Here is a 72089-nt window from a genome sequence, read left to right on the forward strand (position 1 = left end):
TGGATGCCTTTTATTTCTTTCTCTTGCCTGATTGCTCTGGCAAGGACTTCCAACACTATATATGTCTGTATATGTTGAAAAGCATAGGTGACAGGGGACAGCCCTGTCGTGTTCCTGAACGTAGAGCAAAGGGCTTCAGTTTTTCACCATTAATTATGAGATTAGCTGAGGGCTTGTCATATATGGCCTTTATTATGTTAAGATATTTTCCTTCTATACCTATTTTATTAAGTGTTTTAATCATAAATGGATGTTGTATCTTGTCAAATGCTTTTTCTGCATCAATTGATATAATCATATGATTTTTGTCCTTTATTTTGTTTATGTGATGTATCACATTGATGGATTTGCAAATGTTGAACCATCCTTGTGCCCCGGGGATGAACCCCACTTGGTCGTGATGAATAATCTTTTTAATGCATTGTTGTATTCGATTTGCTAGAATTTTGTTTAAGATTTTTGCATCAGTACTCGTCAGAGATATTGGTCTGTAGTTTTCTTTTTTTGTGTTGTCCTTACTAGGTTTTGGAATCAGGGTAATGTTGGCCTCATAAAATGAGTTAGGGAGTACTGTCTCTTCAATTTTTTGGAAGAGTTTGAGCAGGATTGGTATTAGATCCTCTTTGAAGGTTTGGTAGAATTCACTAGTGAAGCCATCTGGTCCCGGACTTTTGCTTATGGGAAGGGTTTGGATGACTGATTCAATTTCTTTACTGGTGATCGGCCTGTTTAGATTTTCCAGTTCTTCATGGTTCAGCCTTGGAAGGCTATATGTTTCTAAGAACTTGTCCATTTCTTCTAGGTTATTGAATTTGGTGGCATATAGTCCTTCATAGTATTCTTGAATGATCCTTTGTATTTCTGTGGTGTCCGTGATAACTTCCCCTTTTTCATTTCTGATTTTGTTAATTAGTGTCTTCTCTCTTTTTATCTTAGTGAGTGAAGCCAAGGGTTTGTCGATTTTGTTAATCTTTTCAAAGAACCAGCTCTTTGTCACATTAATTTTTTCTATTGTCTTTTTGTTTTCTATTTCATTTAGTTCTGCTCTGATTTTTGTTATTCCCTTCCTTCTGCTGAGCTTGGTTTCACTTGTTCTTCTTTTTCTAGTTCTTTAAGGTATAACATGAGGTAATTTATTTGGTATTTTTCTTGTTTCTTGAGATAGGCTTGTAATGATATAAATTTCCCTCTTAAAACTGCTTTCGCGGCATCCCCAAAATTTTGGTAGGATGTAGTTTCATTGTCATTTGTTTCTATGTATCTTTTGATCTCTCCTCTAATTTCTTCTTTGACCCAGTCATTCTTTAAAAGTATGTTGTTTAATCTCCATGTATTTCTGTTTTTTCCTGCTTTCTTTTCGCAGTTGATATCCGATTTCAAAGCCTTGTGATCAGAGAATATGCTTGGTATGATTTCAATCTTCTTAAATTTGCTGAGGCTTCTTTTATGCCCCAATATATGGTCTATCCTTGAGAATGTTCCATATACACTAGAAAAGAATGTATAGTCTGATGTTTAAGAATGAAGTGCTCTATATATGTCAATTATGTCCATTTCATCTAATGTGTCATTTAGGGCTGATATTTCATTATTTATTTTCTGTTTGGATGATCTATCCACAGCTGTCAATGATGTATTTAAGTTCCCTAGTATTATTGTGTTTTGGCCAATTTCTCCCTTTAGTTCTGTTAGCAGTTGCTTGGTATATTTTGGTGCTCCTTGATTGGGGGCATAAATATTGATGACTGTTATGTCTTCTTGTTGTATAGTCCCCTTTACCATTATGAAATGTCCATCTTTGTCTCTTGTTATCTTTTTCACCATGAAGTCTGTTTCATCTGATATCATTATGGCTACAGCTGATTTTCTCTGGGTACCATTTACTTGGAGTGTCAATTTCCACCCTTTCACTTTGAGTCTATGCTTGTCCTTATAGCTGAGATGTGTCTCTTGGAGACAGCATATAATTGGGTTTAGATTTCTGATCCAGTCTGCTACTCTGTGCCTTTTTATTGGCGAGTTCAGTACATTTACATTTAGGGTGATTATTGATATGTGAGGATTTCCTGTCATTCTGTCTTTAGTTTTCTGGTAAGGCTGTGTCTCCATTGTTTCTTTGCCTTTTTGTTGTTGTCTATTATTTCTGTGTGGTGGTATTCTATGATGTTTCCCTCTGTTTCTTCTTTTATTACAGTATATATTTTAGTTCTGGATTTTTTTTGAGTGGTTACCCTTAACTTTATGTAAAAGAAAGTTTTATATTTAGAGTATTCCATTTTCTTCAGCACGCTTACTTTCTCCATTCCCATATTCCGGTTCAGGCCTTTACTCTCCCCCTTTTTATGTTTTGGTTGCCACAAATTGTCCCTGTTGCTGGTGGTCAAATAGCCTCCTTTAGTATTTCTTGTAGTGCAGGTCATGTATTGGAAAATTCCCTCAGCTTCTGGATGTCTGGAAAGGTCTTTATTCCTCCCTCATATCTAAAGGATATCTTTGCTGGATATATTATTCTTGGCTCATGATTTCTCTCTTTCAATAGTTGGAATATTGGGTTCCACTCCCTCCTGGCTTGTAGAGTTTCTGCTGAAAAATCTGATGATAATCTAATGGGCTTTCCTTTGTAGGTTACCGTCTTCTTTTCCCTGGCTGCATTGAGGATTCTTTCTTTGTCGTTGATTTTACACAGCTTCAATACAATGTGCCTTGGAGAAGGCCTGTTGGGATTGAGGTAATTAGGTGTTCTATTTGCTTCATGGATTCGAGGATCCAGTTCTGTCCACAAGTTTGGGAAGTTCTCATCAACAATTTGTTTGAATATATTCTCTGTTCCCTTCTCTCTTTCTTCTCCTTCTGGTATGCCCATTATTCTTATATTGCTCTTTCTGATGGAGTCAGAAAGTTCTTGTAGAGTTCTTTCATTTCTTTTAAGTCTCAAGTCTCTTTCTTCTTCCATCTGTGTAATTTCCAGGTTTCTATCTTCGATGTAACTGATTCTTTGCTCCATCTTGTCAACTCTACTACCTAAGCTGGTTATTTCATTCTTAATTTCTTCTATTGAGTTCTTAATCTCCAGAAATTCCATTTGGTTCTTTTTAAAATTTTCAATCTCTTTCGTAAAATGCTCATGTTGTTGTTTGATTGTGTTTCTGAGTTCATTAAATTGCCTTTCTGTGTTTTCTTGCATCTCGTTGAGTTTTTGCAGAACTGCAATCTTGAATTCTCTGTCATTTAAGTCACATATTTCCATATCTTTAAGTTCCTTTTCTGGAGACTTTTCACTTTCTTTCTGAGCTGTCTTGTTGCCTTGGTTATTCATGGCAATTACTGATTTATTATTTCTCTTCCTAGACATCTACAGGAGTGGCTTCTGCAACAGGTTGATAGGAAGAGGTTTTTCTTTTGTTTTCCAATACTTGTTGGTAGAATGTTTTATTTTCTCTCTGACTGCAGCCTTTTTTTTCCTCTCTCACACAGTAGTGCTATGTTTTCTCTGCACTATTCCAGTTTCTCACACAATGGGGGGATTCCCTGGGAAACACGCTTCTCCTCTGTTAACAGTTCGCCTGGGTCGTAGGGTGCCACGTCCCTGTGGGGATGCGGAGAGCTTTTGAAGTTACAAAGCTCTTTCTGCACCAGATTCAGAGCCTGTTTGTTTCAGCAGTTCTGTTTACTCCTGCAGGGATCCGCCCAGATAGGTGGGGCCAGCGGCGGGGTGAGTTGTGAGAGGTGGTCCAGAGCAATGGCGGCGACCACCACCACAGCCAGTCCTGCTTCCACAGCTCCCTCCCCTTTGCTGGAACTTGTTGGGCTGCTAATCTGTGTCTGCGGTCCACAGTTCTCAGAACAGCAAATATTCTGTTCTTTTGATCTGACACTGCTACTGTTCTGCTTTAAGCACCGGGCAGGTGGGGGTGGGGCGAGCTCTGGGAGGGTAGGGAGAGGGCAACTGGTCTCAGTGCCTAAGGCTTCCGTTCTCCGCTCGGCAGTGAGGGCTTAAACCACCGTTTTCAGCCTTCTTCCCTCAGTCTTTTCTCAGAGGTCTCTGCCATGAGCGTTGGGTTCAGCCGTGTCATATGCTGCCCCCTCAGCCCTGTGGGCCATAAACGGAGCCCTAGCAGTCCGAGTTCTTCCCTTTCCCGCAGCTGCGGTAGTTCCGGGATGCAGCGAGCTCGGAGCACTGAGCTAGGTCTGTGTCCTGCGCCCGCGCGGCTCCGTCTCCGCACTTGTCCCTTCCCTCCTCCCCCACTCACGCGATTCTCCCACCTTTAGGTGAATTCAGTAGTGGGCCTCTTCGTCTTGCCTGTCTGCTGTGCAGGGAGTCCTTTGTGGAGTTATTGTTGTTCGATTAGTTGTAAATTCCAGGGGAGCTTTACAGAGGCTCACCTCACGCCGCCATTTTGATGACGTCTCTGAAACTTCTTGTGTAACTTTTGACTCCCCCAAAATTAAACTATGGTTGACTGGAAGCCTTGCTGATAACATAAACAGCCAAATAACCACATTTTGTACGTTATGTGTATTATATACTGTATTCTTACAATAAAGTAAGCTAGAGAAAAGAAAATGTTATTAAGAAAATCATAAGGAAGAGAAAATACTTTTGAAAAAATTTGCATATAAGTAGACCCATCTACTTCAAATTCATGTTGTGCAATGATCAACTGTAGTTCCTTTTTTTGTTTCAAAAACCTCAGGTCACATCTTGTCAAATCCCTCCTACCCCCAGGAAATCCAACCATATTTCTATTCATAGTGGAAATCCATCCATATTTCTATTCTTGTTTCTCTCCTGCCTGAACAACAGCAAGGATTTTTTTAAATTGCCAATTTGGCATGCAAATAAGTGATCTCAGATTTTTTGCAATTCTTTTGTTATAAGTTATAAGTGAGGATAAACATTCTTTTAATATGTTTACTGGCCTATGGTCTCTCTTTTGTGAACTGATGGTTTATATTCCTGGGACTTGAACTTATTCACCTCTGGTTATCCTGCCACAGAGAGGAACTGAAGAGTGCTTGAATAAATGAATTCCCCACCTCAGTCCCACACACTTAGAACAACCTTATCCTCTGAGTGCAGGATAATATTTTAATAATGCAAATTCCTATGTTGCAACAATACATACTTTCTGAATGCTTCCTGAGGTCATCATGGTGAAAATGAAAAAGTATTCAGAACTAGAAAACCTGAAGATGAGTTGTAATGAGCAAAGGAAAGTAATTGTATTTCTCCCAGCCTCGGTTTTTCCATCTGTAAAATGGAGATAATGGTGGAATCTTTCACTCAGCGTTGCTGTGAAGAATAAATAAGATAGTGGTTAACCAGCACAAAAATATAATGCATCTAGCATGGTGCATACCATACAGTAAGTCCTCAAAAAAATCTTAGATTCTACAGTGATTATTCCTTCCTTATATGGATGGGCTATAAGGATTAAGAGAAAGTAAAGGTTTCTCTAGAGTGCGAGCAATCAGGAAAGGTTTCCTAAAGGAAGTACAATTTGAGCTGGACCATAAAGGGTGGGGACACTTCTGGAGTGGTGGATGGAAAAAGGGAGATATTCTGGGCATGGAAACATGGTTAGAACAAGGTGTGGAGTCAGAAGTTGTTTTAATAAATGCTGCTATTCTTCAGCCCACAGTGTGTGCCAAGAGCACAGCAGGTAATCCACATAAGGTAGTATTTTTTTTCATTATTATTTCCACTTTTACAAATGGGGAAGTAGAAACTCCGAGAGGTTATATGATTTCCCCAAAGCCACACAATTGGTCATTGTTGCTGGGATTTGGATTCAAACCCCAGCAAGCCATCTCTAGCAGCCATGGAGGTGCTTCTGGGTCTCTGGCTTCAAGGGAGAAGCTGCCGTGAGGCTGTGAAAGTGCAGGAGTCTCCAGCCTCAGTGCGGCACCTTCAGGCTCCACCTCCACTTCTGGGTCCAGGCCATGTATTTCCAGGGCAACCCCCAGCCGGGGACTGAATGGGAGGGGAGAGGCGAGAGCCTGGCTATTTCTGCCTAACACGGGACTCCTCTGAGGGGCAATCTCTGCTCCAGATGTCCCTGTGGAGTTGGCGGAGACTCTGTCACGTGTACATGTTGGTCTGAGACTCTCCTGCCCACTCCTGCTCCCTCCAGGTTTTATCTTTCCCAGTAAACCTCTCCCACTCCCAACTCCCTCTGTGTCGGCTTCTGGAGGACTCACAGACACACCATCCTGTTCCATCCTACCTCCAAGCCTAGTACAGATGGCAGGGCCCTGAGAAGACTTGTCTACTTGGTGCAGACGCTCAATGGGACAATGTTGGGGGGCGAGGGGTGAACTATAAAGGGTCTTGACGGATCATAATAACTAACACTGAACACTAACCATGTGCCAGGCATGACTTTAAATGCTTCCTTTTCTTTTTTTTTTTCACTTTTTTTTTTATTGAGGAAGGGGAACAGGACTTTATTGGGGAACAGTGTGTACTTCCAGGACTTTTTTCCAAGTCAAGTTGTCATCCTTTCAATCTTAATTGTGGAGGGTGCTGTTCAGCTTCAAGTTGTTGTCCCTTCAGTCCTAGTTGTGGAGGGCGCAGCTCAGCTCCAGGTCCTGTTTCTAGTTGCAGGGGGCGCAGCCCACCATCCCTTGCGGGAGTTGATGGCAACCTTGTGGTTGAGAGGACGCGCTCCAACCAACTGAGCCATCCGGAAGCCCAGCGGCAGCTCAGCTCAAGGTGTCATGTTCAATCTTAGTTGCAGGGGGCGCTGCCCACCATCCCTTGTGGGAGTCGAGTAACTGAACTGGCAACCTTGTGGTTGAGAGCCCTTTGGCCCATGTGGGAATCGAACTGGCAGCCTTCGGACTTAGGAGCATGGAGATCTAACTGCCTGAGCCACCGGGCCGGCCTTAAATGCTTCCTTTTTACTTATCATTTCAATTATTCCTCACAAGAACTCTGAGAGGGAAGAACTATTACTATCTTTATTTTACAAACTAGGAAACCAGGCCCAGATGGGCTTTAATAACCTGATTATTTAGGTAAATGCCTGTTACGTGGCAGCTCAAGGATCCTAACCCAGGCACCTTCGTTCTTAGCTGCATCTCTACACTGGATGCTGGAAAGCAATCTGGGCAGGGGAATGACGAGGGGGCTTGTATACAGAAGGTCCTTTGAGGGCCCTGCCATCTCTGTCCTGCTTAGCCAGTCTGTTTAGTGCTACTATCTGTCGTGCAGCCCTCAGCCAGGTCATAGTGTCCAGGAAGGGGAAAGAGGAAGGAGAATTATCTCAAGAGGACAGCACAGCGAAGCCGCTGACAGCAGTGTCACACAGAGGTCAGGAGGCCATGCCATGCCCAACATTCAGCCGCCTCAGCTCCACCACAGCGGGCTCCCTGGCAATTGAGGAGCTCTCATGTTAATTTTACCCAGTTCCTCTTCAACCCCAAATCAGCCGCTGATCAGCCGCAGAACTAGTGTACCCACAATCTGCGGCCACATGCTATGGCCCCTGTGGGTCTGACAGGGCAGCTTCCTCAGCTTAGCTCGGCCTGAGAGCTTATCAGAGGAACTGCCTCACAGAGGTACAGGCGGCAGCGACTCTTCCTTTCTTAATCCTACTGGTGTCAGACAGACCTGGGTTCGAATCCCCCTCTGTCTCTTATTAGCTGTGTGTCCTCGGTCAGGTTAACCTTGTCATGTGTTTATTGCTCTATGACAAATGACCCCAAAGACTAGTGGCTCTACGCCACAACCATGTGTGATTGCTCATGAATTTATGGGTGGGTTGGGGGGTTCATTCTTCTGATGTGGGCCCGGCTTGACCAGTCTCAGCTGGGCTCGCTAATGTGACTGTGGCCAGCTGTAGGCCAGCCGACAGAGCATGCCTTCAGGGGGCATATCCTTCAGTGGGCTGGCTTGGGCTTGTTTCCATAATGTGGCAGGAATTCCAAGGGAGAGAGTGAAAGAGCAACAGACCTGGCTTCTAGTAAGAAGAGCTGCAAAGTCAAATTGCAGAGGCCATGGAAGAAGGGTGTGAACTGAAGCCAACGTTCCACATTACTGAACCTCTCTGTGACTCAGTTTCCTTACTTCTAAGATGGGAATAATCTCACTGGTATCATGTGATGCTCTAGGATTCTGTGTTCTTTCAGGGGATGGTCAGTCAGGTGCGAACCCAAGAGGGGACATAGGAGAGCCGTGGGGAAACAAAGTTGGTTACACTCACACGTCCTAGAGAGTCAGGGTCATCACAGGCCCAGAGGGGGCCATACAGAGAAAGTGCCAGGGGAGTATGCTCCACCACACAGTTATGGAGCTGAGAGAGCGAGGATTTGTGGGCAAGGGCCGTTATTGGGAGTCATGGTAGGGCACACAAGCAAAGGGCACAAGGGGATTTCACTGGCACCTTTAAATGTCACTAGGTCACAGTCGTGGGGGGGTGGGGTGGGCAGTTAGAAAGAGAACGTGTGGCAGGGGCCCGTCTTCTCACCCTGGTGCCCCTGGTCACCTGGGCGGGTGCTCATAGCGTGTTCATAGGGATTTTGAGGCAGCAGGAAGCTTAAGAAAATATCTAGAACAACCACGTGTGATTGTGGTTTCACACCAAGTGAAACATGGGCCCCAAGATTTCGTTTTGAAAGCTGACCTTATAAAATGCAAAAAGTCCAGGATTTGATTTGCATTTGGAGAAAGCCATTCCTTCGTATCTGGGAAACTGTTTGGGGTCTTAAGTTACAATAATCAGAGTACAGTGTACGATGAGGAGGCACCCATCGTCTGAGGAAGGACTATGACACAACTCCAGTACAGAGAAGCTAAGTGCTCTGCTTAGCATTCTTTCATTTGTTCTTTTACTCAGGAAGTCTATCCGAAAACATTTATCAAGAGCCTATTATATAAGAGACATTGCATAAGAGAAACTGCATGAAACACAGAACTAGAAGCAATTGAGAGGAATTGAAACATCAAGGTTGCTAGAGTATGGTGTGAGATCAATCGTCATGGTCACTTTCTTGTAAGCCACAGTGATGAATCTGGACCACTTCCTAAGGGACCAGGGAGCTGCTGTAGGCTTTAGGCAGAGAGTGGCATGGTTAGCGTTGTCATTTCTAAAGGTCTCTCAGGCTGCTGTGTGGCGAACAAATGGGTGGTGGTGGAGCGTGGTGGAGGGAAGAGACCAACCGTGTTTCCCTGAAAGTAAGTCCTAGTCAGACCATCAGCTCTAATGCTTCTTTTGGAGCAAACATTAATATAAGACCCAATATTATATTATATTATATTATATTATATTATATTATATTATATTATATTATATTATATTATTTACATTACACTACATTATATTACATTACATGACATTACATTACATTATAAGACCGGGTCTTATATTAATTTTTGCTCCAAAAGACGCATTAGAGCTGATGGTCTCGCTAGGTCTTATTTTCGGGGAAACATGGAATTAGGAGATGTTCCAAGGTGCTGTGGCCTGGACCAGTGTGGTGGCAAAGATGGGGACAACAGATGGATTGGAAAGTTATTTGGGAGGTAGAATTACCGGGACTTGGTGCCTGGTGGCTGAGGGGTAAGGGAGGGGAAGCACGGCGTTTGCCACTCAGTGTTTGTCTGGGGCACTGGATGGAGGGAGCCACTGGCTGACACGAGGAGCGCAAAAGGGTCAGATGAAGAGTCAGGCTTTAGCTGCCTGACATTTGAGGTACCCATGTGGAGCTAGTAGGTAGAGATAGGTGAGTGGCGCTCAGGAGACAGGTCGGCACCTCATCAATAGGTCAGAGATGAAAACCACAGCCATGGAAGTGGTTTTGTTGGGTGTGGCTAAGTCACAGCGGCGTCTTCATTGTTTTGGTGGCACAGATGGTCCATTCTCTGCAAGGATTTGGGCTCGTCTGTGCCTATAAACTTGTTTTTTCCTGTGGAAAGGTGTGTGTGTGTGTGTGTGTGTGTGTGTGTGTGTGTGTGTGTGTGTGAGAGAGAGAGAGAGAGAGAGACAGAGAGAGAGACAGAGAGAGAGACAGAGAGACAGAGAGACAGAGAGACAGAGAGACAGAGACAGAGAGACAGAGAGAGAGAGAGAGAGAGAGAGAGAGAGAGAGAGAGAGAGAGAGAGAGAGAATGCACGAGTGCCGACAGAGCCCTAACGATGGCAGAAGGGGTCCCACAGTCCATCATTCTTGGAGGAGGCAGATCCTGGGATAGAAAAGGATGGGGGAGCTGGGCCTGAGACTACCTGGATGACCCTTTCCTCTATTTCTGTCTCCTTATTTCCTTTTCCCACTATCGATGGGGCAAAGGGTTAGGGGGGCTTTCACCTCATGCCCTTCCTGTTTGCTCAGGTCAGAACTCCTTTACTTAAAATGCTATGATCGAGTCAGTCAGGCTTGGCTTTTGATAAGATAAATGGAAAAAATTAGAAAGTTGTTTCTGCTTTCAAATCTATTTTCATGGTGCTCATGTTTCTAAAGAGGTTCAGGAAGTCAGGATGGAGATTCAGATGGGAGAGATGACATCTTTATTTCAGGCAGTACCTGCCCTTTCCTTCCTTTGGGGGAAAAAAAAGTTTCTAGGGAGATAAGGAACAGGCAACAAGATTTGAGAGATAAGAGGCACTGGTAAGACACTTTAGTTACACGTTTGTAAAACACTATATCCCAGAACCTGTGATATGTGTTAAAATGTCTTCTTTCCTCCCTGACCTACCACTCCCGCATCTCAACATGACAGAAAAAGGTGCATCATTAAAGAGGTTTCTGCCAAATTAAAACAACCAGCTTTCAAGCTCTCCTCCGTGCCAAGGCTCCCCCGTCTGTCCCCTGCAGCTCTGACACCAGCTCTAGAATTGTGCTGCAGTGGCCTCTGAAAGTATGGTGGACTCTGCGTGGCTGGTTGAGCTCCCAGGGAAGCCCCGAGGTGTCCCAGTGGGGGCTGCTCTCTCAGGCTGTGCCCACACTCAGCAGCAGAGCTCTGGCCACTCCATCTCCCAGTCTTCCCGCAGGTTCTCAGACTGGCTTTACCACTTACTAGGGACCCTCAGCTGTTTTCCTAATGCCTTGACCAAGCTCCATATGGGTCAAGGGTGAGTGATGATTGTCAGTCATACCACACACACACGTCACTCTCCCAATTCAACATTTACCTGAACCATTTAAAACACTGAGAGAGAGAGAGAGAGAATGTGATTGCACTCGGACAGAGTATATATCCCTGAGGAAGAACGTAAAGAGAGTGAAAAGCCAAATTCCTCAGACAGGATGAACTGCTCTCCTTTCTTGGTTTATTTGTTCATTCAGTAAATATTTACTGTGCCATGACAGGGATGGATAAAACAGACAAAAGTCCCTGCATTTATGGATCTCACATCTTAATGAAAACTAATTTTGATGCTGAAAGGTACAATATTTATTTATCATACAACATGGTGCCAAAGACATGCCAACCAACCTCTTCATTTGCTGGCCAGCAGCTCCAGTGCTGGAGGGAGAGCTCGCTGTGAGAGACGCTACATCTCGATGCTTGAAGGGATGGTCACGGCTGATTTTGACTCCAGGTCACCTGCACTTTCCGCATCGCAGGTAGATCCCCCTGTACCTGCCCCCTCCTCCTGGCTATAAGTGGAGACCCCACTGTCCCTGTGTACAGGGGCATGTAGAACTCAATGAAACGCTGTGTGGGGGGTACGGCAGGTATGAGCTAGTGATCTCAGCCACAGCCAATGATGTTGCCAGGTAGCACTTTAAGCTTTATTAATGACCCCACCCCAGAAGCTGCTCGACCACTCCCAGAAAACCCCTCAGAGAGCACTGGCCTACCCCCAGGTGGGATGAGTGCCTATGACTGCAGACCCCTTGGGAGCAGAGCCCTGAGAAGCCTAGGGAGGGTCATCTGCATTCCACACCAGCGTCCTCATTGTGGTTGCAATTGTGGGAGCCCCAGTTGCTCTTGTTGCAGTTCCATAGGTTCATCTCTGTCCCTTGACAGGCAACATTATCTAGCCAGATGTTCCCGGTGCCTAGATTTAGAGAAACAAGGAGGAAGCGGGGAGTGAAATTAGGGTCAAAGCACAGTGACCCCTTTGTGCTTGGGAGTTCCCAAGTGGGTAGACTGCCAGTTTCTCTCACATCCACTCAAGTCCAAGGTGCTTCATTCTGCTTTCATTCCTTTTTGTCTGCTTTCTATCCTTTGACAAAAGTCTCATCCAAGTGTTTAATTCTTAATCCATGCAGGCTTTGAATGGGGTCTCGCAGGGGATCGCCTCCCGGCTAATTCACTACAGCTGTACTCATCTCCTCAAATGCCCTTTTAACCAGGTCATTCTCCGGCTCTAAAGCATTCACACATTCCTCAACCCCACTTTTTTCTGATACAATTGATTTCAGATCAAGAACTCAGAGGAAAATAGTTGGATTATTTGATTACAATAATTTATACTATAGTGTGACAATCTACATAGGCTTAATCTATAGAGGAATATGCGCATTTTGAAAGAGTTTTACAATCCTGGACTCAGATTAAAAACTAGGTGTGCACTTTGGGCTGGAGAAAGGGCAGAGAACATTTAGGGGCGAAGCAGGAGAAAGGGGCTAGAGTCCATGCCAGGTCAGCTCTTATGGCCAAAGGAATGGTCTCAGCCTTGGGACTTAACTCCTTTGCTGGAAGATTGAACCTTTTGCTGAAAGACACAGGTTGAGTCTCCAGCACCCCAGGACATCATTCCCAAACTGATTTTAGGAAGTCCCTGCCATGATTGCTTTCTTTTCCCTTCGCACCTTCTTCTTAAAGATGATCACAGCATGGCGTCCAGTTTCCAAATAGCTGGAATGCACACCGGTGTTTGCCTAACCTATGTCTTTTGTCCGTTCTTCCAGCACCAGCACCTCAGGTGTCATCAGAGAGCCATGCCTCCCAAATACCCTGGGCCAGGAGGCATTTTGGCTCCAGGGATCGCCAGACATTAACCCAAGCCAGGCCAGCCAAAGCCTCAACCAAGCCTTTGCTGTCACTTGTGGGGAAGAAAGGTCGTCTTTCTCCTGGGGCTGCCAAGCTGGAAGGATGTAAGCCTGGGGCCCTGAGCTGCAGAACTTTTCACTTGCTTGAGCCAATCTTTTTCTTTAAACTCAAACCACACTGAGTCAACACTCCCCCAGGGAGAGAAAGCCTACATCAGCCCCTCAAGGAAAGAGGCTGCTGGTCGAGGACTCACTTACCAGCCCCCACATTGAAAAGGGCCTTTCCCACGGAGAAGCCCATCATGCGGCAGAAGACAGTGGCATCTGAATTGTCCCAATCATCATCGCAAATTGTTCCCCAGTTACCGTTATAGTAAATTTCAGCCCTGCCTCGATTCAGAGAGCCAACAATCCTGACAGGTGTTTGGGATTCGCCTGGGTGAAAAAACACAAGTGGGAGAGGTGAGGAAGGCAGCCTAGGGCTTTGTGTGAATGCAGGCTGTCCCTTTTCATTTTTGGAAGATCTATGGTTACGGGAAAAAAAAACCCTCTGCTTGGCTGTCACTAGAGCCAGAAAGATCCCACATTATGGCATCAACACGACCTGGAAAGCAGCCTCTGTTTACCTGGACTTGCAGGCATGATATCGTACCTTGTTTCCCCAAAGATAAGACCTTGCCGGACGATCAGCTCTAATGCGTCTTTTGGAGCAAAAATTAATATAAGACCCGATCTTATTTTACTAAAATATAAGACTGGGTAATATAATATAATATAATATAATATAATATAATATAATATAATATAATATAATATAATAAGACCGGGTCTTATATTAATTTTTGCTCCAAAATACACATTAGAGCTGATTGTCTGGCTAGGTCTTATTTTCGGGGAAACAGGGGAGCAGGTGCCTCTATGGATAGTTTTGGAAATCCAGATGACCACATCTTGTCTTGTGTTATGGAGAGAAAAAAAAAAGAAAAGTTGAGGAATAAAAGAAGAAAGAAAAGAAGAAAGGGAGAGAAGGAAGGAAGAAGAGGAGAAGCAAAGGGAGAGAGAGAATAAAGGAAGAAGGGAGGGAGGGAAGAAGACAGGAAGAGAAGAAAGGATGAAGGGAGAGAGGGAGGAAAATTGTGCCACTCTATGCTATGAGCAGGCTTGTTCAAAGAGAGAACCCATTAACTTTTCCTAAAAATGAGGGATTTCTCTGAGAAGCGAGGCCTCTCCCCTTACCATACATACAATTTTCAAGAATGGAATTGATTCTAAAGCACAAATTAAAGAGAACAGGAGCGTCAATTACCTTTTTGACCTTTTTCTCCCTTTATTCCTTGCGACCCAGCAGATCCTGTTATGAAGAGGAAAACCACATGATTTGAAGGAAACCAAGCCAGGACCCCCTCAAGCTCCTTTGCCAGCGTCGGGGAGAAAGGCGGAGGCATGGGGAGCAGGGCAGTTTCTCTGCCCAGCTTTGCCCGTGCCCTAGCATTATGGATGGGCACCATCAGGTAAGCATGAATAAACGGCCTGAGCCACAGCAGGGTGGATTTAAACTAGATTAGTGAGGGACGTTGAATGGGTAAGCGACGTGGAGTGGGAAGGATCGCTTTTGTGAAAAGATCCAATCAGCCATGGAAACTGTCCAGGGTGGCCAGGGGCATGGCTGGCACATGTTGGAGCACATGTTCACACGTCTGCCTCTCTGAATGTCCAGCTGGGCCTTATTCACTTCTGTAGGCTCAGTGCCAAGACCAATCCCAGCTCAGAACTTATCCACTGAACCAACAGACCTTGACCCCTCTTGTTCTGAAAACTCCCAAATGCCTTACAACAGGGCCTCTCCTTCAAACCCACAAAGGAGAAACAGAGACCTTACCTTTCTCTCCTGGGTTTCCCTTTTGGCCACCTAGTCCAGGTGTACCCTTGGGGCCTGCCGGACCTGGGCTTCCCCTATCTCCCTTCATGCCTGCAAGGCCTGGAGAAGAGAGAAACCACTTTGTCAGATGCTCTGCTCTGCTTTTCAAGGATAACCAAGGGCCTGGGTGTTTAATGAATGAGTTGTCCTTAACTAGCAGGTGTTACCCGTGGATGGCTTCTTTGAATGTTACTGATGTCTTTGGTCCAACTGGGGGGAGGGTGCTGCTCTGATCTCCCAACTCCCATGTAAATGCTGGTTGAGAACATACAGGTGAAAATTGTTGAGAGGATTCCAAGAGTTGTTGGTTCTCATCCGACTATATAATTGTGCAGAAGTTCTAGCCATTGTGGGAGAATTTGCTAGAATGTTTCTAGGCCTCAATTTCTCCTTCAGTAGGTTAAAATAGGAATAGAATAAGTAGTTCATGAGGAAGAAAGACTGCTCAAGCAATTTGTCTAAGAAGGGTTGTTTTAGCACTCCTTAGCGTCGGTCTATTGAGAAGACTAGAAATGCTGTGTGGAAAGTGCCAAACTCAGTAACCAACTACAAGCAAGGACCTAGTGAACCAGGATGCTGACAGTATCTAGTGAGAAGAACGAGGAGGAGGGAAGGGGCTTGAGGCAACAAAGGGGAGATGGAGCGAGACCAGAGCAGATATGGGAAAGCAGACCTTGCAACCAACCTGGGATTGGAGGGGGCGGCTGTACAGCTCCATGGTGGCTGCACAGCCTGAAAACACCACCTGACCACCCTGACATTTTCTACCTTTCTACCACCATCAGCCCCTGCCCCTCTCCTTATACCCCGCAGATCAGTGAGTTCCTGTCATTCCCAGGTTTTCCAGGGGAAGAATCAGAGGTTTGATTGACAGAGTCTTGGAGTCTTAGCCTCAAATGGTCTTGATCCCGGGCCACTTTGGGGGAAGGTCACAGCAGTGTATTCAAAGTCAACAAGACCCGCCCTCTGAGCATGAGCCTTTGCAGTCATCATTTTGGGGAATTAAAATGAAGCCAGCCCTTTACCTGGAAATCCTGATTCTCCTTTTGTTCCTTTCTGTCCTTGAAGTCCTAAGATCAAAATACAAAAAAAGAGGAGAAGATAATAAAACTTGGATATTAGACACTTTTAATCTTAGACAACCTCTACCTTTTGTCTGATTAATGCAGATGGAAAGATACATTGGTTCTTCACGATTGTTTAAAGCCTTTTCAGCACAGCATAAAAGGAGACAGATGGTCGATAAATGGTGACCCGTGTATTGGAATGAAATCGAAATATGGCAGATGAAAGTCTGAGTTAGACAGACCCCAGACTTACTGGCTGGTCTTCCTTGCCAATGATAGCTTGGTTTGGTGTCTAAATCCAATTCCATTCCTTCCTGTTACATGTTATTAGAAAACAATTGAGAGATATCTGAAAATAAAATTATCTTTATTTCCAAAAGACTATGGAGGAGTCTCAGTGGCTCCCAGAAGCTTTGGAAGCCCTCACCCATAGTAGATGTTCAATATCTTTGTTGATTTATTTCATTGTGACCCCTAGATTCATGTGGTTAAAGATTCATGTGGCTAAAGGGTCTCACATCCAGAAAATGGAAAAATAATCACTGCAATTATTGGTGGATACTATTTGTAGTTCTAATGTGAAAGATCCTTCCTTCTTTCCTTCTTTCTTTCCTTCCTTTCTTCCTTCCTTTCTTCCTTCCTTCCTTCCTTCCTTCCTTCCTTCCTTCCTTCCTTCCTTCCTTCCACCCATTCATCCTTTCATTCACTAACTTCCATGGAAGGTCTACTGTTTCCAGCAGCAGGCTGGGTCACTGTGGGATAATAATTTATTGGTTTAGCAATGTCATGGTCTCTCAATTTTAAGTGCCAAAATTGATTCCAATTCAAAGAAACGGGACGCTCCAATACACAGACTTGGGGAAACAAAAGCTCATTATTAATGTGAAGTAATGTAAATTCCTATGACTGTAACAATAGAAATGTAGACACCCATTTATGAGGGACTGTGGACATCACCATACCTTTGACTGGTGTCCATCCCCTCCATGGTGCAGGTCCAGCCTTAACCAAAGGCCCACCCCTTTGATGCTCACCAGAAACCAGTTACCCTCATTGCCAATTGCCTGGGGAAAGCTCCTGCCTGAGGAAGTTCCTGTCTCCCAGTTCCTGACTTTCCTCAGCACCTACTGTGTGCTGGTCAATGGAGGACAGGTGATAGGCCTGGCAAGTCGCTTCAGGACACCGTCTTGGAATAATGAGCCAGGGAAGTCCTGGTTCCTGCAAGCCTTTCAGACATCTTGCTGAGGCCGGGTATTGTGGTAGGGTCAGAGGGCCAAGGAGCTGCGAGCTGCTACGACACACCTTGGCACCAAGGGAAGCAGGAAGCACTGGAAGGATCTGAGAGGGCAACTGCTTTAGCCCCTCATTTTAGGGATGGGGACAGGACTAAGGCTCAGAGAGCTACTTCTAGGAGCTGGAGGTGCCTTAGAGGCCAAACCATGGCAAGCAGGCCCCAGCTCACCAGGCCACTTATTTGTGCTCTGGTCCCTCTGTCTAGAATGCCTCACCATTTTGGTCCCTTGGAGAATTCCAATCAAGACTGTAAAACCTGCTAGGATGTCAGATGTCATCTTAGATGTACTGTGAAGCCTTCTCTGGCCTTGCCCATGGATAGCACACTTCCTCCCAAGACAGCAAAGTGGCCAGAGTCAGACACCCTGGGTTTGTGTCCACCTTTGTGACCTTGAGCAAGATGTCCCCATTCCTGAGCCTCCCTTTCCTCCTCTGAGTCTCCTGGTGGCCCCAGGAGACAGCTGTGAGAGTTGAATGAAGTCGTTCCTCTGTGTCAGTTGCTGAGCCTCATATCTGGCAAGCGCTCAATAAGTGGTGCCCTGTGGAGCCTGTTTGCATGCGTCTGTCTCCCCTCCAGGTGGGGAGCACCTCACACATGGGGGCTGAAACCTTCTTACGAACTCCAGACTTTCTGCCCAGCAAGTTTCCCTGACTGTTTGCTATTGGCTGGAGGTCACCCAGCAGAGGTAGCAGCTGTTTTCTCTCTGCTTACCTGCGTCTGAATTGCATGTGTCCCCACTAGGGACACTAAGTCACATTAAGGCTAAGTCACATTCAGACACACGTCTTTGGTTGTTAGAAAAACGGTCCATATCTAGACTCTTGGCTCTCTCTGTCTGCATCCTAGAGGGTACATATTTGCAGAAATCGCTACCTTAAGAGCCTGCCCCTAGAAGCAAAGTACAAAGACCCCAGGCACCATGACCTCCCTTTATTGTCCCCTTCATCTCCCAAAGAAGTACCCCTCTCCAGCTGTCTCCAAAGCACTGAACAACAAACACCCTGGACAGACAGGAACCATATGGAAAACCCTATTTCACTAGGTTCATGGTCTCTGCAGCCTGACCCTTCCCAATTCATTTCTCACACCCTCCCTCCCAACCCCTCACTTCCTGGGGGCTTAGTGGCTGCTACTGCCTGCACCCTGCCAGGGGTTTTATCGACACTGCTCCTTCCATCTCTCAGCTGCCTTGCTAGGCAGGGCCATTTCCCTTTTTACAGAGGAGGAAGACCACACTGAGACTTGTGAGGGGATTTATCCAAAGTCACACAGGCAGTGGTGAAGCTGGAGTTAGAACCCATGTTTGGCCTCCCACTGGTCCCTGTAGCTGCCAGCTCACTGCTTGCTTCCTGGAGTTTCACTGTGGATGTCCACCTGGTTCCAAAGACACTCCCAGCCAGCCTTGGGCCATTGCTTTTTCCTAAACAAGTACTCAAACTGGAGTTTGCCTCAGAATCACCTGCACAGAGTTTGTTATAAAACAACATGCTAGGCTCCACCCAGATTAGCAGATTCAGTGGATCTGGGATGGGGACCTGAGACTAGTTCTAACAAGTTTCCACGTGACGCTGGTGCTCCTGGCCCAGGGACCACATTTCGTATAGCACCGCCTCAAACACATCTCATTCAACCTTCAGGGACCAGCTCACAGCCGGCCTTCCTGTCTCGGAGGAACTCTCAGTCCCTCCCATGCCCAAGTGCTCCCAGAACCTTCTGGCCCTTGATGAAATGTCCTCTGATATGTGTATGATGGATAGCGGTTTTGTCTTCAAAACTCCTCTCTTCGCGCAGAGGAAATTGGAATTGAGTTTTGTGTGATTTCTCTCCAAATCTCACTGGACTCTAGAGGGTGTTTTCCTGAATGGCCGTGCACTGATTATTCAAGGACTGCTAATTACACTACAGACCTAGGCAGTATTGTGATTGGATCAGGGAGAGAGAGAATGGCTGAAACATACAATCTAGATACGCATATTGTAAAACTACACTAGAAAGCGAACGAATGTGGGGTTTTCCTCTTAATCACAAACACACTGGGCTTCCCTGGGTATCACAAACTTACCCAGCTAAGAGACCCAGAATATTTATTTGCGAAGTGTTTATTTAGAGAAGTTATTTCTTTAAAAAAAAAAAAAAAGTTTAGTCAGAAAGCACACGCTCTCCTATTGTTTCATGTTCAGCTGGTGTTCTGACTAAAATCTTAGAATGTTCCTGCTCCAAGGGAAAATTGCCTGTTTCAGACACAGAGTGCTACCAAGTTGTCAGGGACCCAGATTTATTCTAGACTACTCCTCTCACCCCACAGAGGAGGAAACTGAGGTCCACAGAGGTCAAATACCAACCCACTGTCACCTAGCTAGTCAGTGGTAAGTCCATGTTGAGGCACAGGTCTCGTGACTGAATTAATATAGAAATTTCCAGTATATTAGGAAACTTCCTTAAACACCATCCTGATGGTACAGGCTAAGTGCTTCCTGACAAATTTAGGATTAATTTAATAACTAACAAAGTGAGCTGTGTGGCGAGAAGTAAGAGGGTGGGTGGGGGGCCCAAAATTGAGACGTATGTAGACTTCTGCAGATATCTCTAACAGACTTAGAGGAAAACAAGGAAAAGCTTTATAAGTGACAATTTCATAACATGATTTGGTAGAATTTAATAAGTTCTTGGACTAACTCAGTACTTAGATGTGGGGAATGGAATTAACTGAGAAATTAAATTCACTGCATAAGGCTTAATTGCTGGTATGGATTATTCTTTGTTGTTTATCTTTAAAGGAAAATGTTATAAAATACAGGTGAGAAAATAGATTTGTAGTTATTTGCACTTTGACTTTGCCTCAAGAGATAAATAAAAGGACATAGAAAACTCAGATTTTAGATGTCAGGCTGTTAAAATACGGAATTTCTGATCAGATTGGTGTTTTGGAGCATAAACATTTTGGCTGCTTCTAACATTTCATGAGGTAGAAATAGTAGAAAAAGAAATGCCATAATTACAAGGTGAAGTGAGCCCTTCCTCATTTCCAAACAAACTTTACTTTTCAAAATAGCTAAGGAATTTAAAGCTAAAATTAGTTTCATTTTTAATTGTTTTGCAAAAAACATTTTTTTCTTTGCAAAACCAACTGATATGAGACTACTTCTCACAGCCCACAGAGGAGGAAAGCAAGGCCCGGAGTGGTTGTGCATTGACCCATGTAGCACTAAGGTCCTGGGAGTAAAGTCCCACGCACAGTGTCTGGCTGGAGGGATTGTTAATAACAAACAGAACTCTTTGTTTTCATAATTAATGTACAATAATGAGATCTCTCTGCCACCCAGGTCAAGCCAAGGCACTGGCATTTCTCTAGTTTCATTCAATGTGTCTAGATAGTCTCTTGAAAGATTAATGATTTTATTTACAAAATGGGAAATATATCAATTTGAAAAACTGGCTTGATACTATCAAAACTGGACAAATACCATAGGACCTCTAGTTTGGGGAATACCAGGGTCCTGACATTGAAAAATCTGCATTATCTCCCATGATGCAATCTGGCAGCCACTCACTACTGACCCTTCCTTCTCCCACTTCAGAGATGTAACCTCTCCCAAAGTTTATTAACCGATGGCTTCAGGATGATTTATAGACCTGACTACGATGAGCCAGATTATGGTTCTATGGGAAATCCCTTCTGAGAGGTCAATGTGGACCATCAGCTACTTGATCAAGACAAGCATTTGGGTTTGTGTAGGGAATCCATGAAAATAAGTTGTAATTATCACATGACCCAAACTGAAAATGTGATTCCCCATGTTTACTTGGGCAGCAGTAACTAAGGAATTGCCCTTAGAATTTGCCTGGTTGGTATTTACCACTTGGCCTGATTGATGGAGATCCCCATAAAGGTGCCCAACAAATAGACAAGGTCTCAATGATGGAGTGAAAATGAACCCCAGGCTGTATACTGAATGGGCGTGGGGTCTTGGGTAAATAAGGATGAGCCCTAACAGGGCCTGAGAGCCTCGTGCTTTCTTCTAAGAGTGGCAGAAGCTGCTGCAGCTTCTGTTCTGATCCTTCCTGGACAGGGATGGAGGGAAAGGTGGTGCTCATCGGAGTGCCCTGACGGCAGCAGGGAACTTTCAGGCTGCCTGGGGAGGAAGATGGCATGACAGAGTGTAATGTGTCAGGCCCAGGCTTTGGGTTGGCCAGGCCTGGATTCGAACTCTGGCTGCATCTCTTACTTTGAAATAGCACTAGCAAGAGTTAGTGCTTAGCCCATTGGGTTGTCATGAAGATGCTCGTTGTCAGGAACTGCACTTATTATACAAACACTCCCAGGATGCAGAGTTCAGGGCAAGATTGCCTCCTCTCAGATGGTGGGAGACACAGGCTGGAGCCTAGGGAGTGGGCACAGTGCCCCTTTGGGTATAATCATGTTTTACCCCAATATTCCTGCTTAGTCTAGCAATGGGAGCGGGTGGGTGGCGGGGTGGGAGGGAGACTCTCTGCTTATAACTGAAAGATGAAAGTCATCACCTCCATGAAACCAAGCAGAAAACGCAGGGACAAGATAGCCTCAGCCTCCAAAGTCAGATACCCTAAGATCTGGGACCAGGGAAGAGGGAGGTATAAGATCAGAACAGGCAGCTGACAAGTCAGGCCCACCTGACCACCACACCCAGATGGAATCTTTCTGGAAGGCGAAACCTTGCTGGTGGCCTTCAGGTGGCATGTATATGGCATCAGCTAGCAGAGCCCATGCCTACAGTGACACACAATCTGTGAAAAAGAAATTAGCTCCACGACTGGACAGATTGGAAAAACAGTGGGTGTAGGAGCTGCTTGCTCCATGGCTCCTGACAATCTTCAGGAAAACCCCAAAGGTCAAAGGCCCAGAGTCCGAAACTTGCCAGGAGGTGGCCCTACCCACACCTCTAAAAAGAGCTCCTGTCTCCCCCACATCCCAACCCTAGACACCAACCAGGTGACAGCAACACAAACCTACAGAGTGCTCCCTCACTCCTCCGTGACTTCACCAGCTGTTTCCTTTCTAGACTTTCCTTCCCCTCCTGCATGTGGCCAAGCTCCATTCATCCTCCAAGACTCAGCTGAAGCCCTGCACTGGTCTGCCTTTCACCACTCCCACCAGACCCAGGCCACTGCTAACTTGAAGCATTTAAGAGGATTAAATCACATTTGTTTAAGGAATCAATAAGTCGACCACTTGATCAATGAAAACTGACAGGGCCTGCCTCTGGTGTGGGTCCGTGACACGGCTCTGGGGTGAAAGCATCCAGGTTGGCTAACACCAGCATGACCTCTGCTCTGCTCACAAACATCCTAGGCAGATACACAGCCCTTTCTCACAGCCCTGCACTATCACAGCACCTCCTGGCCTGCACCTGGCTTTCTAAACGGCATGTGGCAGTTCTCCATGCAAATGCCACATCGAAGTGTGCCTGACAGTCTGGTAAGTCTGCCTGTTTCTCTCCTGCATCGACCTGATGTCCGAGGGCAGGCACCAGGTCTTATGAAACACAGTGGCCCAGACTTTCTAGAACATTGCAGGTGCCCAAACTTACACAGTGACCAGATAAAACTGGCATAGTGGTTTATAAAGTAGACCAAATTGGAATGACGGTTTATAACCTAGGCTGAGTTGGCACAATGGGTTAGCAACTAGTCTTTGCGGGTTCAGTGGCTGTGGGTCACTCCTCCCAGCCTGAGCACCCTGGGAGGATGTGCAAGAAAGGGTTTCTCAACACCCCTTTCTCGAACCCAGAGCCCTGTCCCGTGAAGCCCCACTGCAGGTCAGCAGGAGAGAGTGGAAACTGTGTCCACAGCTGGAAGGCAGACCAAGGAGGCAGTGGGGCAGAGGTGCCCTGCTCTCCCCTTTGATGTTGGAGGTTTGGCCATGGCATTCGAGGCCTGAACATAGGAAGAACAGTCCTAGAGCCTTCAGGGGCCAGAACACAGGAGACCCTCTGCCTCCCTCTGGTGGGCCCCCAGGGAGCCAGTCCTCCTCCCTCTCTGTCCCTGACACCCAGCAAGCCCGCCCATACGCTCTTACCTGTGTCTCCCTTGCTTCCTTTCATGCCTGCAGCTCCTGGAATCCCGGGTGTCCCTGGTGGTCCTGGGCAAGAGATGCCATGGTGGGCATAGGGCCGGGCTACATGGATCTTCATATATCACTCCCCATGCCCACCACAGGACCAAGGACCTCACCTGTTAGACCAGGGGCACCAACTCTGCCAGGCTCACCCTTGGCACCTGGGGATCCTGACAGACCAGGAAGGCCGCGAAGCCCCTCGGCTCCAGGTTGTCCTGAAAGTTAAGTCATGACCGCAAGGCTGGTGGTTGGCAGAGGGCCTGGCTGCCACCTTCTCAACACACCTCTGTTCTCAACCCTTAATATGTTCCCTGTGCTTTAAAAGCAGAGGAGTAGCCCTAACAGTGGGAGAAAAATTACAGTCTCAGCAATTTACTGATATTTTCCATTCACGGTTGCAGTCTGGGACTTGTGAACTTACTAGGAACTCTGGGTTGTGAATGTCCAGCTCCAAACCTGAGTGGCAGAGGGGAATGAAGCTCTAAAGAGGGATATCAATTAAGCATACTGCTTGTTCCTCTGAGGTGGGGCCAGGTTTAAAAAACCCCAGATGCTCTGGGTTAATACTTCAATGAAATAAAAGCGGAATCAGGTCCTGGACTTGACTTTGCCTGGGGCAGTGGGAGCTGGAATGATGCCCAGATTCCCACAGTTCTTACCTTGATCTCCTTTCATTCCAGGAATTCCAGCCACACCTAAATGAAGAAAAACTTTTAAGGATTTTTTTTTTTGTCCTCTAGCTCAGCCTGGCAGAAAAAAAAAAGGGGGGGAATACCTCAGGCCAGTGGACTTGACCATGCGGCCTCTTACCTGGGGGGCCTGGTTTCCCCGAGTCACCTTTACTGCCCTTGGCTCCAGGAGGTCCCATGACCCCCATGTCTCCTTTCACGCCCATGATTCCTGAAAAACCAAGGAGTCACAGTCAGCCATGGGAAGAGGGCAAGCCTGGGCAGCAGGTCACTCTGAGACTTCTTGTCCCACCCAAATTCCACCCTCGGACTCCTTGAGGTCCTACTTGGGGCCCAGGAGTGAAAGACATGATGACTGCCTTCAGGGAGCACACACCTTGTCCCAGAGACAAGGCATAAATTTATGAAAAGGGGACGAGGTGACCTGACCTGGCTGATGGGCAGTGGAAGGCCCAGAGGGCAGACTGTCAGGTGCCCTTGGGACTGTCACAGCCCAGGCTCCACCAGCACTGCCCTGCCCACATCATTTTAGTGTCTGCCTTTGAGGAATTATTTTTATTTTTTATTTTGTTGGGTAACAGTGTGTTTTTCCTGGACCTATCACTCCAAGTCAAGTTGTTGTCCTTCAATCTAGTCGTGGAGGGCTCAGCTCAGCGCCAAGTCTGGTCGCCGTTTTCAGTCTAGTTGCAGGGGGCACAGCCCACCATCCCATGTGGGAATCGAACCAGCAAACTTGTTGTTAAGGGCACATGCTGTAACCAACTGAGCTAACCGGCCACCCTGGGGAATTATTTTCTTCAAGCCTCCCCAACTGAAATCTGAGTATTCCAGAAGGCAGATCTCAAACACTGAGAATAGAAACCTGGAGGCTTTAATGGAGAGAGAAACATTGCAGCAGCTCATTTTCCTGCCAGCACTTCAGCCACAGGCTTTCCTGGTGCCCGAGATTTCACATTTTCCACTTGTCATCAGCATTCGAGGCTCATCCTGGCCTGTCCACTCTGTAGTCCTTCTTCGCTCCTTCCTCTTTTCTGCCACTGCTCAGTGGTGCATATCAATTGAGGGCAGCTCTTCACAGGGTAGGACTCACAAAACCCCTTCCCCAACTGTGAGTTTGGTTTGGGAGCAGGCTGCCTGACCCTTGTCACACGTGGGGCCTGCTCATCAGCAGCCCGCTGGCTACCTGCCACTCAGGAAGCTGCTGAAGTCCCACCATCAACAAAGACCCACCCCAAGCAACTCCCCCAGACTGTGGGGAATGGAATTGGTTAAACGCCTTCATTCCCTTAATTTCATGCTATCAGCGCTGGAGAGGACTAAGAAGGCCACCAGTCTTTTCTCTAGTGAATGAGGAAAAGAGACAAAATGGTCTGAAGAGGAGGAAAAGAAGCAACTGTCATGCAAACCTATCTGGGTCTCAGCTTTGAGTGATGTTAGAGGAAAGGCTTGTGCATTGGATTCTCAGAGATGGTTTGGATACTTACTTGAAAGACGATTTTTCCTTGATGGAAGACAAAACAACCGTAAAGAACTTGGTTACAGCTGAGATCTCTTACAACACTCTAGGTGCGAACAGCACAGAAGGCAGTTCTTGGTCATTCAATGTCCATTTCAGCAGAAGGGCCAAATGGCACTTGTTAGAAAGGACTAGGAATTATTTTCTTGGAGGGACTTGCTGGTACCCTACCACTCTGGGCTGGCCAGACCCACCATGTTATGGCAACTGTGTGGCCATATGAGGTTTCTCGAGCTGGGCCTGGGCCTGAGTCTGTATTCCTATGACTTCTGTGTCTCCATCAGAGGGGGCAACCTTGCAAGCAGAGCAGTATCAACAAAAAGACCAAAGTCTGGCACCAACTGAGGTATGACAGCAGCATCTGATTTCAGAGCTTTCTAATCACAGCTAAAGGTGGAGAATGTCCCCTGGAATTTCACCACTGTGGCATTACCCATCTGCTGGGACAAAGAACGGAAAACCTCAGCGACACCGAGGCACATAGCAGTTGGTTGGGCAAGCAGTGGGTAAGAGAGGTCTTGTGATCTTGGGAGAGGAAATTTGGGAAGTGGAGGGGTAGGCTGGAATCCTGATTTCTGAAGAACTGAAAGTGCTGCATTTCCTTTTGCTACCCAACCACAGCATTCCCAGGCCTGCGTCTGGGTATGGGCTCAGTGCCCTCCCATGTGATAGTGAGTGAGTGTGGGAGGGGAAACAGCATGGCTCAGACTCCGTAGGAAAAGGCTAGAGGGCAAAGGCCTGGCTGTCATCCCCTTCTCTGGGGCTGGCAGGGCCACCCTGAGAAAGTTTGGGCCTCCCTTCCCCAATACAGAGAGAACTACAGAGTGCCACTTTGCAGACCATCCTCAGAGGTCATCTGCCTGGTGCAAGGGTCCCCTTTCAGTCCCCCTGGGAGAATTCTGCACTTCCTCATCCCCTCCCCAGGAGCGGGCTGCCCCCTAAGACTTTCATCCGCCCATTTCACCATGGAGCAGTCACAAGTCTTAACTCGTTCTTCCCCGCTTATCATGGCACCTTTGGTCCTCTTGAAACTTTTGCCCATTGGTCCTCATTTTCTGCTGGGCACCACTAGAGCAAGTCTATTTTCTCTTCCACACGTGCCTTTCTAGTATTTGAGGATGGCTGATGGGTCCCTGCTAAGGACTCTGCGTGAAGGCAAGCATACCCAGTTTCTTATAACGTAAATAATTTCAATTTGCAAGTAACAGCAGCTGGCTTCTTTTAGGTCTTATATTCCTGTTGTAATTAAAGGTTGCTATTATCCTCCTTTTATAGGTGAATAAATTGAGGTTCAGAGAGGTTAAGTCATTTACCCAAGGTCACACAGCTAGTGAGCCATATTAGAATTCAATCTGTCTGTTATTGGAATTGAAGTCCTTCCCTTCCTACCTTACAGGATCACTACTACTACTGTCAATAATGATCGTCATTTATTTAGCATCAACCATGTGGCAGATTTTGAAAATATGATCTCTACCCCTTATAACTGTCCTACAAGGTGTGTATAATTTACTATTTTATCGAATTACCATTCTCTTCTGAAATGAAGATATCAAATCTTAGCAGGCTAAGTCATATGTTTAGTCACAGAGGTGAACAGGCACAGAGCAGGGATGGCAACCAAACCTGCTAGTTCTGCAGCCCTCACTTCCCCTACTGAACCCAAGAGCCACCCCGAGGGGCCAAAAGAGGCCACGTGACAAAAAGCATGAAGGGGCTCAGCCACGGCCAGAGTCCCTCGGGCTGAGCTCCTCAGAGAGTGCCTCTGTGGAACTCCAAGGTCAGAATCATCCAATGTCTCTAAAACACAGAGCCCAACTGTTGGGCCTGACATGCATTTTGAACAAACACCCCACATAGTTCTTATTCATGGCCTGTAGCTTGAGAAACACTGCTCTAGAGATAGAACCTGCCATCAAGGGGGTGTTGTGAAGTCCCCCTTCTGGAATCAACCCCTTTGCCCTCACTGCCAGCCAGGCTTCCCTCATTCCCCAGGTCCACCTCAGGCCCTTACTTCATTCAATGTCTCTCTTTCCTCTCCTCCAAGCTCTTAGCACTGCCTGTGTCCTCAGTTGCCACCAATGGTGCCTGGCATGACATTGTTGCCCCCCTTGCATTGCTCTTTGCTTTTGCATTCCTGCCCTTGCTTACCTAGATGGAAGGGACCACATCTATGCCCCTGGGATGCCAGTAGACAGAGTATTTCTCTGCGCTTAGTGCGCGCTGAATAGACACGGTTGCCCAGAGCGGGGACCCAGCTCCCCAACGAGCACCAACACACCAATACAGCCCTTACCTGGGAGGCCCACGTCTCCTTTGTCTCCTTTAGCTCCAGTTGCCCCTTGTGGGCCAATGACACCCCCATCGCCTTTGCTGCCCTTCTCTCCTTGAGGTCCTGGGAAGGGAATGGCTGATGAGGTGGGCTCCCGCCATCTTCCCAGGGACAGACTTCTAGGCAATGGGCAGGGACCATTCTGGGGAAAAGGGCAAGGGGTCCCCAGATGAAGTCCGGAGGTGTGTTAGCTTATCTCAGGTATCTTGACAAGATCCAGTAAGACTCAAGAGAAGAGGACTATAGGAGGTGTGAGCGCTCTGGGGCTGGGGAGGAGTCGAGGGAAGAGCATTCTGGGGCAAATGGCTCAGTGCCTGGGCCCAAGCAGAGGAAACATGAGTTACCAGTGGCTCCTTGCTTCCCTGGAGAGCCCTTGGGTCCTTGGGGGCCTGAGAAGAAGGAAAGATCTCAGTCACTCTGCAGTCTGGGCTCTTCAATCAGCTGACGTTCTAGATCTCTCTCTCTCTCTCTCTCTCACACACACACACACACACACACACACACACACACACACAGAGTGTGAGTGTATACGCACACAGGAGCGTGTGCATGACCATGACAATGCGTGTATGAGAATGTTGCATAAATGTGTGTGCACACATGCGTGTGTGTGAGCACGTGGGTGTGAAGTGCCTCCGTGGGTCTGTCACTGCACCATAAACCCTCCTCCTATTGTTTTCCCATCCTCTCCCCTGAAATTCCCCCTGGAAAAACCTCTGCTGCAGACAGAACAAGAGATTCTTTGGGATCCCTTCGATTTAAATTCCTCCCCCAAATTAGTTCCTCCCTAAAGATTTTCCCTGCTAACAAGTTTCTGTTCCATAGCTGTTGGTGTTTTCTTTCTGCCTCAGTGGCCCGGAAGCTTAGAGACTTGTTTTGTTTACTTGCCACTTCCTTATCAATCCTCTCATTCTGCTCTTTCTCTAGTATCGTCTTACTGTTTTTACATCTTTACATCTCAGCAGCCTCAGTCCCTCCAGGAATATGGAGGTTCGAGAGTCTAAGTGGAGAGTGAACTGGCCTGTAACAGTCACCAGCTCTGACATTTGTGTCTCCCCCTTCCCCTGGGGGTGGGGTGAAGCCAAGCTCCCCACATTCTCTGCCCTAGCCATGCCATGGCCATTTATAAGATGGCTGTGCAGGTTTAGGCTACAGCCTAAAAGACAGAAACAATCACGGGGTTTTCATCGTTATCACTAATCCCCCAGCAATCCTCTGAAGCACTCTTATCCTCATTTCATGGACAAAGAAGCTGAGGTGCCCAGCCCATCTAGGGTCTCGCCTTCCACCAGGCTAGCCTTTCTCATACACAGACCCCACTGGGTGTTTAGACTCTGGAGTGTGTCTGTCTGTGTCTGCAGCCCTCTGCAGCCTCTCTGAGAAAGCCTGCTGTGCACGTCAGTGCATACACTCGGCCCCTACTCACCTGCTTCTCCCTTGATTCCTGGCGGGCCTTGGGGTCCTGGGGGACCAAGAAAGGGAAAGAAATTCAGAACATAGCCTGGACAAGGAGGAGAAAGAAGACTATGAAGCCAGTAGACAAGCGGTGGTATCAGTGGCTCCATTGTGGCCCCTTCTCACCTGGAAGACCTGAGGAAGAGGGGCAGAGACACCAGTGAGCCAACCAACAAGGTGGGGTGACAATGCCACTCACTCACACCATTGTTCATTTAACAGACCGTCACTGAGCACTGAGGACCAAACTGCGTGGAAGGAAGAAAATAAAGACAGAGCTCCTTCCTGCAAGAAGCTCATGGCCTAGCAAGCGAGACAACTTTCTAGATGATGTCTTCTGAGGGAGGCTGAGTCACGCAGACCTGGGTCCAAGTGGTAGCATGGCCCTTTAGCTGGGTGACCTTGTGCAAGTCCTTCTTCTTTGTGAGCCTCGGTTTCCTCATCAGTAAAATGAGGTGGATATACCAGAGCTGCAAGGCTGTCCTGAGGTGGCCACGTGCAGACCACATGGAAAACACATGGCAGGCTCTGCATAAACGGAACTATTGTTGCTGCCACTCCTATGCAGTTCTCGACCTTTCCGAGAGCTGCTCTGCTTTGCCCACTCGAGTCTCACAATGACTCGGCAGGCAGGACGGGGCTCCTTGTCCTGTCTCAGGCCATTCTGGCAGCTGTAACAAAACACTACAGACTGGGTGGCTTATAAACAACAGAAATTCATTTCTCACAATTCTGGAGTCTGAAAGTCCAAGATCAGGGTGCCAGCGTGGCCAGGTTCTGGCGGCAGCCCTCCTCCAAGTTGCAGACAGCTGACTTCCTGCTGTGTCCTCACACGGTGGAAGGAGCTTGGGAGCTCTGCGGGGTCTGTTTTATAAGAGCACTAGTCCCGTTCCTAAGGGCTCCAGCTTCATGACCTAATCACCTTCCACAGGCCCTACCTCCTAATACCACCACCTTGGGCGTTAGGAATTCAACATATGAATTTTGGCGGGGGGACACAGATATTCAGATCATAGCACATCCTCCCATCACCACAGAGAAGAGTGACTTTCTGAGAGGCATGCGCCTTGCCAGAGGTGACGCATTTGGAGAGAAGCCAGCAGATTCTGGGTTTCCCAACAGCAAAGCCTGCACCCATGCCAGGGCACCACTGTGAGGAAGCTTTCTGCACTTGTCCTCAGTGCTCAGAGAGATTGGTTCCAGGACCTCTGTGGATACCAAAACCTGAGAATGCTCAAGTCCATCATAGAAAATGGCATAGTATTTGCATATAACTTCCACACATCCTCCCATATACTTTAAATGATCTCTAGATTACTTACAATACCTAACAGAATGTAACTGCTATGTAAATAGTTGTTATGCTATATTGTTTTGGGATCCACTTTTTGGAATATTTTTTAGTATTTCCAATCCATGGTTGCTTGAATGTGTGGGTGCAGAACCACGGATATGGAGGGCTGCCTGTATTGCAGAGTAGAAGCTTAGTCGAGTGTGGAGGGTCCATAATGCTATATCCATTTTATATACACGAATGGAGTCCAGAGAGATGGAAGTAGAACTGGGGACTGGCACCCCTCACTTCAGCACGGGGTCTCAGGAAAGGACACTGTTGAAAATCAGTTCAGGGTTTGACTGCTGGCTCCCCTGACTCCTGTGTGACCTGAATATGGGCCTGTGGGAGAAGGTTATGGGGATGACAGCGTGGGTCAGCACCAAAATGTACCCACCTGGAGCGCCGCGCTCGCCTTTGGTCCAGAACCGGTCTGAAAGGAAAGGAAGAGAATGCAGGCTGAGCTGTGCTGGCACACGCCTACAGCTCCCAGCTCAGTGCAAACAGGGGGCTTCTCGGCGGTGAGGAGCCGAAGCAGGCAGATTGGACAACAGGGGCCAGACACCAGCGCATGTTTCAGGAATGAGTCCTTGGAAAGAGCCAGATGTTTAGTTGTAACTAGTGGTTTACACCCAAGAGCCATAGATCCCTGGGAGCCCGAGAAGTGTGGAAAGGGAGTTGAGACCTAGACAGCGCCCACGTTATTAGAAGACTAAGAAGCCAAACCAGCTGGGCAAGTGTGTCATGTTAAAGGAAGGGCCCTCATGTTGCTCAAACTAGCTCCTTCACCTCTCAAGTGAAAGTGTGACACCACTTGTGTCCCAGCATCTGAGCCGGGACTCTGCCCATCTGCTATACCGCCCTTCTCCTCAAATCTCGACTCGGCCCTCATCTGTGCTCACTGGGGAAGTGGCAGCCTCAGGGAGGATCTGCCTTTGTGGACGTCTGTCTAGCATGTGTGCCAGTGGGCTCTGGCTGTGGGCTCACCCTCCTACGTCCCAGCTCACCCCAGACACAGGGGTCAGAGCAATGACCCCAGGCTCCATGTAACAGTGTAAACCCGGTACTAGTGAGGTCACATATAGGAGCTGGTATTGCCCAAGTTAGCCCTTCCTTTCTGGGACAGCCTGAGAGAGTGCCAGGTACAAGTCCCGGAGGGAACCAAGGGAAGGGGGGCCCTGGCCTCTCCCCTTTGGTTCTCTTTCCTCCTGCCTGCAGCCCACCACCTAAGCCACCATGTTTCCCCAGGAGGACAGGCTGTCCTCTCCCCTCCATGGCTCCCACATCACCTGGATGGCTTGGTGCCCGCCCTGACTCTCTCCCAACCATGGGCCTACATTAGTTGGCTGTATGGCATGGTCCTGGGCATTACCCCAGGTTCTGTGCCTCACCCACCCTCCTAAACATTCTGGATCAGCCTGAGGGCTTTGTGACTCAGATCTGGCTATGGGTTGGTTGCTCTAGCCCCTGCCTCTTGAGGTCACACTCTGCTTGGGCAGGACCCTTGATTCCTAGGTTGCTGACCCCACTGTCTCCCAGAGCCCTGTCTGCAGCCACCCATGGGGCCTGTAACTTCATGTCCATCCCATTTAGCTCTCACTCTGAGTCTTGGCCCCCAGGGTCCCATACCAGGCCAGGGTTTTTGAAGCCGCCCTTCCTTGCCAGGGAAGGGGATTTGGACCCAAAGATCCCCTTTCTCATGAACAAGCAGCTCTTCCTTTCCCATCCATCTCTGAGGAGTCCCAATCTGGAGGTGAGGGGGCCAAACCTGGGTTCCGAGTGAAGTTGTCCACCTGCCGCCGCAGGTACTCCTGCCTGGTGTGCACCTGTATGAGCTGGGCCTGCAGGACTTGCAGCTTCGGTGCGCCCACAGCCAGGTGAGAGACAGGCTCCGAATGGGGAAAGAACAGGCTGTCCTCACCAGCCAGTGTTTCATTCTCGAAGTGAATCTCCAGGGCCCAGAGCCGCTCCTGCAGATTCAGAACTGGACATCCCACCCACCCCACAGCATTCTTTTAGGGACCTCATAGAAGCCCATGGCATGGAGTACCTCCCTGACATTTTTGTGTCAAAGGTGCATACCTTTTGTAGGCCTGAATACATAAACACATTTCATGTGCTGCGAGGAGTAAGCACAGAGCTTTTTCTGTACCTTGCACATGTGCACTCCACACTCAGGCATGACATGACACACCCACAGAACACTCCTGCATGGCCTGGAGATGCCCCCACTGAGTCACAATCAACCTTCAGACTTCGTGCTGGTAAGACTTCCGTGCATGTTCTGAGCATGACAACTAATGTGCTGGTCTGACTTAGTATGCATGTGACATGTGTTTATGACAGCTGGGCACATGGCGTTCTTGAGTGACTTCAGTGTCTTCTGATGGAATTGCTTTGTGACCTTAACATTTGGACTGGGAACACTTTGCAAAGTAAAGTTATGCTAAAATGAACACTGCGATCAACAAAGCCCCTTCCCACTCAGAAGCTGGAAATCCTTGATATAAGATGATCATAGCATGCCTATGTGAAATAATTGCATCAGTCATTGCTTTAGACACATACAAGCTCTCGCTCTCTCTCTCTCTCTCTCTCTCATACACACACACACACACACACACACACACACACACACACACACACACACACTTCCCCCTTCCCATCCCATCACTGTGGCAGCCCAGGGACTGAGAACTCTCTCCCAGCAGGTGGGAAGTAGTGGTCCCAGGGCTCCCCACTCAGCCTGAGCCCGGTGTCGGTCTGGGCCATGTTCAGTCACCCCCAGAGGGACTAGACAGGACCAAGACGGCCTCACCTTTCATCACCAGCAACCCAGCACCCACAGAGAGCAGAATCAGGTAGGCAAGTACCAGGGCCATGAAGCACTTCGTCCCATTTGTCCTCTTCGGCTTTGTATCTGAAACACAACCCAGATAGAAGATGGCTGCTGCCAATACTGGAGAACAGGGGACCCCAACTGGGCCGAATCCCCTCTGTGTGAAGCCGAGTGGGGAACACACCAAAACCCTACGACCCTCAAATCTTGCTCTAATCATCCTTCTCGCCACAGGGCAAGAAGTGTCATGGTGGGCCATTCATCTGTGTGGCCAGGCAAACAAAACCCTAGGCCACATGTCACAGTTGGAAACCAGGTGGTCTGTAAACCAAGTGTCACTGACAAAGACCCAGCAAAATGCCTGGCCACAAGGGCTCCAGTGGGTGTGTAGCAGATGAAGGAGTAAACTGACAAGTTTGTTTCAAACCGCTGACAAGAGGATGACTGCTCCCATTTTATAAACAAGGAGCAGGGTGTGGAGAAGTAGAAAAACCTATTAGGTTATAAGACACAAATCTGAGATTCAGTTCCAAGCCTTTGTTTTCTTTGTCTTTATATCTTTTAAATGATAATAGTAAAACATGCTTAATATAATTAAACAGTATAGAGAGCATTACAAGAGTTCATGACCTCCCCTGAACCCCCGAGGTTCTAACAGAGGACGAAAGCTTCGTTCGCATTTTGGGGCGTGGCCTTCCTCCTATCCCCCTTGCTCTCAGAAACTTAATACCCATATACCCCATAGGTAGACTTCTCTTTTCTTTTAATTTTACATAAATCATGTCATATTACATCTACTAGAGAACCTTGCTCTTGACAATGAATGATTTTCCATGGACATTCTTCTAGTTTTCTTTGTAGAGAAGGATTTCATGATTCCCTTTATAGCTGCCTGATAGTCCTTAAAGACAAAAGTCACAATTCATGCAAATATTTCCCTATTGATGAGCTGTTTCCAGTTTGGGGTGTTACAAAAGAGGCTGCAGTGGTTCCGACTCTAGCCTTCTGCTCACGCCAGCTGAGAGGCATCCAAAGTCAGGGACCCCACCCAGCCCTGCAGTGCCCACCACTCTCATGGCTGAGCACCCACTCTGCTCCAGACCTTGGCCAACGTCATCTCTAGTACTCACAGCAATCCTGCAAGGTCAGTGTGATCTTCCTCTTCTACAGAGGACAGGCCTCAGGGCCCCTGACCCCAGGTCGACCTAACTCCCAGGCTTGAGCTCACCTCACTAGCCTACATTGACTGCTGCCCCTTGGAAAACGCAGTTGAAATGAGCCCCGGGCGCACCTGAGGGGGAAAGAGATCAGAAGTGAACAGCCCAGAAATGGAGGGTGCATTGTGAGCACCGTTTTGCTTCAGGATAGGTGAGGGAGAAGGTTCAGTTGACTATTGCAATAGAGGTGTATGACCTTGCGTCTTTCTCCATCTCCTGTGGGAGCTGTGTTATCCTGCTGACATTCTGTCCAGCCATCAGCAGAACAGGAATCCCTACTCAAGCATCATCTAATGCACAGTGGTCCAGAGATGGCTCTGGCAGTGCCAAGAAGAGTAGGGCTAACTAAAAATCTTTTCTGGGTAGATTTTTAGTTAGTGGCACTTGATTATGCTCAGTCTAGTACAGAATATCCCCCACCATAGCCCGCAAATAAAGGCCCACACACGAGTTAACACACAACCTGGCCAAGCCACTCCCCTGCTCAGCCCTTGAGGCTGCTCCCTGCACTCAGTACAAACAGTTCCCCGCTGGTCGATGAAGCCCTCCTGCCAACCAGCTCTCCTGTGGCTGCACATCCTACCACACCTCCACACAAACTCTGACCCACGGTCAGGCCAGTCAGGCCAGACTACTCGTGCTTACATCCCTCCCGCTTCGGGCCATGTACCTCTTCTGTATACACAGCCCTCTCTCCTCCCTTCAGTGTGACTAATTCCTACTGATCCGTTGAGAGCACCGTGGAGCTTCTCCTGCTCCAAGATATCTTCTCTGGGTCCCCTGAGCTGAATGGGACCACGCTCTGTTTTCCCACATCACTCCGAGTTTCCTCCTGTCACAGCACTGATCACCCTGAACAGTGTCTCTTTATAGAAGCTTCTTAGGCTATATTGCAGCACGAACATGGTGTCTGGTACACAATATGTGCTGGAAAGAAGATGACTGAACAGATGAAGGGATGAATGAATGGCTTCAGATGTCTGGGTGCTGAGCTTGTGGGCAGTTCAATTCTGTCAGTTTAGAAGTGTTGGAAGAACACTGGAAATGCAAGTTAGGGCCTCAGGTATCCACACAACCATCATGGTGAGGATGGTAACACAGAGGGAAGCCTTACACTTCACAGAAGATGGTGCCTGGTAAATACAATCTCAAAGATAGCTCTAAACTTGATGAAACACAACATGGGATGGGAGTGGAAAGATCAACTGTGCTTCAGAGACACAGATGTTACAGAGGTCAGACATCAAAGGTAGAGGCGAGGGCCAGCATGAAAGATAGAAATATGTTCAAACTAGATGGTAGGAGCAGAAAGGAAGGCATTTGAGTAAGAATAACGAGAGGAAAAACAGACATGGTAGTATGATAAGTGTGGTTCGTGGATGTCCCCTGAAGCCTGGAATGCTTTTGTAAGTCAGAGCAGTCACCTGGCATAGTGGCAAGATATTTTAGAAACTGGGAATTTCTGATCTCTGAGCATTAACTAATTCACCCCGTAGAAAGCAGAGGATCTGATAAATTCTTTACCCTCTAAATAAAGAGGCAACCGACTGAATGGGAGAAGATTTTTGCAAACAGTTCCTCCGATAAGGGTCTAATATCCAAAATATACAAGGAATTCATGAAACTCAACAACAAAAAAACAAACAACCCAATTGAAAAATGGGCAGAGGACCTGAAGAGACATTTCTCCAAAGAGGACATACAAATGGCAAATAGACATATGAAAAAATGCTCAACATCACTAATCATCAGAGAAATGCAAATGAAAACCACAATGAGATATCACCTCACCCCAGTCAGAATGGCTATCATCAACAAGACAAATAGTCACAAGTGTTGGAGAGGCTGTAGAGAAAAAGGAACCCTCATACACTGTTGGTGGGAATGCAGACTGGTGCAGCCGCTATGGAAGGCAGTGTGGAGGTTCCTCAAAAAATTACAAATAGAATTACCATATGACCCAGCAATCTGTCTCCTGGGTATCTACCCAAAGAATTTGAAATCATTTATACATAAAGACACGTGTGCTCCAATGTTCATTGCAGCTTTGTTTACGGTGGCCAAGACATGGAAACAACCAAAATGTCCTTCGATAGATGAATGGATAAAGAAGTTGTGGTATATATACACAATGGAATACTATTCGGCGTTAAGGAAAGATGATATAGGAACATTTGTGACAACATGGATGGATCTTGAGAGTATAATGCTAAGCGAAATAAGTCAGACAGAAAAAGCAGAGAACCCTATGATTTCACTGATATGTGGTATATAAACCAAAAACAAGACAAACAAATGGGAAACAAAAACTCATGGACACAGACAATAGTTTGGTGGTTACCAGAGGGTAAGGGGGGTGGGGGGTGGGAGATGAGGGTAAGGGGGATCAAATATATGGTGATGGAAGAACTGACTCTGGGTGGTGAACACACAATGGGATTTATAGATGATGTAATACAGAATTGTACACCTGAAATTATGTAATTTCATTTACAATTGTCACCCCAATAAATAAATTTTAAAAAAAACAAAAAACGCCATACCAAAAAATGGGGGAAAAAAATTCTTTACCCTCTACGCTGATCATCTCTTACAGGGTAGAAGAAACTGCAAAGGAATATCTACTCTGGATTGGATTTGACCATGAGGAATTGTTGCTTGAGATGAGAAAATGAAAACAACCTCAGATGAACAAGAAAGAACCCCCCTGAAGTGAACTATGGTGAGCCTGGGTGAAAATTTTAAGGAAGCTGTTTTCAGAAATTTGACAGCTCTACTGTCTGACTTACATTGAAAATACGGCTCCCGAAGGAAATAAAATTTCAATTCTATAAAAGATCTCAACAAAGCAAAAAACGCTGCACACAAACTCTAGTCTTCCCAGGCTTGCCATCTCCCAACTCCTCCCCTGGTGGCAGAAGGTGGCTTGGTAGGTTCACTCCTTTCCTGTTGTGACACTAGTAGAGATTAAGCAGGTGCAAATCCCCCTCTCTCTTTCCCAGCACTGAGCTACTGGTGAGCAGGCCAAGGAAACTGGTCTCTGCCCTGTTCCCATCTCCCACCTAGTAGCATCCGGCAATCTGACAGTCTGTAGAAGTGCCTTCTGCCCCTGCAGGTATCACCAGCAGGGAGACAGCATGAATGCCCATAGCATCAGGTGAACAGAGCAGACAAACATAGCACATTCAGGGCTTTGGAACTACAGCCCACAAAAGTGGGCCAGAATCTGTGTAATAAACCTAGACAGTGTCACTATCTACTAAAATAGAAGATTTAAATAGGCTCCAGAGTCTCCTGACATACTGTACATAATGTCCATTATACAGTAGAAAATCATTCATCATACTTAGAACAGAGAAAATTACAACTTGAGTGAGAAAAGAAAAACAACAGGCATCAGTATCATGATGACATAGATGTTGAAATTATTCAATAAGGATCTTAAAGCAGCCATCACAAAAATGCTTTAATGAACAATTATTAATACTCTTGAAAGTAATACAAAAATTTTTAATCTCACAAAAAATAGAGGACATAAAAAAGAACCAAATGGAAATTGTAGAACTTGAAAACACTGGAAAAAAAATGTTTAAATCTCATTAGATGGACTGAATTGTGTAATATGTATGACAAAGGAAAGGACCAATGAACTAAATGATAAAATAATAGAAATTGCCCAATATTAAAAACAGAGAAAATTGAGAAAAAGAAAACAAAACAACAACCAAAAAAACCACCTCTGTGACTTGTGTGTCAATAACACAACACATAATATTCACATCACTGAAGTTTCGCGAAGAGTGTGAGGCTGAAAAAAAATATTCAACGAAATAATGGTGGCTGAAAATTTCTCAAATTTGGTGAGAAATGTAAACCTACAAATTCAAGAAATTGAGCAAATCCCAAACATGATAGATGCAAAGCAATCAATACCAAGACACATCACAAGTAAAATTCTGAAAAAAATCTAGATACAAAGAAATTTAAAAATCTAAAAGAAAAGAAAAACTCTTGAAAGCAGCCAAGAGAAAAATGGTACGTTACCTATAAAGGTATACCCATCTGAAGATAGCAAATTTCTCATCTGAAGCCATGTAAATCAGAGGGAAGTGACACATTTTTCCTGTGCTGAAAGAAATGACTTGTCAACCATGAATTCTATATCCAATGAAAATATTTTTTTAAGAATGAATGAGAAATGATTAGATTCTCTTTTAAAAGCAGGACCCAACTATATACTATCTACAAGAAACAACAAAAAAAGAGCTTTCATTTACATAAGGCAAAAATTGATATCAGTGAAAGGAGAAATAGATAAATCCATAATTATAGTTGGGGACTTTAACACCTCACTCTCAGCAATTGACAGAAAATGACCAAAGTCTTGAAGAATTGAACATCATAATCCAACAGGATGTAATTAACATTTATAGACTACTCCATGCAACGAGAAAAGTACACACATTCTTCCCATGAACACATAGAATATTCAGCCAGATAGTCCTTATTCTGTGTCATAAAACAAATCTCAACAAAATGTAAAAGTAATGAAGTCATATAAAGTATGTTCTCTAACAATGGAAACAAAATAGAAACCAATAACACATAGACAATAGGAAAATCTCCAAAACACTTGGGAAAAAACAAAACCAAACCAAACAAAAAAACTTCTAAGTGATGGATAGGCCATAGAAAAAAGTCTCAAAGACTACGGTGGCCAAGACATGGAAACAACCAAAATGTCCTTCAATAGATAAATGGATAAAGAAGTTGTGGTATATATACACAATGGAATACTACTTGGTGGTTAGAAAAGATGAAATAGGACGATTTGTGACAACATGGATGGATCTTGAGAGTCTAATGCTAAGTGAAATAAGTCAGACAGAAAAAGCAGAGAACCATATGATTTCACTGATATGTGGTATATAAAACAAAAACAACCAAAGAACAAGATAAACAAATGAGAAACAAAAACTCATAGATACAGACAATAATTTAGTGGTTACCAGAAGGTAAGGGAGGGGGCAGATGAGGGTAAAGGAGATCAAATATATGGTGATGGAAGGAGAACTGACTCTGGGTGGTGAACACACGATGGGATTTATAGATGATGTATTACAGAATTGTACACCTGAAATCTATGTAACTTTACTAACAATTGTCACCCCAATAAACTTTAATTAAAAAAAAAAGAAAAAGTCTCAAAGAAAATTAAAAAAAAAAGAAATGAACAAAAGTGAGAATACAGCATATCAAATCATGGGATTTGGCTAAAGCAGCACTGAGAGGCAATTTATAGCACTAAATGCTTAATTATACATGAGAAAAGATCACAAATCAATAAACTAAGTTCCTACTTCAAGAAACTAGAAAAGAAGAGCAAAGTAAACCCTAAGCAACCAGAGAAAAGAAATAGTAAGGATCAGAGTAAAAATCAATGAGATTTAAAATAGGAATACGAAAGAGAACGTTGGGGCAGCCGGATGACTCGGTTAGAGAGCGACCTCTCAATGACAAGGTTGCCAGTTCAATTCCCACGTGGCATGGTGGGCTGCGCCCCCTGAAACTAAAGATTGAAAGTGGCGACTGGATTTGGAGCTGATCTGCGTCCTCCACAACTACATTGAAGGACAACTCCCTGGAGGAACACACTGTCCCCCAATATTCCCCAATAAAATGTATGAAAAAAAAGGAGAGAATAATCAACAAAATGAAATGTTGATTCTTTAAATAAAATCAATAAAATTGATAAAGCTCTAGCAAGACTGACAAAAATTTTATGTATAACACAAATCACCAACATCAGGAATAAGACAGGGGATATTACCACAGATCCTGCAGCCATTAAAAAAAATATGGAAATACTATTACTAGCTTCATGTTCACAACTTAGAAGAAATGAACCCATTTCTCAAAAACCATAGGCTACCAAAACCCAACCAATGTGAAATAGATAATATAAATATCTATAACTACTTAACTTGTAACTTAAAATCTCCTGAAAAAGAAAAATCTAGGCCCAGATGATTTTATTGAAGTATTCTGACAAACTTTAAAAAATAATTAGCACCAATTTTACACAATCTCTTATAGATAATAGAAGGGTAGAGAGCACTTCCTAACCCATTTTATGAGGTCAGGATTACCCTGGTATGAAAACTAGACAAAGACAATGCCAAAAAAAAGAAAAGAAAAAAGATCCAATTTCTCTCATGAAATTTGACACAAAAATCCTCAAGAAAATATTAGCAAACCATATCAAGTAATGTATAAAAAGAATTTATATACTCTGACAATATGAGATTTCCAGATATGCAAAGTTGGTTCAATATCAAAAAACCAATCAATATGAACCATCATATCAACAGGCTAAAGAAGAAAAATCATTTAATCATATAAATGATGCAGAAAAAGCATTTGACAAATTCCAATTCATAATAAAGCTTTCAAAATTATAATTCACAATTATAATTCCCATAATGACAAATTCCTAATAAAAACTCTCAGCAAACTAGAAATAGAGAACTTCCTCACTTAAAAAAAGTATCTAAAATACTATCTACAAAATATCTAAAGCTAACATGATACTTACTAATGAAACAGAGGACTTTTCTCCTAAGATTGGGAACAAAGCAATGATATCTGTTCTCACTCTCTATTCAATCACGTTTCTATTAGGTAGGTGCAAAAGTAATTGCGGTTTTTGCAATTATTTTTAATCTTTTAAACCTCAATTACTTTTGCACCAACCTAATACATACAACTACTGGCAAACATGTGGAAATCAAAGGTAAAACAAATAGCATTTACAATCCAAATAAAATAAAATATTTAGGTATAAATTTAACAAAATGTATACAGGATCTGTATGCTGAAAATTACAAAATCTTGATTTAAAAAATAAAATCAAAGACCTAAATAAATGTAGAGACATACCTTGTTCATGGACTGTAAAACTGAACATAGCAAAGATGTCAATTCTCCTCAAATTGATCCATAGGTGTAATACAATTCCTATGAAATTCCAGTGAGGTTTTTTTTTTGTAAGTATAGATAAGCTGGCGAGAACGTAAAATGTTACATCCACATTGGAAAAATAGATCAGCTGCTTCTTATAAAACCAAACATACTCTTAGAATCCAGCAATTGCACTTTTGGGCATTTATCCCAGAGAAATAAAAACTTATGCTTGCGAAAAACTTTTATATAAATGATCTTAACAGCTTTATTTGTAATGGCCCCAAACTGGAAACAACCCAAACGTCTTTCAATGGGTTAAACAAACTGATACATTCATGCCATCGAATAATACTCATTAATACAAAGAAGCAATTATTCATACATATAGCAACTTGGATGGATCTCAAGGGAAATATGCTTTGTGGAAAAAAAAAAGCCAATCTAAAAAAGTTACATAGTGTGTGATTCCATTTATATAACATTCTTTAAATAACAAAATGATAGATTAGTGGTTGTCAGGGCTTAGTGACCGCTGGTGGAGGAGTGAGGGGTACGTGTATAAAGGAATAAATAGCACGAGAAATTTTTGTGGTGATTGAACACACATTCTGTGTCTTGATTCTGGTGGTAGTTACACAAATATATGTGTATGATAAAATTGTAGAGAACTATATTCCCACTCACCGATGAGTGCTAACTAATGAAATCTAAATAAGCTTTGTGGGTTGCACCAATATCAGGCAACTGTGGAAAACTGGATGTGCGTCACAGAGCCTTTCCTGTACATCTTTTTGAAACTTTCTGTGACTCTACAATTATTTCAAAATAAAAAGTTTTAGAAACTCTGGGGTAAAACCAAATGTTTAAAAGATGCTGAGAAATAGTGAGGTGACAAAGAACAAAGTCCGAATAATGACATGCGACGATAGTAGTCACATCAGCAAGGCTGACCCTGAATTAAAGGCTGTTGGGGAAATGTTTAAAATCATCTTTAGAACAGGAAGAAGGAACAGGCAGCTAGGAACCAATGCTTAATGTTAATTAAAACAAACAGTAACAAAACCCATAACTTCTCTATCGATACCTTTGGGAGTCTTCTCTGTCAAGAAGAATATTCTTCAGACTAAAATTAGTGGAAAGAACTCTCATGAAGATGTGAAGCCTGAAATAGCTGAGGGCTTAGGGTGACAGGTCAGACACATGACACTCCATAGACCCGCAAGAACTTGACAATGTGGGAGCAGAACCACTTCTTGAGAAGCAAGATACAATCAGGAGAGTGACAGGAAGACTTGAGCCAGACAAATGTTCATGTTTTTCAAAAAGTTAGAAGGTAGTGCATCCCAGAAAGATATTGTCAACAGGGACAAATGTAAAGTCACTTGTTCAAGCTCAGGTGTTCCATTATTGATGTGGGAGATGGGGCTGAGGAAGACCTGGGGGTTTGTGGGAACTTCGGGGCTCAAGCATCTTCAGAAACTAAAGCAATCTTCAGCAGACATAAATCAACATCTGAAGATGCCTGGAGCCATTTGGTGCTGAAGCAAGTAGTTTCATTCATTTCTCAGGAAGCCCAGAGAAAGTCACTGTATCACAGGGATTACTGTCCTCAATGGCACTCATCTGGAAAGTTCCTTTCATTCCATGGTCTTTGTAGAAGAAGACAGGAAGTTGTAAATGCATTTAGAAAAATATTCCTTCCATCAAAACTGAAGTGATTTTGTTTCTTGGGTCGATATTTAGTTAGTGGCATCCATAGCCCCAGTCAGAAATCTGGGATTCACCCTAGACACTTGTATCTCCCTCACTTGCCATGTCCCACCATTACAGTCCAACTGATTTGACTTCTAATGTTTCTCCAGACTATTCTCCTTTCCCTTTTCACAACTACTGCCTCTCATCTCTCGCGGCCATGCTCCTCTCTGTCCTCAGCGTTACTCTTTCCAGCTTGTCCTCCATCTACGATAGTGAACAATCTTAAATGCAAACCAATGCCTCTCAGCCCAAGCTCAACCCCGTCAAGGCTCCCTATTGCCCTCAGGATAAAGCTAATTGGTCCTAGTCTCAACCCCCACTGAGCTCCCTCACCCAGCTTCGGCCCAGCAATGTGGAGCTGTTTGCATTTCCCTGAATATTCCTTGTGAATATATCTTAAACATATGGTCCCTTACCCACCCTAGCCACTGTCTCCTTTCTCTAATTACTCTTCTTTATCCATTAGACTTTAGAAGCCGTCTCGGCTCTGACCTCCCCTCCATGACCCCACACCAGATTCGTTTATAATGTGCTGTGCAAATATCAGTCACAGCTGGTGACGGATTGTATAGAAATAGGTGATGGCCATCCTCACCCTGCCATCCTCCTGCCACTACGGACATGACTGTGGGCTCCCGGAGGCCAGAGGCCATGTTTGTTTTTGTCTGTTTCCTCAGTGCAGGTAGTAGGTGCTGAAAATGTCTTATCAGCTGACTTTGTTTGAACATTTCAATACCTTCAAAAGGCATATATCCAGAATGCTGCATGCCCCAAAGTTCTGAATAGCCAACAATTATTAAAGTCATTTGCATGTATGCCTTCTCTGTTACTACACTGTAAATTCCTAAAGACAGCACACCGACCCCTTCGTCTTTGTACCCCCATAAATTCCAACCAGTGACCTGCACAGACAGACGCTGGATAAGAGGGACACTCAGGCCAGAGGACAGAAATGCAGTTCTGAACACACACCTTCCAGAAAAGACTGAGCGTGGAAATGACGGATGGACTTGGAAGACGATTCTCAGTGGATATTCTGGAACGGGAGATCAGTGCTCCCCTGTAGAAAGTCACTCACTGGTGACTTTAAACGCTACAAATTCTAGAATATTTTAAAAATGCATCATCTGTATAATGCTGAGCGAAAAAATAAAGACAGAGTTGACTGAATTTTAAAACCTGAGTTTAACCTAAAACAAACTAATTATGAAGCTATGAACATATCGTATCCTAGGCCACAGGAAATAGTTAAAGCACTCCCTGATCAACACTTTAGTTATAACAGAAGTCACCTTAAAAAATGTTAAAGGCATTGCATTATTAAACAGATGTGACGCGCTTGGCTTCAGTTTTGTGGAACTTTTCTTCTCCCTCGTTTTGCATTGCTATTTCATCACACAACCTGTGTGTGAGAATAAGGCATGCATGGAAAGAGGGGCATTAATGTTAATCTAAGGGAAAATATCTAAATACCATTGAAAGGAATTGGGGAGCTAAAAAAAGCCACAAAACTGTATGCCAAAGATACAGCATCTGTTATTAGCATTACACAAATGGCAGATTGAAGCATTCCCTAAATGTGTTAGAGAGCCTACGGTGCAAACCCAGACTTTCTATGGACTTCTCTAGTCTTCTGTCACCAACAGAAAGACTACCTCTCCAGGCCAATGTCATTATTGGGGGGTAGTACTTTACCATTGATTTCAAAGGTCTCCATTGCAGGAAACATGGTTTGGTCGAGGGCAGCTCTGTCTTCAGTGTGAGCTAAGAACTCTTCCTCCTTGAGAATTTCCTTATTTTCCATTGCTAGGCTTTATAGATGGCCAAAGTCCTAGAGCCAGCAGAAATGCTTCCCTTATGAGAGGCCACTCAGGGAAAGACTGTTCTCATTTAACTACTGTAATTAGGTGTAGATCACACAGCACTTCCCCCTTGGCTCTGATTTCTGAATTTGCAAAATGTTTCCTGCCCTGATCGGGATTGGGCATTTCTCAAAAGCAGGCTATTCACTTGTGGAACTCTTGCTTAGTGAAGTGGCCTGTTAGGGGGGTTGGGTGGCTATGGCACAAGTCTTTGCTCCCAGGGCTCTGAGAGCAGAGAGCTGAGTGACCAGGGGGGACGTTTCTTTCCTTCCCGTCTGCCTACCCGAGTCCTGCCATCGTCTCAGACCCAACTCGCTGCCCTGGAACCTCTCCAGCCCCCACAGAAATATCCCTCCTCTGACATCCTTCTATTCTTGGGGTTCATCCTTGCTACTCAGTATGGACCATGGACTGGCAGCCTTAGCATTGCCTGGGAACTTGTTAGAAACGGAGTCTCAGGTCTCACCCCGTATAGACTGAATCCAAATGTATGGTTTAACAAGACCCCTAGGTGATGCATGTTTTGGAGAAGCACTGCTCTATATCTCCCATTTGAGCGTTTAATTTTCCCATGTTCTGTGTGTGCACATGTATGCTTGGTCTGGACGCAGTAAGCTCTCAGGAACTTGAGGGGAGAAACCTCTTCCCTGTATCTCTCGGGCTGGGTATGCCTTACCTGGAGGTTGTGTGGCGAGGTGGTGAAGGCACAGACCGGAAGAGCTTGAATGCCTGGATTCAAATTTCACCTCCTCCACACAGCAGCTGTGTGACTGTGGCCTTTAAGCTTTAGGTGCCTTAGTTTCCTCATTTGTAGAACAGAGAAGATGGTAATGATTATGTGTATTAAATGAATGAAAGCATTCAAGGTGGCTAAGATGGTGCCTGGTGAGTAATTAGCACGAAGGTCATTGCGTCTTTCACTGGAGACGTTGTGCCCGGGAGATGAAGGAAACGACAATTTCCTTAAGGATTTCATGGTCTGGTATGCGGGATGGATGTGAATACAGCTGAATTCCAGAAAATCGCTGTGGAGTGTGGTCATCATTGAAGAACCTTAGAAGACAGAAGTGGTCTGGAAGCTGGGGAAACGGGTGGGAATAGCACAAAAAGCTTCAGGATCAGGCCTGGATTTAAAGGAATGACTGCAAGTTTCCCTGGAGAGCAAGATAAGGCAAGGGCAGCCTCACAGAGATGGGATGGCTTGGGGTCAGGAGAAACTAAGACGTCTGGCCCATTTGGAATGTAAGCAGTGAGGAGGAGAGGTGGCAGGAGAAGAATCTGGGCCGGCTAAGTCACTTTCTTTGCCCTGTGGCATGACAGAAAGTAAAAGGGAAAAGAAACTCAGGAAAGTGAATTCCTGGCAGTGCCCCACTAGGCAGAGATCCCCAGTGGTGCCCACAACTTCAACATTCAGAAAGTCTGCGGCTAGGAGCAGAAGCAGAACAGAAGAGGTTAAAAGGAGAGAACTAGAAGTCAGGAAATGAAAGCAGCAGGGAGCTCTGGTTAGAAGTTTCCGGTGGACTGGTGGACTGCACAAGATAATAGAGGCTTCAGGGGCTTCCCCCGCAGGAGGGAAATCTCCCCAGCCAAAGGCACCCACTCACTCTGCCTGGTCAGCTCCGCTCTGACCAACGACATCCTCATTCACAGAGTGGGGTAGGAGCTCATTGGAAAATACTAAGGGCTAATTACCTACTACCACCATGCTTGGAGGGAAGTTAGTAGATGTCAAATGTAATTGTTTCAGCCCTGGCTATGGGACCAGAAAGACCTGGAATCCAAACCCATCCCTTTCATTAACTTGCTGTGTGACCTTGGGTGACTTACTTAACTTCTCTGAACCTCAGCACACAGTAATAGCTCATAGAACCATTAACCATTATCCAGGATTTGTTAGGTGCCAGACACTGTGCTACACATTTACATATATTGCTCAGCACTCACAGCAACTTGACACTTGCCTCAGATCTTGTGGTTAGAAAGTGCTGGTACCAGCATTCAAACCCAGAGCCCCTGCCTCTACACTCAGTTTAATCCAGGAGCTGCAATCCAGAGGTTCGCACCAGGGGAGCTTTTTGAGAACACACATGCCAGTGCCCACCTCCAACGTGAGGCTCTGCTTTAATAGCAGCCCCATGGCTGGTTCCAAAGCACAGCCAGGCCGAGGACCCCTGTGCAGAATAATGAAGTGGTCACAAGCAGCATGGACAGCTGTGTGGGCCCTCAGGTCTCCATCCCGGGAGGACCCATTAGGGTGAACCATGTGAAGTTACGGATTTTCATCCCCATGACATGTAATGAATGGACACGCCATAGAATTCAAGCTAATCCATCCAGCCTGCAGGGCCAGGACTAAAGTGAGGCAATGCAGGCACTAGCCGAAGCTGCAAAAGATACAGTAATCAAGATAAATAATATTCTAATGCAACAGTGTACAATTGGAAGTTAATGCAAACAGCCCCCCATGAACAAAACACCCACGTTTTAAATAAAGACAGACTCCCACGCTGCACTTGCAGTGACTGGTCACTGCTTCACCCTGATCCTAACGCTGCTCATTACTCTGTGTTTCCGCATTCCCCTTTGCAAAATGGGGTACCAGTAGTTGCTCCGTCTGCCCATAGGGTGGGTGTGAGGATCAAATGAAATAAGAAAAGTGTAAGAGTGTTTGTAAATGAAAGGGATCTCAGTAGAAAAGCAGCTTTTGTCAAGCCTGCACGTTGTAATGTGAAACTCCTGCATTGTCGCTGTTACCCTTAAAAATCCCTTAAATTTTCCATAAAGTACAAAGTGCACAATTTGGGAAAATCGTACAGTCTCTTCCTAAGTCCCACTCCGACACTTTTATCTTCAAGAACACAGATCTGGCTGTTACTTCTCTCGAGCATCAGATGAAGTGGTCGGCTTGCATTTGGGGAACATGTTGTTCAAGAAACGCAGGGTTTGGCTTTATTTTCCTAACACAGTGCATATACAGTAATTGATTGGAGAATTAAAATGTGTGTTCAGAATGGCTCTGATGTAGCACATCAAGTTCTGATGTCCTCCAAAGTGACAGCCAAGTGATTCACGGTGCTTTATTAGACAGGGGTAATGGGGCAGGAGTCCCAGCCTATGCGACGCCATCGCTGGTGGCCTCTGCAGAGCTTGACTTTCTATGAATTTGTGGGTCCCAAACTAGTTTAGTTGATGAGCCACGAAGATCACCAAGAATTCCTGAATAACTTCATTCCAGGTTAAAATTGGGGCAACCACGTTAGTACATGATATAAAAACCACTGACAGAAACCCAAATATTCAAAACAAACAAAACCCCACAGCAAGTCTTCGTGGCCATCCCCAAGGCCCTGTCACACTTCACTGGTTGTCTAGCCATTTGTCCTGCCGTCTGCCCGAGCTCACCAGCAGAGATAACGCAAAGAGGAACCTGGGCTAAACAAAATATATAGGAGATAAATGCAAAATTTTTCTGTCTATTGATTTCATTTTTCCTTCCACACTGGTGGGCAGTGAACCCAGGCCTAGCTCAGTGCCTGGTACTAAATGAAGCTTAACGGCTAACTCTTTTTAAAAATTAAAACAAACAAACAAACAAACAAACAAACAAAAAAACCCAAATAAAAACCCAGCAACACAAAAGACCATCAACAGGTGACTAGATAAAGACAAATAAATTGTAATACATCCATTCAATGCGATACTAATTAGCATACAAAGAAATAAGTAACAATATGATGAATCTCAATGGCCATTGTGTTGAATGAAAAAGCTACAGCCCAAAGAAGATACATTGTATGATTCCAGAACAAGCAACACTTACCATAGTGTCAGAAAATAGAACTGTGGTTTCCTGGGTTGGGAGTAGGGGAGAACTGACCACGGAAAAGTACAGGGAAATTTCTGGGCTGATAGCAATGTTTCATATCTTGACTGGAGTGTTACAAAACTTAATGAACTTGAAATGTATGTATAGTGTATATAGTTGGTAAATTACACTTCAATAAAGTTAATTAAGTATAGTGTATAAATTATACCTCAATAAAGTTAATCAAAACAGAAATTAAAGAGAAAAGATGACAGAATCATCATGGTTGGAGTGTGGCCTAACTCACAGAAGTTCATCCTTTGAGAGCCATGGGAGGGTGATGGTGCCAGCATTCCAGCAACAGGTGTAGATTGGGGGGAGGGGTGGTATTTCCTCAGTTGCAGTGCATGTGAGACCCCCGCACCCCACCCCCGCACCCTCTCTTGCCTGAATTGGGATCCTTACTTACACTTTAGGATTACTTCTTCAGGACTGCATCCTGTGCTCTCAGAACAGAGGAAAGAAAAGGGGAGCAAACTGGTCTCTGGTGAGACTTTCCCAACGACCCAGCACTCCCACCCAGGGCAAAGGCAGATGTACCCCCCAATCTGATTTCAGGAATACAGACACCAGACACCACGCTCTGCCTTCCTGAGACCTGTAATTTTTCCACAGGAGTCAAACCTTTCACTCCCCCAGTGGAAATGTATCTTCTTCCTAGGAGAGAAAACAGTGATTTATCCACTCTGAAGTATAAACAAGCAATATTATTCCTTTCCTAGAGCAGATTTGGGGATTGGAAGAGATGCAGGAGCAGGAGACAATGAGACTACCAGGGACCCTGGAGGTCTCTGCACATGAAAGTCTTAGATATACACTGAAAGAAAAGCAAGAGCCACTACTAGAAACTTTGCAGGTTTTGCAGTTGTGCCAAGGGTCACCTGTACTGAGTCTCTGTGATCTAAAATAATTTTGCCTGAGCAATCCTGAACTAGGAGCAAATGGGATGGAACAGAGAAAATAGGAAATTAATCAGATTTGCTATGGAGGTAGCTGTCAGCCATCCCCCATTCATTCAATAGATGTTTATTGAGTGCCTAATCCCGTGTTTCCCTGAAAATAAGACCTTGCCGGACCATCAGCTCTAATGCATCTTTTGGAGCAAAAATTAATATAAGATCCGGCCTTATTTTAATATAATATAAGACGTGTCTTACATAAACCCAGACTTATTTTAATTTAATATAAGACCAGGTCTAATATGATATGATATGATATGATATGATATGATATGAGATGAGATGAGATGAGATGAGATGCGATGCGATGAGATGAGATGAGATGAGATATAATATAAAATAATATAAAATAATATAATATAATATAACATAATATAATATAATATAATATAACATAGGACCGGGTCTTATACTAATTTTTGCTCCAAAAGACGCATTAGAGCTGATGGTCCGGGTAGGTCTTATTTTCAGGAAAACACGGTATGTCCCAATCTCTGTGCTGGTAGGAGAAGAAAACAGACCCTTATTCTCTCTGATGAGCTTGTCACCCACTCTGCCTTAGTCACATGCTCCCAGGGTCATGCCCTACCTTGTCATTTGTAGTCATTGTAAATTCTTCACAGTCTCTCATCCATCCACTCTCTGGCCACACCCCCTATCTTTCCAGCTCATTCCTTTACTATACCTACCACCACCAACAATCCTTTGTCCCTAGGACTTCTGATCTATTGTTCTGCCACTCTTCTACTATCCATTACCCATTTCATGACCTCTCTCTCCTACTAATTCATCTTAAATTTATGGTCAGTCATTATAATCACCTCCCTGCCCCTCTTTTGCTTTATTGTACTCACTTGACAAAAACTACACACAACTGAATGTAACTGGAGAAAAACAGTTTGGTTAGGAACCAGCTGTTCCCCCATTTCTCTCTCTTTCCTCAGGGTTCCCTGTTCCCTGAGGCATAATACTATTGAAATTAGGCCAGTTGATAACCTTACAATGGTCTCTAAGTGTTCAAATAAAAAGGGAGAGTCACTACTCTCTCACTTTAAATCAAGAGCTAGAAATGATTAAGCTTAGTGAGGAAGGTATGTCAAAAGTCAAGACAGGCTGAAAACTAAGACTCTTGCACCAAAGTTAGCCAAGTTGTGAATGCAAAGGAAAAGTTTTTGAAAGAAATGAAAAGTGCTACTCCAGTGAACACATGAATGATAAAAAAGCAAAACAGCTTTTTTGCTGATATGGAAACTTTGAGTGGCCTGGATAGAAGATCAAACCAAGCACAGCATTCCCTTAAGCAAAAGCCTAATTTAGAGGAAGATCCTAACTTTCTTCAATTCCATGAAGGGCAAGACAGGTGAGGAAACTGCAGAAGAAAAGTTTGAATCTACATTGCAGGGGTTGGTTCATGAGGTTTAAGGAAAGAAGGTGTTTCCATAACATAAAACTACAAGGTGAAGCAACAAGTGCTGATGTAGGAGTTACAGCAAGGTACACAGGGGATTGTGCTAAGATAATTAATAAAGGTAGTTACACTGAAAAACAAATTTTCAATGTAGACAAAACATCTTTATATTGGAAGATACCTAGGACTTTCACAGGTAGAGAGGAAAAGTCAATGCCTGGCTTCAAATCTTCCAAGGACAGGCCAATTCCCTTGTTAGGGGCTAGGCTAATATAGCTGGTGGCTTTAATGCACATTTGCCATTCCAAATAATGTTCTGGCCCTTAAGAACCATGCTAAATCTATTCTGCCTAAGCTCTATGCAAGGGGAACAACAAAGCTGGATGACAGCATATCTACTTGCATCACGGTTTACTGAATATTTTAAGTCCAATATTGAGACCTATTACTCAGAAAAAAAAATTCCTTTCAAAATATCACTGCTTGTGACAATACGCCAGGTCACCCAAGAACTCCAATGGAGACGTAGAACAAGATTAAGGTTGTTCTCATGCCTGCTAACACCACATCCATTCTGCAGCCCCTGGATCAAGGAGCAATTTCGACTTTTAAGTCTTATTATTTACGAAATACATTTCTTAAGTCTGTAGCTGCATAGATAGTGATTCCTCTGAGCGATCTGGGCAAAGGAAATTGAAAACCTTCTGGAAAGGATTTACTATTCTAGATGCCATTAGAAACACTCGTAATTCATGAGAAGAGATCAAAATGTCACAGTTAAGGGGCGGCCGGATGGCTCAGTTGGTTAGAGCGCAAGCTCTCGACAACAAGGTTGCCGGTTCAGTTCCCACATGGGATGGTGGGCTGCGCCCCCTGAAACTAAGATTGAAAACGGTGACTGGGTTTGGAGCTGAGCTGTGCCCTCCACAACTAGACTGAAGGACAGCAACTTGGAGCTGATGGGCCCTGGAAAAGCACATTGTTCCCCAATAAAAAACAAAAAAAATTTTAAAAAATCAACATTAATAGAGTTTAAAAGAAGTTGATTCCAACCCTATTGATTGACTTTCAGGGATTCAAGATTTCAGTGGACAAAGTAACTGCAGATGTGGTGGAAATAGCATGAAAACTAGAATTAGAATTGGAGCCTGAACATATGACTTAGTTGTTTCAATCTGATGATAAAACTTTAATGGGTGAGGAGTTGCTTCTTATGGATGAGCAATGAAACTGGTTTCTTGAGATGGAATCTACTCCTGGTGAAGGTGCTCTGAAGATTGTTGAAATTACAACAAAGGATATAGAATATTACATAAACTTAGTTGATAAAGCAGTGGCAGGGCTTGAGAGGATTGATTCTAATTTTGAAAAAAGTTCTACTCTGGGTAAAATGCAATCATACAACATAGCGCGTTACAGAGAAATCATTCATGAAAAAAGGGTTAATGGATATGGGAAACTTCATTGTTGTCTTATTTTGAGAAATTATCAGAGCCACCCCAACCTTCAGCAACCACCACCCTGTTCAGTCAGCAGCCATCAACACGGAAGACCCTCCACCAGCAAAAAGATTCCAACTTGCTAAAGTCTCAGATGACAGTTACCCTTTTTTAGTAATAAAGTATTTTTAAATAAGGTATATACATTGCTTTTTTAGACATAATGCTATTGCATGCTTAATAGACTACAGTATAATGTAAACATAACTTTTATACACACTGGGAAAACAAAAAATTCACATGACTTGCTTTATTGTGATATTTGCTTTATTGCAGTGGTCTGAAACTGAATCTGCACTATTTCGAAGGCATGCTTGTAGCCATCTCAGACTCTACGCTACAACTGAATTCCTGATATTTCCTCCATTTTAGTTGATGACAACTTCATCCCTCCATTTGTATCAATCAAAAATCATGGAAGTGACATCATAGGAATGGCAGTGGGGGGCGCACTTTTTGAGTTCTCCTCCGCATCTTATCACAAATGGGGCATCTATAACCCATCAAAGGACTCTCTGCTCATCATGCAGAACAGCTAAGATAGTCCTGCAAGGATTACTTGAAGGTAGAAAAACTGGGCGAGCAGGGGAAGAGGGAAGGGAGCGGAGTGCAGACGTGGCCCGCATCTGCGGCAGTGGAAATGCGGTCGGCATCTGCAGCTGCAGAGACGCAGAGGATCCCAGAATGGAACAGAGAACACAAAAGCCAGGAGGGGGGCTCTTTCCCTGCGTCCCACAGCTGATCTTTCCTGCCAAGGGGGCAGCATATCCAGCATTTGAGGCAATAACCTCAGCTGATAACTCCAGTTGGGCCCTAGGCCGGACAAAGGACAAAAATTCCATACCTGCCCCCCCCCCTCTCTCTTCCAATCCTACCCCTGCCCTTCCAGAGACTTACACTGGCCCCTGAACTGAGGAGTCGTGCCTTAGTGCTCAGGCTGTGGGAAGACTGGCAGGCAGCTCTGACCCAGGGAAGAGGATGGGAAGAGTTTAGTTTTTGCTGGGTTAGGAGAGAAGAGACTCCTCCACCCCCAGCCACCACCATTTCTGGCCTGCGGGAAGACTGTGACACGGCTGGGCTGGGAGAGAGAAGACCCCTCCATCCCCTGCCCCCACCCTTTCTGGCTGACCTGGGGCGGGGCAAAGGCAACTGCAGAGACACTCCCAGAAATCAACAGTAAGCGGCAGATGCAGCTCCCGGCTTTCAGCAGCTCAGAAATCTCCCGCCCACCACACACACACACACACACACACACACACACACACGAAGTGCTCTAAGACTCAGGAGAACTGGACACAGGGCTGGTGGTGCTACTCTCAGTGCACATATGTGCAGGCAAGGGCAGAAACTGCACTGACTTTATAAAAACTACCATCCAGACCCCCTAGCCCCACGCATCTAAATCTGCAGTCCAACATTACTCTGGGTACCAGGTGATCAAATCAAACACAGAGAGTCAGCCAGAATGGGGAAACAAAGAAACATGTCCCAAATAAAAGAACAGAAGAAACCTCCAGAAGTGGAACCAAATGAAATAGAGGTAACCAACCTATCAGAGACAGAGTTCAGAACACTGATGACAAGAATGTTTAAGGAGCTTAGTGACGACATAAAGAAGGATGTAGAAATAATAATGAACAACTAGTTAGAACTAAAGAACACAATTGCCAAAATAAAGAACTCACTTGAAGGAATTAACAGCAGGTTAGATGAAGCGGAGGATCGACTCAGCGACTTAGAAGACAAGTTAGCAGAGATCACCCATACAGAACAACAGAAAGGAAAAAGAATAAAAAACAATGAAGATGATTTAAGAGACCTCTGGGATAACATCAAGCGCAGCAACATGCGCATCATAGGAATACCAGAAGGTGAAGAGAGGAAGCAAGGGATCGAGAACATATTTGAAGTAATAATATCCGAAAACTTCCCTAACCTGATGAAGGAAACCAACATACAAGCCCAGGAAGTGCAGAGAGTTCCAACCAGGATAAACCCAAACAGGTCCACACCAAGACACATTATAGGTAAAATGGCAAAGCTTAAAAATAAAGAGAGAATCCTAAAAGCAGCAAGAGAAAGACAGAGGGTTATATACAAGGGAACTCCCATAAGACTATCAAATGACTTTTCTACAGAAACATTGAAGGCCAGGAGGGAGTGGCAGGAGATACTCAAAGTGATAGAAAACAAAGGCCTACAACGTACATTGCTTTATCCAGCAAGACTATCATTTAAAATTGATGGAGAGATAAAGAGCTTCCCAGAAAAGAATAAGCTAAAGGAATTTATTACCAGCAAACCAGCATTGCAAGAAATACTAAAATGACTTCTGTAAATAGAAGAAAGATGAAAACAATCTAACTACAAATTTAAAAATGGCAACAACTACGTACATATCAATAATCACTTTAAATGTAAACGGATTAAATGTTCCCATCAAGAGATATAGGGTTGCTGAGTGGATAAGAAAGCAAGACCCTTGTATATGCTGTATACAAGAGATTCACCTCAGATCAAAAGACACACAGGCTGAAAGTGAAGGGTTGGAGTAAGATATTTCATGCAAATGGAAGCGAGAAAAAGCTGGAGTTGCAATACTTATATCTGACAAAATAGACTTTAAAATGAAGAACATATTAAAAGACAAAGATGAGCACTATGTAATAGTAAAGGGATCGATCCGACAAGAGGACATAACCCTAGTAAACATCTATGCACCCAACATAGGAGCACCTAAATATATAAAACAGATATTGACTGACATAAAGACAGAGATCAACAGTAACACTATCATAGTAGGGGACTGCAACACACCTCTGACAACAAGGGACAGGTCTTCCAGACAGAAAATCAATATGGAAAAACAGCCTTAAATGATACATTGGACCACTTGGATTTAATCGATATTTTCAGAGCATTTCACCCCAATGCTGCAGAGTACACATTCTTCTCAAGCACACATGGAACATTTTCCAAGATAGACCATATGTTAGGCCACAAAACAAGTCTTGATAAATTTAAGAAAATTGAAGTCATACCAATTGTCTTCTCTGACCACAGTGCTATGACATTAGAAATGAACTATAGGAAAAAAACTGGAAGACACACCAATTCATGGAGGTTGAATAACATGTTACTAAATAATGAATGGGTCAAGCAGGAGATCAAGGAAGAAATCAAAAGATATCTCGAGACAAACGAAAATGAAAACATGATGACCCAAAATCTATGGGATGCCGCGAAAGCAGTCCTAAGAGAGAATTCATAGCACTGCAGGCCTACCTAAAAAAACAAGAAACATCACTAATCAACAGTTTATCTTCACACTTAAGGGATCTGGAAAAAGAACAGCAAAATAAGCCCAAAGGGAGCAGCACAAGGAAGGAGATAATAAAGATCAGAGCAGAAATAAGTGAAATAGAAACCAGGAAAACAATACAAAAGATCAATGAATCCAAGAGTTGGTTCTTAGAGAAGATAAACAAAATTGACAAACCTTTAGCCAGACTCATTTAAAAAAAGAGAGAGAGGACCAAAATTAATAAAATCAGAAATGAAAGAGGAGAAATGACAACAGACACCGCAGAAATACAAAAAATTTTAAGAAATTACTATGAGCAACTATATGCCAAGAAATTTGACAATCTGGAAGAAATGGACAATTTTCTAGAGGCGTACAACCTTCTATGGCTAACTCAAGAAGAAACAGAAAACCTGATTAGACTGATTACCACCAGGGAAATTGAATCAGTAATCAACAATCTCCCAACAAACAAAAGCCCTGGACCAGATGGCTTTACAGGTGAATTTTACAAAATGTTCAAAAAATAATTATCACCTATTCTCCTCAAGTTCTTCCAAAAAATCCAGAAGGAGGGAAGACTCCCAAACACTTTTTACGAAGCCACTATCACCCTGTTCCAAAAATCAGACAAAGACACCACAAAAAAAGAAAACTACAGGCCGATATCGCTGATGAACACAGATGCAAAAATCCTCAACAAAATATTAGCGAACAGAATTCAGCAATACATTAAAAAGATCACACACCATGATCAAGTGGGATTCATCCCTGGTATGCAAGGGTGGTTCAACATCTGCAAAACGTGATACACCACATTAACAAAATGAAAAATAAAAATCACATGATCATATCAATAGATGTAGAAAAAGCATTTGATAAAATCCAGCAGCCATTTATGATAAAAACCCTTAAGAAAGTGGGAATAGAGGGATCATATCTCAACATAATAAAGGCCATACATGATAAACTCACAGCTAACATCATACTCAATGGGGAAAAGCTAAAACCATTCCCCTTAAGATCAGGAACAAGGCAAGGTTGCCCACTTTCTCCACTTCTATTCAACATAGTGCTGGAAGTTCTAGCCACAGCAATCAGACAAGAAAAAGAAATAAAAGGCATCCAAATCAGTAAGGAGGAAGTAAAATTGTCATTATATGCAGATGATATGATACTATATAGAGAGAACCCTAAAGACTCCACCAAGAAACTATTAGAGCTGATAGATGAATTTAGTAAAGTAGCAGGATATAAAATTAATATTCAGAAATCACTTGCATTTGTATATACCAATAATAAAACATCAGAAGGAGAAATTAAATAAACAATCCCATTTACAATTGCTCTAAAGACTATAAAATACCTGGGAATAAATTTAACCAAAGAAATAAAAGATCTATACTCAGAAAATTATAAGACACTGAAGAGAGAAATAAAAAAAGATACAAATAGATGAAAACACATCCCATGTTCATGGATAAGAAGAATTAATATAGTTAAAATGTCCATACTGCCTAAGGCAATAGACATATTCAACGCAATTCTTATCAAACTACCAACAACGTTTTTCACAGAAATAGAACATGTAATCCTAAAATTTATATGGGACCATAAAAGACCCTGGATAGTCTCAGCAATCTTGAGAAATAAGAACAAAGTGGGAGGTATAACAATACCTGACTTCAAATTATACTACAAGGCTACAGTAATCAAAACAGCATGGTACTGGCACAAAAACAGACACATAGATCAATGGTACAGAATAGAGAGTACAGAAATAAATCCATGCCTATATGTTCATTTAATCTATGACAATGGAAGCAAGAACGTAAGTTGGGGTAAAGACAGTCTGTTCAATAAGTGCTGTTGGAAAACCTGGACAGACACATGCAAGAAAATGAAGCTGGACCACCTCCTTACACCATATACAAAAATAAATTCAAAATGGCTTAAAGACTTAAATGTAAGATCTGAAACCATAAAATTCCTAGAAGAAAATATAGGAAGAAACTTCACAGACATTACCCGGAGTAAGATTTTCACTGATATATCCCCTCACGAGAGGGAAGTAAGAGAAAAAATAAACATGTGGGATTACATCAAACTAAAAATTTTTTTTCACAGCAAAGGAAACCATCAATAAAACAAAAAGGGATCCTACTGAATGGAAAAAGATATTTGCCAATGATATATCTGATAAGGGGTTAATATCACAAATCCATAAAAAAAGTCACTCAATTCAACTCCAAAAAAACAACAACCCAATTAAAAACTTGGCAGAGGACATGAAGAGACATTTTTCTAAAAAGGACATATGGATGGCAAACAGACATATGAAGAAATGCTCAACCTCACTAACCATCAGAGAAATGCAAATAAAAACCACAATGAGATACCACCTCACCCCAGTCAGAATGGCTATTACCAGTAAATCAACAAACAACAAATGCTGGCGCGGATGTGGAGAAAAGGGAAGGCTTGTGCACTGTTGGTGGGATTGCAGATTGGTGCAGCCACTATGGAAAACAGTATGGAGGTATCTCAAAAATCTGAAAATGGAACTACCTTATGATCCAGCAATTCCACTCCTAGGTATCTATCCAGAGAAATCCAAAACTCTAATTCAAAAATCTTTATGCACTCCTATGTTTATTGCAGCATTATACACAATAGCCAAGACATGGAAACAACCGAAATGCCCATCAGTAGATGACTGGATTAAGAAACTGTGGTACATTTATAAAATGGAGTATTAAGTAGCCATAAAGAAGAAAGAAATCTTACCATTTGCAACAACATGGGTGGACCTAGAGAACATTATGTTAAGTGAAATAAGTCAGACAGAGAAAGACAAGTACCATATGATCTCACTTATATGTGGAATCTAAAGAAGAGAATAAGTGAATGAACAAATCAGAAACAGTTTCGGGGACATAGAGGAAAAACTGAGGGTTGCTAGATGGGAGGGGGGGTAGGGACAAGGGGGAAGGTGAGGGGATTAGGAAACAGTCAGGAACCACAAGGTGGCCACGGGGTTTTAAAAATCAATTTGGGGAACGTAATCAATAATGTTGTAAAGATTTTGTAGAGTATCCGATGGACACGTGTCCCATTTGGGAGACCACCTCAGGGATGCTGTAGATGCCTGATCACTGCACTGTACACCTGAAGCTGAAGCTGAACAATAATGAATGCCAACTATAATATATATATATATATATATATATATATATATATATATATATGTATGTATGTATGTATGTATGTATGTATGTATGTATGTATGTATATATATGTATGTATATACTTACAAGAAGCGGAGTACAGCATCAGGAATAGAGACAGTGGAAATGTAATGGTTCTGTGCGATGTCAGAGGGATAGTGGTTGGGGGCGGGGGGTTCAAACAGTGTGAGGGATATAAATGATAAACGTCTAAGTATTACTTTGTCTTGTGCACCTGAAACTAATAAAAAAAAAAAACAAAGAAATTTTTTTAAAAATCATGAAGCCAACCTTGAATCCTTTATCTCGCTCATTCTCTTTATCTTCCCACATTCAATCCATTAGGAAATCCTTTGGCTTTACTTTCAAAATATATATAGAATTTGAAAATTCTCATTAACTCTCTGTTACCACTCTGGTGCAAGCCACCAGGATCTCCCACTTGAATTCAGTGACTTTCTAATTGGTGCCCATACTTCCATCCTTGCTACCATACAGTCCACATTCAATACAACAGCTAGAGTTATCCTTTTAAAATACAAGCCAGGAGTGATGTCAGGGAAGATGGTGGAATAAGAGGCAGCAGGAATCTATCACTCCAGCTGGACAATTGTACTGCAGAAACAATCTAAAGTGACTGCTGCATTTCATAACACTGGAGTTTATTTGAACATTTGCAGCTTCCAGGAAACAGCTTGGCTGATAAATTGCAGCTAATTTCTAATGATTACTGCCATCAGCATGGTGGCAGCTACCCGTTTCCTACCTGCTGTCAGCCCAATAGCAGGCATTTGTGGGGACAGCGACCCACATTTCTGGCAAGACTCCCTAGAGCCAGAGTGGATATTAAGGACCTTGTCCTCTAAATATCATGACTCTGTGTTTGACTATAAATTTCTGCTTCATATTACTGAGGGAAAGGCATAGAGGCTCCACGCCATTATTTCAACTCCCACCAGCTAAGTTAGCTTCCAAGAGAGTTAAAGGAGCAGCACTTGTTTTGGACATTCAAAAACAACCCAATATCTGGTGGAATTTAGAAAGCATCCCCAAGTGTAAAGGGAAAAACTCAGTTTTCCACCTCCAGAGCAGGGGAAAAACCTCATTCTCCCCTGCTCTGTCTTTCTCTTTTCTGTGAGTTCCCTTTACTACTCTCATAAAACATTGCACTTCTGACCCTCATGGTCAACAAATGTGTGGAGGCTTTTCCGCACACTAAGCAGTTCGTTGGGACACTAGCTGGGTGTCCTACAATTTAATTACTATCTACCCAGAGATGGGTCAGATCCCACAAGCTGAAGGCTCAATCCCACAAGACTCCTTCCTGCCCTTCCCCTGCCACCCATGCTTCTGCCCAATCAGCTGGAATAGAGGTCCTAAAGACCCCTCTCGTAGGGTTTTGTCCATTTGCTAGAGTGGCTCACAGAACTCCTGGAAACACTTGTGATTACCAGTTTATTAAAGGATGTGGAAAAGGGTACAGATGAACAGCCAGATGAAGCAATGCATAGGGTGAAGTCTGAGAGGGTCCTGAGTGCAGTGACTTCTGTCCCCGTTGAGTGTGTCACACTCTTAGTACGTGAATGTGTTCACCAACCTGGAAGCTCTGTGACTGCCATATTATTGGGATTTTGTGGAGGCTTCCTCACGTAGGCATGATCAGTTATTAACTTCATAGACTCTCTTCTCTCTGGAGCATGAGGGGTGGGGCTAACAATTCCAAGCTTCGAACTATGGCTTGATCTTTCTGGTTACTAGCCTCCATCCAGGAGCCACCCAGGAGCCCACTCAGGGTCACTTCAATAGAACAAAGATGCTCTTACTACACTTATCACTTGGGAATTTACAAGGGTTTTAGGAGTTTTGTGTCAGGGATGGTGTCCAAGACAAATATGAGAACAGTAGGTGTTCCCAGTGTTCTTATCACTGAGGAAATTACAAAGGTTTTAGGAGCTCTGGGTTAGGAACCCAGGCCAGAAAAGACCTGAGGAAACCTTAAACTTTCACTTCTGGCTGATCCCCAGCAAGAGCCACTCTACAACAACAATAAAAAACAAACAAACAAAAAATCCCTGGCAAACTTTGTGGATGAGGGAGAATCTGATTCACAGATTTAGCACATGAGAAGATTTGTTAAAAAACAAAATTCAGCCAAGTAAATTTGAAAGTATAATTGGCTTTACTAAGCAATTCATGAATCGAGTCTATTTAGGAGCTAGAAGAACTCTCAGAGGGGTTGTATGAAATGGGAGGTTTTTATAGGAAGAAGGGTGGGACAAAAGAAAAAAAGGGATTATTTTTAGACCAACATACCTTTTGGAGGGAAGGGAATAGCAAAGATTTTATATCATGCAGATTGCTTCTTCTTTCTATTGGTGGGGAAGAATGGAGAGGGCCCACATGACAGATTACCTCATTGGTGTTGACCAGAAAATCCCAGACTAGTTGATTAAGATTATATTTCTGGGAGAGGCTGAAACAGCAGTGAGGTCAGGTATTAAATCTAGGTTTGGTATCACTGGTTTTAGCACAAGTAACACCATTGCGGGCCTGTGGTTTTCTCTTTAACTAGTTACCCTTTTTGATCAAACTCTCAGCTTAACTGAGAGATGTGATAAAAATAAAGGCATTAGCATCACTCTCAGCTACCACTCTCCAGCTCTGTTGATCCTTGGTGTGGCATATTTTTGCATTATCTCCAAGATATTTACAGGTCACAGCTCCAGGTTCATAATCCTTAATTCAGTCATTTTCTTCATTCCCTCTTTGATGTTCCAGTCTTAGGGAGATCCTCTGCTTGGTCATTAGCAGCTGCAAACATGCATTTAAAGCTTTTGAGAGAATACAACACCATAGAGATTATTATGATAAGCAGGATAATTCCCAACGTTTGGAGTGCACTTCAGAGCCATAATCCCCAAGACCCAAACCAATCAAAGAAAGATCCAGTTGAAGAAATCACCCCTTTAAGCCAAATGTCTTGCTCAATGATCTTATGTAATTGAGTTTCAACCTCCTCAGAAGTGTTGATCCAGGCACAAGTGGTATAGGCCACAGCATAGACAGCTCCTTGCTCAGCAGGGAGTCTAAGGATCGTTGCTGGGCAGCTAATGCCTTAGCAACAGAATCTGCAATGTCTCCAAGAGTTAAGGAAGGGTTTGTGATCATATTCTCATCTGTGCCTTTTCCTAGACAGGAAAATATGGCCCTGCCAAAGAAAGCGATTCGTTAATCATGAATGCCTCCTGGTAGGTCCTTTCTAGAACAGGTAGGGGCACAGTTAGACAATCTAAGAGGCATTGTCCAACTGTGAACCAGCTTTCTAGGCTTTCAAAGGCCCAAGGAGAATAATAACCACCACAGAGAGAGATTAATCCTGTCAGGGCACAATTGCCCCTTCAAAGCAAAGCTCAGTTGGTTTTCTTCCAACCAGAAATAAAAAGTTGTTCTAAATTCTAGAGCGCATCCCCTTAGCAATGGCCTGGAAGATATAGACAACGGCATTATCTTTCCAGGTCAATGCCAGAGTAAAGGAAATAAAGAAAAGAACAAAGGTTTCATGTTTAGAGTAGAAAGTCTTGATCCAGTCTTTTGGGTAGAAGTCGTCTACATGAACGTCAGTTACTTCTCTTCCTAGTCAACTTGATTGGAAGGTCTCCAGCATTAGTGCAGGACCAGGTGATGAGTGGGGTCTTCTTCAGTTGTGCTATGTATATCCAAGGTTCAAGTCCCTGAAGTCAGGCTGCCAGCTGAGTAATGAGGAAGACGTGCTATAGCCCCTTTTAAGGAACTTCGTGATTCCCAATAAGAAGGGTGGGAGCAAACTGGAAACTTTAGTTTGATGATCTGTAGCCAAATATTTTAGAAAACTAAAATTCAGGATATAGTCCAGTTTACAGATATATAATAAAATCTCAAAGACAACAGATTCTAGCAGAACTAGAATCTAATATCTACAAAGATAGTAAAAATATTGCTAAAAATTGCTTAATCATCATCAGAGCCTTCAGTGATTCATAATCTTTTTGCTGGTGGAAGGTCTTGCCTCAGTGGTGTTGGCTGCTGACTGAACAGGGTGGTAGTTGGCTGAACATTGGGGAGGCTGTGGCAATTTCTTAAAATAAGACAGCAATGAAGTTTCCCACATCAAGTAACTCTTCCTTTCATGAATGATTTCTCTGTAGCAAGAGATACTGTGTGATAGTATTTTACCCAGACTACAACTTCTTTCAAAACTGGAGTCAATCCTCTCAAGCCCTGCCACTGCTTTATCAACTAAGTTAAGTAATAGTCTAAAACCTTTGTTGTAATTTCAACAATCTTCAGAGCACATTCACCAGGAGTAGATTCCATCTCAAGAAACCAGTTTCATTGCTCATCCATAAGAAGCAACTCCATCCATTCTACTTTTGCAAAAATGATTCCTCATTGCCAGACTTTTCCAGATGCTCTCATAACATGGCAACAGTCTACTCCTAAATCAGAGAAAGTAATACGGGTAAACAATTGCTATAAATTAAACGAATAGTCAAAGCTATGGAAAATCCAAGGTAGCCAGTTGTTTTTTCATGTGTTACCGTAGACAGAAAGAACAGGGCCACAGGGAGGAAAGAAAGGAAGATATGAGGGGAAACAAAGAAAAGAGAGGAGATGAGATCATTCCTAAGAAAAGGTGCAGCTATAGCTAATGTGATAATAGTGTTAGCACTGCAGGCAGGGAAAAGTCCCCACCCACTGTGTTGCCATGACAGTTTCTACAGGGAAATCCCCCCCATGGCCAACAGGAAGGAGTGGTCATCCACAGCAAGAACCAGCCCTGGGAATGTCTACAACACCACCCCTGTATATTTTGTGCCCTCATTCAAATATAATCCTAAATTTTCGTTGTTCTGGGGTGCAGTTGCTCTCCTCCTGGGCCTGTCCAGTCCCGCATTCAGGGAACATATTTTCTTTCTTTTAATAAATCCTCAGCCTGCTTACCTGTGTTTGTGTGTCGTTGTTCATACATCCTGGAATGCCTTACTGTGATGATACCAGGACCCGATCTCCGATAACAAAGGCTCTCTAGCAAAACCCACTTTTCAGTTTTTGTGTTCTTTCATTTACCATAATGCATTGAAGCTGGAATTCATTCCACTATCCCTTAGTCTGGGTTATCGCTGTGTTCTCATTGTTGCGTGTATATTTTCCAGATGGATTGAAGCCTTCTCTTGCTTCAAGGCTGATGCCTGCTCAATTTAAAAATGTGGTTCCCAGGGCAGCCGGATGGCTCAGTTGGTTAGAACATGAGCTCTCAACAACAAGGTCGTCAGTTCAATTCCAGCATGGGATGGTGGGCTGCGCCCCCTGCAACTAAAGATTGAAAATGGTGCCTGAACTTGGAGCTGAGCTGCGCCCTCCACAACTATACTGAAGGACAATGACTTGGAGCTGATGGGTCCTGGAGAAAGACACTATTCCCCAATATTCCCCAATAAAAAGAAAAAAAGAAAGAAAAAAAAAGCACAAGAAATGTGTGGTTTAAAAAAAAAATTGTCCTCCACTTGGAGTATACCTTCCACAATCTGTAGTGATTGAGGCACCCACTTCACTGAGCAAATCTATAAGCCTTGACAGATAGCCTTGGACTTGGCAGTGTAACTGTCCCTATCACCCTCAATTATCAGGCAAGGTTGAGCAAACTAATGAAAAAACTGGATTCAAACAGAACAAGTCTTAAATCCATGAACTGCAGGAACTGAGGAGGATACCTAATGCTGCCCGAGTCTATGTATGTTTCTCTCAGACGCGACATCCCAGTCAAAGCCTTGGTAACATAACCAATGTTATATTAACATCCTTCCATATATATATATATATATATATATATATATATAAACTTTTATTTATTTAAGTGTGTTTTTCCAGGACCCCTCAGCTCCAAGTCAAGTAGTTGTTTCAATCTAGTTGTGGAGGGTGCAGCTCACAGTGGCCCATGCGGGGATTGAACCTGCAACCTTGTTGTTAAGAGCACCGCGCTCTAACCAACTGAACTAACCAGCCATCCCATCAAGAGATGCAGTTGGGGTGGCTGGTTAGCTCAGTTGGTTAGAGCATAGTGCTAATAACACCAAGGTTGCTGGTTCAATCCCCGCATGGGCCACTGTGAGCTGCAACCCCCTTAAAGAATAAAAAGAAAAAAAAAAAAGAGATGCAGTAAACACAAGATGTGTGAGACTGCTGCTGGCGTAACATGGCATACTGTTTTACAGCAAACATTTTTTTATAAGTAGAAAGAATACACTCTAAAATGACATTAAGAAGTATAGTAGGTAAATGCACAAACCAGTAATAATCATTTGTTATCATTATCAAGTATTATGTACTATACATAATTGTGCTATATTTTTGTACAACTGGCAGCACAGTAGGTTTGTTTACACCAGCGTCACTACAAAACCACGAGCAACGTATTGTACTACGACATCATGATACCTATGACATTACTAGGCAATAGGAATTTTTCAGCTTCCTGTGGTCTAGAGACCATTGTCATATATGTGGTCTGTCACTGACTGAAGCACTGTTGTAAGAAGCATGACTGTAGCAACCAAAAGAGAAGTGAAAAGGGTATACTAATATCAGACAAATTAGACTTTAAATCCAAAAGGATTACAAGAGACAGAGAAGGACATTACATACCAATAAAAGTTCCATACCGAAAGAAGATATAACAATTATAAACATTAAAAGACCTAATAACAGACCCTCCAAATACACAAAGGAAAAATTGACAGAATTGAAGGGAGAAACAATTTTACAAAAATAATTGGGACTATAATTCACCATTTTCAACAACGGAGAGAATAATCACGTAGAAGGAAGATAAGTATGGAAATAGAGGATTTGGACAATACAGTGAACCCATTAGACATAACAGACATATATAGAGATTCTAGCCAACAGCAGCAGAATGCACATTCCTTCTCCAGGGTGCACTGTATGTTAGGCCACAAACCAAGTTTCAACAGATTTAAAAAGATAGACATCATACAAAGTGTCTTATCCAAACACAATGAGATGAAGTTAGAAATCAGTAACAGAAGGAATATTGGAAAATTCACAAATATGTGGAAATTAAACAACTACTCTTAAGTACCCTATGGGCCAAAGAAGAAATCATAAGGAAAATTAGAAAATACTTAGAGGTGACTGAAAACAAAAGCATAACATACCAAAACTTATATCTACCTACAAATGGTTAAAATAAATATTGTGTTATGTATATTTTACAATGAAAAAAATGTAAGTCATGTTGACCAGAATAGCCTGATACTCTTTGCTGCATGACTGGCCCTTACACACCGTGTATCTAGCAGATGGTCGTCTATCTTCCCCTTTTCTCCATCCTCAAGCCTTGTCCCTGCCCCACTGTTTCAAGAAATCTGGGTTCAAAGGGTGACTGCCTTTGAGGGGAAGGTTCATTCACTAGCTATTTGGTGTCACATGATTCCCTGCAAGAGCCACGGAATGAATGGAGTGATCGGAACCACCAAAACGGAAGCGGGTGCTTGTGAAAGAAGACCCAGGGCTGGAATGATTGCTACGGTTTCTCTTCTCCTTTTGACTCTCATTTCTGTACTGCACTAGCAGTGAGCCTCTGACACGGGGAAAGCTAAATGGCCATGTGGACTAGAAACCCAGGTGAAGAAAGGTTCACTTGCGATCTCATGCAGTCGCAGAAAACACCTAGAGAGCTTTGGGAAAGAGGGGCGTAGTGAGTTGCTGTCCGGAATGCCTGATAGATGAATAAACAGAGGATACATGATTTCTGCATCATGGTGGACAGCTGGCTGCACAGATCCAAATAAAATTCTGTGTCACATTGTCTCCATGTGGGCTGAAGCAGGGGTGCCAGGTGACCCCTAGGGGACAGAGTAGTGTAGTCAGCCTGAAGTCATGAAGGATGAAATCAGTGCTCACTTGACTGTTCCACCAGAGATAAGTTAAGATGCAACTGGGGACAAGGTGCCTTCTCAGGTCACTCCAGGCATGTATAGCTATACTTGTTCAGGATTGCTGAAGTTCTCATGTGTAGGCTTGGGGCTGTCCAGCATCCATTTTCCCTTCCTGGAGCACCTCTTTTGTCAATATTACCTCTTTCCTATTTTCGTTCAGTCCCCCACAGTTAATCATTAGGGGGTCTGCAATACTTAGGGGTAGGCATACAAACAAAGCTAGGCCAATGACGTGGTCCCTTCTTGTGTTTAAGTTATAGGCAGAGAGACAATAGTCTAAAAACAGTTGGGATTTTAGTCTTTTCTTGCAGTGTTGTCCTTGGCTGGCCATTCCTGCTACCTGACCTTACCCCTGCCCTGCTTCCCACCATCTAAAACTGCCTCTGTTTCTCTCTCATCTAAGTCCAGTTCTTTTTGTCAAATCTGGAAATCCCAACTTTCTTCCAATAAATTTCCTCTTGCTAAGTCTACTAGCTTTGGTTTCTATTGCATATAGCTAAAGAACCCGGATTCCCCTAGCTCTGCAGAAAGGGATTCCAGGGTCTTCTTCTAACCTTCTTTCTGCTCACCTCTTAGGTCTGTGTCCCATGACTCTGTATTTTCAGTGATTGGGTAAGGCACTCCGTTCATCAACCTTAGCCTCATGGGACCCAAGTAGCCCAAACCCAAACCAAGGGGAGGAGAGACTCATAGTTTTCAGAACCAATATGGGTGATTCACTCCCCTATAACCTAATCCACTCCCAGTTCAAATCCAGTAATTATCGATCCTTTTGTGGTAGTTGTCAATTTTACCTATTTCTGAAAGGAACGATGTTTTCTTTTTCCTTTTTTCCCCTTTCTTCTGCCTCCCCCGACCCCTCCAGTTCAAGCCGTGGTTTCTCAGTCTAGTTGTGTAGGACACAGCTCCCTGGCCCACGCTGGTATTATGAGCCTTGAGGTCCCCCGGCTGAGGCAGCCGGTGGCCAGTCGTCAGTCGGCCACTCAAAGCAGCTCATGGCAGCTCTCCCGGCTGCCGGCCGCTCACGATGGCTGCGGACACTCACAGCAGCACACAGTAGCCCACAGCAGCCCATGGCACCTCACAGCAGCACACAGCAGCCTACAGCCACTCACGCTGGCTGCCGGCCACTCCCTCTAGCCACCGGCTGGGTCCACTCATGGCAACGCACTGTAGCCCATGGCAGCACACGCCAACCTCTGGCTGCTCACGGCAGCCCAGTTCCAGGGAGAGTTATTGTTCACAATCTTAGCTGTAGAGGGCACAGATCACTGGCCCATGTGGGAATCGAACTGGTGACCTCAGCATTAGGAGCACGGTGCTCCCACCACCTGAGCCACAGGGCTGGCCCAGGAATAATTTTTTTCAATAGTGAAATAGCAGCAAACAAACAAACTTGAACAACCCAGAAATAACCATCAACTGGCAGTGAGTAGTGTCGCTCTCAGGGTCCCTACAAAAGGACTCAGAGGCAGACCCCTTCCCTCTTGTAGCTTATGACTTTGTGTCAAGTCAAAGATTCCCAAAGTCCCCAGGTGAGACATTTTCTGTTTGTTTAGTTATGACGGACCTGCATTTGAGCCCCCTTTCAATGTCTAAGGTCTTTCCCACCTTTGGAGGTGTAACGAGAGGCAAAAATCATGTTTTACTCAAGAGGCTGAAGTTATTTGAGTTTCCAGCCTCACTTTGCAGCTAGGCATGGGCCTCTGGTCAACCAGACACACCAAGGCAAGGGCAGCAGCGCAGAAATGCCAAGGTATCGCGTCAGCACTCCTGGGCAGCAGCAGATGGGTTCTCCCTAGATGGGTTCTGTGGCATGATTTTGGCTATGGCCTGGGATCCCTGTGTCTGACCTTTGCTGAGTCCTGGTTTTATCAACAGTCTTATCAACAATTCTGTGAGCTCCCAATAGTCTTCAAGGAATCCCCTTCTCAGCTTCAATCAGCCAGATTTCCATTTCTGTTGCTTGCAATGAATATTGCAGACTGGTACACAGAGCAAGAGAAGCAATCAGCAATCCAGACCCTCAGGAGGCCCAGGTGTTTAGATCTTTGGAAAATGATAAGGTCCAAGTGCTTTATTTGCTCAGCAAATAAGGGTCTCTGTGATTGCGCTAGTGCCTCTCTCCTAGGCTTACTGCCGTCTCCTGCATCCACCCATATTTCTCTCTGAATAACTACAGTTTACTAAGCCTGTTGCTTCAGTGAGAAGAGACTTTCCCACTCCTATATCTAATCTGGTGACTGATCATCCCTTAACCTAAGGGCACCTTCTCTATGAAGCCTACTGCTAAGTATAAAAGTGATACCCCTCACACACACGCTTCCTATCCACCTTTACATGTACATTCTTGACATGAAAAAATGAAGAAATGATTGGGAAACATCCAGAAGCTGAGGGGCAGTGCCCACACAGCATTACAGTAGCACCAGGAACTGTATGTGTCCCGTAGTGACAGATGGAAGGAGACAGAGGGAAAGGACAGGCCAGAGGGCCTTTTACTGTCTTATGGACTCTGTTAGATTAGATCACAAAGAATGATGATTTAGAAAGTATTGGTGGGGAACTATGGTTTGTTTTTATCCAACACAAAATCTTATCTTGTGAAAAATGTAAGGAATATTATGGCCAATTGCATCTGAGAAATTAAGGGTACACATAGGGCATTTCTTGCCATCTGAAGCCAAACTCTGACCCCCACCAGCTCCCCATTATGACCAGTTTTGAGTGGGAAGATGTCCTATAAGCAATACAACCTGATTCCCTCATCATTTGGTCTGACTCTTTGTGCTTTCCTCTAGACGAGGATGCAATCTGTATTCATGAATCTAAGACTTGTGCTAAGTATGGTAAAACTATCTAAAACATAAATGCAAGGAGTTACATTATTAGTCTAAAAAATTCCCAGGCTATTATTATTTCTCTTGTGTCATTTCTGATCACACAAAGGAGTTAACTAACGGTGAATGTACAAACTGAATACGAATGAAAAGAGAAGCAAAGTCCTGATGCAGAGTTTTTCAGGGCAGGGCGGAGGGAACTGAAGTAATCACATTTCCGTGAACTCACTTCAAAATGGTTGATTTCATAGAATCACTTCTCCAAGAAGGGCAAGGGAACATTTACATTTTAGTACCTACTTGGGACCTGGTAGAGTTAAGCAGTTACACGGGTTCATTCTTCACAACAATCCTCTTTTAATGTAAATGTCATTGTTTCACTTTTACAGGTGAAGAAACTGAGGCCCAGGGCCATTAAAATATGTGTTGAAGGTCATACAAGCAGGTTTATCTGAACACAGAGCCCAGAAGTATCCACTATGTGTCCACTGAATGCTGGAGCCACTAGGCCCTCAAGTGGGCCAGAGTTATTTAAATGGTGCACTCACAAGGGGGTTTTTGTCTGAAGCAAAGGAGCTGATGCCATCCATTGTAAAAAAGAAAAGAAAAAGAAAATACAAAGGCCCAGAAGCTGGTGAGCCCACAGTGAAAATTATAAAATATGTAACAAATGTCTTGGATGCACTTTCCCCTACTTGAGGTCCTTGCTCTCCCTCTGAAAGAGGCTGTGTACTCAGCACTTCCCCAGCCAGAATTTACCCTAAGGAAATACTCACAGAATGCACTGTGATCCAAATACATTGTAGCATTGTTTGTTATAGCAAAAATCTGGACGTCCTCTGAATAGCCTTCATTGTGAGACACCATCAATAAATTATAGAATATTATGCAGCCATTAACAATAATAAGATAGACCTGATCATATTAATTAGGAAAGAATTGCAAGAGTTATTAAGGAGAAAAGAAAGTTATTATATAAGGAGGAACAAACAAATAGTATGATTTCAAATTAAAAAGTATATGCGTAAACACACAATATAATAGGGTGTTTTGTTTTGTTTTGTTTTGTTTTTTAGTAGAATAGTACATAAAAACCTTTCAACAGTGGCTGTCTTTGAGATAAGAGATTGGGGGGGGGGGCCGGCCCGGTGGCTCAGGTGGTTAGAGCTCGGTGCTCCTAACTCCGAAGGCTGCTGGTTCTATTCCCACATGGGCCAGCGTGCTCTCAACCACAAGGTTGCCAGTTCCTTTCCTCGAGTCCCCCAAGGGATAGTGGGTACTGCAACTAGCAATGGCACCTGGACCTGGAGCTGAGCTGCGCCCTCCACAACTAAATTGAAAGGACAACAACTTGACTTGGAGAAAAGTCCTGGAAGTACACACTGTTCCCCAATAAAGTCCTGTTCCCCTTCCCCAATAAAATCTTAAAAAAAAAAAAAAAGAGTTCTTTAAAAACAAAAGAGACTGGGGGTAGAAGGGATATGATTTTTAAATCATTTAAAATCATCATTGCATAAGAATTCTTAACCTTTATATTATGTTCCCATCATCCTTGCACTATCCTAAGCTTTTAATATATTTTAATGTATTTAATCCACATGATACTAATGCTAGGAAATAGGTACCATTGTTAGCTCTATTTTGCAGAAAAGGAGATTCGATTCAGAGAAGATATGTAACTTGCCCAAAGCCTCATAGCTATTAACTGACAGAG

General features: G+C 44.0%; 1 protein-coding gene across 1 annotated transcript; it reads right to left on the bottom strand.

Moving 5' to 3' along the window:
- Positions 1-11250: 11250 nt before the first annotated feature.
- On the bottom strand, positions 11251-45218 carry MARCO (macrophage receptor with collagenous structure; the record flags this gene model as incomplete). The annotated part of the gene is made up of 16 exons (XM_081052226.1): positions 11251-12005; positions 13201-13377; positions 14249-14293; positions 14822-14920; positions 15886-15930; positions 23277-23339; positions 23432-23530; positions 23975-24010; positions 24126-24215; positions 27817-27915; positions 28197-28241; positions 29279-29314; positions 31038-31073; positions 32409-32624; positions 33459-33560; positions 45110-45218. The coding sequence occupies 16 exons, from the start codon at positions 45216-45218 to the stop codon at positions 11875-11877; spliced, it is 1428 nt and encodes a 475-aa protein (XP_080908352.1). The 3' UTR covers positions 11251-11874.
- Between the last annotated feature and the right edge of the window lie 26871 nt (positions 45219-72089).

Source organism: Rhinolophus hipposideros (assembly GCF_964194185.1).
Source record: "Rhinolophus hipposideros genome assembly, chromosome: 6".
Classification (NCBI taxonomy): Eukaryota; Metazoa; Chordata; class Mammalia; order Chiroptera; family Rhinolophidae; genus Rhinolophus; species Rhinolophus hipposideros.